Source organism: Protomyctophum parallelum (assembly GCF_964188405.1).
Source record: "Protomyctophum parallelum genome assembly, chromosome: 3".
Taxonomy (NCBI): Eukaryota; Metazoa; Chordata; class Actinopteri; order Myctophiformes; family Myctophidae; genus Protomyctophum; species Protomyctophum parallelum.
This window is the reverse complement of record NC_139698.1, coordinates 39,723,180-39,793,575: the sequence shown is the minus strand read 5'-3', so window position 1 is coordinate 39,793,575 and position 70,396 is coordinate 39,723,180. Positions and strand designations below refer to the sequence as shown.

General features: G+C 40.8%; 3 protein-coding genes across 5 annotated transcripts in view; all 3 read left to right on the top strand.

Moving 5' to 3' along the window:
• The first annotated feature begins 9,868 nt into the window (after nucleotides 1-9,868).
• On the top strand, nucleotides 9,869-37,188 carry LOC310855445 (diacylglycerol O-acyltransferase 1-like). Of its 2 annotated transcripts, XM_083760461.1 has the most exons (17): nucleotides 9,869-10,276; nucleotides 11,478-11,562; nucleotides 16,161-16,201; nucleotides 16,555-16,640; nucleotides 21,718-21,770; nucleotides 23,012-23,117; nucleotides 28,394-28,522; nucleotides 29,314-29,382; nucleotides 30,988-31,091; nucleotides 31,937-31,975; nucleotides 32,295-32,336; nucleotides 32,459-32,503; nucleotides 33,514-33,626; nucleotides 33,964-34,029; nucleotides 34,430-34,517; nucleotides 35,147-35,209; nucleotides 35,590-37,188. In XM_083760461.1, exons 1-17 carry the CDS (start codon nucleotides 10,053-10,055, stop codon nucleotides 35,737-35,739), a joined length of 1,503 nt encoding a protein of 500 aa, XP_083616587.1. In that variant the 5' UTR covers nucleotides 9,869-10,052; the 3' UTR covers nucleotides 35,740-37,188. The 2 variants fall into 2 exon arrangements, with proteins under 2 accessions (XP_083616587.1, XP_083616588.1); XM_083760462.1 differs by lacking the exon at nucleotides 28,394-28,522.
• A 12,068-nt stretch (nucleotides 37,189-49,256) lies between these two features.
• Nucleotides 49,257-54,809, top strand: gpr20 (G protein-coupled receptor 20; the record flags this gene model as incomplete). Its single annotated transcript, XM_083762145.1, has 6 exons — nucleotides 49,257-49,298; nucleotides 50,850-51,116; nucleotides 51,939-52,165; nucleotides 52,634-52,718; nucleotides 53,482-53,607; nucleotides 54,621-54,809. Exons 1-6 carry the CDS (start codon nucleotides 49,272-49,274, stop codon nucleotides 54,807-54,809), a joined length of 921 nt encoding a protein of 306 aa, XP_083618271.1. The 5' UTR covers nucleotides 49,257-49,271.
• A 2,678-nt stretch (nucleotides 54,810-57,487) lies between these two features.
• The window catches only part of LOC310856451 (solute carrier family 45 member 4-like), a 19,397-nt gene continuing 6,488 nt past the window's right edge, over nucleotides 57,488-70,396 (top strand). Inside the window, exons 1-7 of one of the 2 annotated variants that reach the window (XM_083761899.1) lie at nucleotides 57,488-58,522; nucleotides 65,509-65,697; nucleotides 66,084-66,263; nucleotides 66,814-67,511; nucleotides 67,630-67,785; nucleotides 68,215-68,463; nucleotides 70,347-70,396. The exon at nucleotides 70,347-70,396 is cut by the window's right edge and continues 70 nt beyond it. In XM_083761899.1, the coding sequence (XP_083618025.1) occupies nucleotides 58,303-58,522; nucleotides 65,509-65,697; nucleotides 66,084-66,263; nucleotides 66,814-67,511; nucleotides 67,630-67,785; nucleotides 68,215-68,463; nucleotides 70,347-70,396 (1,742 nt within the window). In that variant the 5' untranslated portion in view covers nucleotides 57,488-58,302. Of the gene's footprint in view, nucleotides 58,562-65,508; nucleotides 65,698-66,083; nucleotides 66,264-66,813; nucleotides 67,512-67,629; nucleotides 67,786-68,214; nucleotides 68,464-70,346 lie in introns of both variants that reach the window. The other variant, XM_083761898.1, reaches the window with a different exon arrangement.

The following is a 70,396-nucleotide window of genomic DNA, read 5'->3' as shown; positions in this document are numbered from 1 at the left end:
ATATATGGAGATCTAAGGTTGGCAGTGGGGGCAGTGTCTTGAATGTACAGGGTTTGATGTCTAGCCATATATGGAGCGTGTGAGTGTACAGGGTCTTGAGTGTAAACGCCATTGGCGTTGATCTACGGCAATAAGGGCCTTTCTCAGCCCCACCCCTCTCCAATTTGTTTATATTGTGTTTAGGATCCAAGATGGCTGCAGCACCAGGAGGGGGTGGGGCGGAGGTGAGCGGGCGGGGTCGACCTATGCCCTTACTGAGCTGCATTCAAGACACTTGCCTTGTGTCTGACACCAGACTTGTGTCTAGACACAACTTTGATGGATGTGTTCTGCCCCCCTCCCACCCATCAAACAAAATGTTTGGTCAAACCATATCGCCTTCCATTGGAAATGCATTGGAGCGGCCATTAAACACAGACACAAGACAAACACAAGACAGGTGTCTTGAATGTGTGAGAGCTTAGCAGGCAAAAATGCAGGCATAAATGCTGGCGGACTAACTGTTAACTATGAAAAAGAAAAACTTGAAAAACCATGCTCTGAAAATGCATGCAGCCCACCTGTTTTTAAAAACATCATAAAATGTGTTCACCCATCTGACTACTTAAGTGGTCAGATCCAGAAAAGGTTTAGAACCACTGGACACTGTCTTGGGTAACCTGTAAGATTGTATTTGGGGGTGTAACACAGTTATTAGAATATCTAATTAAGGCAGAGCTGAAGCAGTTAACAGTGAAGCCTCCACACAGAGGACTGGAAGGAATCTGTTATCTTTCTGTTAGCACCACTCCAAATGGTTAGCCTTCATACACACATGCATGCACACACAGACGCACACTCAAATGGTCACACACTCCAATTCAAACATGTTCACACACAAGCTAGTACACACACACACACACACACACACACACACACACACACCACACACACATACACAAACATTCACTGATGTAAAGACGCATGCACGCACACGTGCGCACACACACTCTCACACACAAGCCTCAGCTCAGATTCTGGCATCAGATCAGGGAAAGTGTGTGTGTGTGTGTGTGTGTGTGTGTGTGTGTGTGTGTGTGTGTGTGGGAGAGAGAATAAAGAGAACAGCTCCTCGGACAAATTCTGTCTAAATAATCATCCTGTCCTGGCTGTTCAGATACCAACACTGTGTCCCATGAGGCTTCATTACTGTTGCTGCTAATTAACTAGCCCAAAATAAACACCATACACTGCCTTCATTAACACAAACACAGCATCATCATCACACACTAGCGATGCTTTCAGTTGTTGCTGCTACCAATTGGGGCAAATATATAAACACCAACAATGTATACAAAACATAAGCTGCATGCAAATGTTCCCAAATAGTATCCAATTTAATCTCTAATTCTGTCATTCCTAAATTGTTGGTACATGTATACTTGATTATGGAAAAAATTAACAATTATATTATGCTTAAAGGACCACTTCACCACTTTTCAACCTATCTTCATATAATAGGTCCTCACTAATAATCATGATAAAATGTCACGATTCTTTTCTACTCAGTCTGTGTCTCATAGGAGGGCTGTGGGCAGTTTAGAAACAGTCCTCCAGTGACATCATTAGGCAGATTTTTTTACAAAAATGTTTAGATTTTCATTATCGTGAGACCAATGGCTTCCATTTTCGCATTGCAACTTTTCAGGACTAGAAAGCCTGCAGTTTCTATTAGCTTGGATTCCCTATCTGAACTGCCCAAAGCCCTCCTATGAGACACAGACCGAGTAGAAAATAATTGCGCCATTTTCATGATTATTAGTGAGGACCTATTATATGAAGATAGGTTTAAAAGTGGTGAAGTGGTCCTTTAAAAGAAACTGATAAACAACTCCAATTAAGCAAAAACAATATAGTATGGTCACCTCACCAACATGTAAGACTAGTAAGTATACCCCCACAGCTACACTCGAAAGCCGTGTGAAAGTTCTGTTAAAGAAAAACAATGACAACCACAATACCACATCATCATCATCAAACAGCAACGGTAACAACAAAGACACTACAGCAGCATAATAAACTGCAGCAAGGACAACAGCAGCAACACAGCAGCAGAACAGTAACAACAAAATCATCATTAGCAACATAGCAAATTAGCAACCAAAGCAACTGGACAGCAACAACTAGAAAAATACAACAGAAAGGAACAAGGACAACAAATACAAGGGCAATAACAACAGCAGGGACAATAAAACAGCAGTTACAGCAGCACCAATGATGAAAGGAGATTAATTACGTGTCAGATACCGTATAGCACGGGGGGAATGTAGGGAGACATTGTATTAGTGTGAATTACATCAGAATAGTTTGAGGAAAAACACTTCAAAGTCCTTTTAAGACAAGAATAACACTTCATTACATAACTGTGCGTGCGTGCGTTCATGCACATGTGTTCATGCAAATGTGTACATACACAGGTGGGCTTGAATACAGCATGCTGTATATGACCATGTACTGTGCATATGTGTGTGTGTGTGTGTGTGTGTGTGTGTGTGTGTGTGTGTGTGTGTGTGTGTGTGTGTGTGTGTGTGTGTGTGTGTGTGTGTGTGTCGGTGTGTAAAATAATGAGTAGGAGTTTCAACATAATTGTATGCTGAATCTTCAGTGCTTCATTTTGTTCTTCCATTACAGCCCAGAGTTCAACAAACTGCAGAGAGAAAATCCTTTGATTTAGAGGCTGCTGAAACCCAGAGCAGAGCATAAACAATAGGAGACAGCTACACTGTACTTGTACGTTCTCGGTCTTCAAAAAACGGAATTGATTACTTATTTGCATGCAAAGGCATTTGGCTACATAACTGCACTGAATGTGCAAATCTTTGAGATGTTTGTTTGAACAGGCTGTGTGACGACAACATATTTTTCTCTATAATTTTGATTGACAGTACACACAAAAAATAGGTTTTGCTCAGGAATTATCAGCATTATCAGACTTCAATAAATGAAATATTTTAAGAGTACTTCATTCATCACCTGTAGGCATTTGGAATGAAAAAACTTCACAAGGATTTATATTTGATTATAAAGGTTGTTTTATGAGCTATTATATTGTTCCTGTCGGGCAGAAACCTCGTATTTCCATATTAAACTTTTCATGTATGTTCATTGCCCTACTTCGTCTTACAAGTGTGTTACACAAAAGTAGCAGATCGACAATCTCACTGTGAACTTGCAGATCTGCTATTTTCACTATTATATATATATGTTTTTAGAATAATTATAAAAATGGGACGGTTTTGGATATACAAGGTTTCCACGCTGTGTTTGCCTTAGAAAGGTCTTCTTTGCACAGGGTAAACAGCATACACCATGAGGTGACACTGAAGCTCTCCAGTGAAACATTTTTATTTTAGGAAAGGTGGCTCAGCTCACCCACTTCATAGTAAAATGGAGAAAGGTGGTGCAGGACATAAAACACTACATAAAATGTCTCTTCATTCTGTCCCATATAAAATAATTTTCCTACCACATCAACACTCAGGACAGGAGTGAATGACATTTCCCAAGGCCAAGTATCAAACACGGTCTGCTTCATACGCATACAAGCAAAAGAAAATGACCTATTTCAGGAGGCATTAAAGTCCACCTGCTGTTTGGTTTGTCTCATGTGGAGGCAGGAAATATAATTTTCTAAAATATACAATTTATTTAAGAAAACATATTTATGTTATGTAGTAGCCGTAGTAGCCTTATCCACAGAGACCAATGATAAGGAGAATATGCTAATAAAAGCACCTGAAATGCCTACATCACAACAAACAAGTTCAAGGGTCAAAGCCAGAGGACCGACAACAGATTTACGGAAGACGCAAATATTGCTCCATTCAATGATCACATGTAGAGTAGATTGATAGAGAAGTACTAAAGACATAAAAGATTATTTTGAAGAACAGCCAGAAGCATTTTCAGAATGACATTTCATTCGGGGAAGAGTGTTTCTTGAAGAGAGAAATAGGCTCCAAGGTTTTGGCTTATGACTGAGGGTAAAGTTGGAGTTACGCTTTGATGAACAAGTGTTGGAGAGCCAGGATGTCATGGTCAGTTAGAGCAATAGCCATGCAGGTCACTGCAGGGGGGAAGGGAACGTTCCGTGGGTGGTAGCCAGGGCAATGGTTCTCAACGTGGGGTCTGGGGTCCTTGAGGGGGTTCCAGGGGGTCTGCAGCTCAATAATTGATAGTTAGGTGACCCTTATGGGGCTGTAACTCTTCAAGTTTACAATTGGAAACGACACTGAGGATTTTACAGTGTAGATTAGGGTAAAGAAGTAAAAAATCGAATCCACTGGGGATCCATGGCCAATTAAACTGGGGTCCTTGAGGTTCAGAATCACTGTGGTAGGGTAAACACTGCATTGCATAGCATTGGCTTGTATGTATATGGCGGGGTTGCAGTTCATTGGGCGTTATGGGGTGCTGCGGATAGTACACATGGCACCAAAGCATGATGCTGTTCGCTCGCGCTCTCTGGCGCCTAGGTGTCTGTGCGCTTTTTGATGTTTGTATTATGTATTATGTGCGCTTTTTGATGTATGTATTATGTATTATGATGTATATATTTGATGTGATGTATTTATATGATGACAAGCAGCATATTTTCTGTATGGATTTCCAAGTTTTGATATATGTAATGATGACTTGTAACTTTGTGGAAATTTAATAAAATAGTTCCCATAGCAGTAATGCTTGGGATTTGATAAACACATGAACCCTTTATTCCCCTGTTCTGGACATAAATAACCGGCTTAGGCTAAAATAGAGAGCAGGAGAGCAGAATGGACAGCATTTAGAGAACACAGACATCTGATACAAGTCCAAAGCAAACCAAGGTTCTGATTCAAATCAAGTCCTCCATCATTTTCCCTCTTTCCCTCTGCCTCCAGTGCACTTTTTTCCTTCCAGAAAGGTGGAGACAGATGGAGTGTGTTTTTTAGAGTCCTTGGCTGAACTGTAGAAGTGCTGACATGGCACCAAACCTCCTAACAGCGCTATGACGCACCTATCTGTCACTTTACGCATGTACACACACACACTCTCTCATGCGCACGCACACACATGCCTAATTTCGCACGCGAATGCAACGCACACACACACACACACAGTACATGCTCATATACACAGACACCTATCAACAGGCACCAGTGTACACACAACACACTTATACAATATCGTTCTCTATCAGTGTCAATCTACTGACTTATACCTTTATCAGTCTAGCCAGCATCCAATACTATCACCATCAGTCACACACACACACACACACACACACACACACACACACACACACACACACACACACACACACACACACACACACACACACACACACACACACACACACACACACACACACACACACACACACACACACACACACACACACACACACAGCTGAGTGATGTTGGAGTGCATTTCTCTACCCTGGGTGAAAGTGAGTCATCTATCCTTCCACGGCTTCATTACAACCAAGGACGAACACTATCTCTCTCCCTCTATCCGTCTCCATATCTATCTCTCTCTACCCATCTCTTTCTCTCACTCTATCTTGTTCTCTCATTTTCCCTGTCCATATCTCTATCATCCAAACTTTCTCAATTTCTCTCTCTCTCTCACCTGCCCTTGAACAGGTGCCAGAGTGTTGCTGCAGTTTGGATATAAGCACTTTAAACCTCTTGAAAATGTTAACATGAATAGGTGAAATACGCTAATCTCAAGGTTTGTGCGTGCACAAGTTGAGTTCTATTATTTGGAGCAAGGAAAACAAGTCAATGGGTCGAGACATACATTTATTCATGTCATCCAACAGTTGCAGTGGATGAATGAATGGAGAGAGAGAGAGAGAGAGAGAGAGAGAGAGAGAGAGAGAGAGAGAGAGAGAGAGAGAGAGAGTGAGTGAGAGTGAGAGAGTTAGAGGTTACATATGTGTGCTGTGTTCCTGTCTGTCTCTCAGGGCTCAGACAGAGAGAGGGCGTGTAGAAAGCCTTGGATTTTAGGCCCTACAGAATGCATGAATAATGAATGGTCAAAAACCTCTTATTCTCTAAATTTTAAATGGCCAGCTGCTATCAAAAATAACCTGATCTGCAGAACATTAGGAGACTCAGCACGCAACAGAGACAGAGGTCTGACTAACCTACAGTATGGCGAGCAGCACATATAGAATCCTGAGTGTTATTTAGTTTCTGCCCTGCGTGTTTGTTTGTTTTTTACATCTTATGTCTAATCATGCACATAATATGGTACAGACCACTATGTGGTACTAAGTACCAATGTGTTACCACTTTGTACATAGTATCTGCCAGTCTAATGCTATGTGTATATCTTGATTGTGTAGGTTTCATTGCTTATGTATTTTTTTTATACAGTTATTATTAGGCATTTTGTATTTTTGACATAACTTCAGAATATAATTAGACAGATAAGCAGTACAAAATGAAAGAAATTACAGTGACAGATAAATTATGCAAATGATCCAGATGAATACAAATAAAAAAGGTATGTTAGATTTTTCTCCTTGCTCTCCCTGCTATTTCTTCTTCTGGAAAGAAACAAAATGATGGAGCTTATGCAAAAACTAATTTAAAATTTACACCTGTAAACCAGTGATTTGACAATAAAGTTGATAATGACTCATCAACATTTGCAACTCTGAAAGAGTATGTGTATATTGTGTACACACAGCTACACAAGTACACCCAGAGTTAAAATGAACACTGAGGATTTTACTGTCTAGTTCTTCATTGGAAAATTTTCATCGTCCCACAGAATCCTCTAATTGCCATCTTGTCAAGAAAGAGCTGAGGAAAACTGGTACAATGTCTTCCACCTTTATTTTGACATATCACAGTGGATGTTACAGGATCACTCCACATCTGGGAGTCAATTTCAGCTGTAAGTTGGAGATAATTAATAATATTCGGTCTCAGGTGTCTTAATTCAAAGATAGCGGAAAGAGACTTTCAACACCCTCTAGTGGTTCAAATGCAATCTTTAAACGTTGACATATTATGAATTATGTATCTCTGCATAGATGGCATGCAGATATCCCATCCTCTAGTTCTAACAAGTTCCAATATTCTTAAAAGAGGGTTTTTTACCCTGTTCACTGTTGGGAATTCAGATATGGGGAGACATACTGTGACTCTGTCACGGTTACCTGCCAAGAACCCATAATTGTAACTACTTAAACCCTAACCTCGCCTCACCAGGCCCCTCTTTGTTTTTCCTATACAAAAAACAAAACAAAAAAACTTAGCCTAAAATATCTGATCTACAACAAGCTCACAAGCTTGCATGTCTGCTATTTTTGGAATAGGGATTCTAGATATCATGTTAACATACAGTAGTACACAACATGCACAACTGTTTTACAGTGTGGGAAAACGATTTGTAAGATGTTCTCTCAGAATTCCTGTTTTGGATTGCTGGTGCCCACAAATGATTTCTACCATCATCTATATTTGATAAGCTCCCATGCAGTTGTTGTTTCTATTAGAACAGCATTAAAGTAGCTCCATAACAACAACAACACACCCTCCCAAAAACTCCTTTTGGAGCCAAGGAAGACCGATTAAAAGTCACTACTCTGAGTACTCTCTTTCAATCAGTAAACCATGCACAATCCAAACCAGATATCTTGTTGCAGTCGTGGACTCCGGTCTGAATTTCAACAGCCAAATTAACACAACTACAAAGTCAACTTATTATCACCTTACAAATAGGCTATATGAAGGATTAACTCAAGATTTGGAAAAATGGCAACTATACTCTAACAGTGTTTTTACAGGTCTCCCTGCCTAAAACATCGACCAGACAGCTGCAGTTGATGCCGAATAACGCTGCTGCTTGAGTCCTAACTAACACCAAGAAAGTGGCTCTTATAACTCCAGCTATCAGATCTTCACCCTGGTTTCCTCATTGCCAACTCACTGACTTCAAAATACTGTTGCTTTATAAAGCATGGAACGGTTTAGTGCAAAAATACATTTCTGTTCTTCTGTTATGAAGCATACACCTCAGGTCATCTGGGACAGGTCTGCTTTCTGTCAACAGTCTAAACTAAATGTGGAGAAGCAGCATTCAGTTTTTATGCAACACATCTGGAACAAATTAACTCCCAGAAAACTGCCGGTCTGCAGGAACTCTCAAGTTCTTTTAAATTAAAGCTGATGACTTTTCTCTTTGCCTCTGCATTTTATTGAGGAAATGTCTTGCACTGCACTGTAACTTTTAGTTAACTTTTTATTTTAGCTTATTCTTATGTTCTATTCTCTTAGCTCTTTAACTATTTGTATTGTATTTAAATATCCTATTATGATTTAAAAAAATTACTTGTGCTTAATGTGCTATACAAATAAACTTGCCTCCCTTCCCTGGTCATCAGATATCAGTCCAATATCATTGTACAATATCATGTACAATAAAAAGGGACCATGGCCGTGCAGAGAGCACTGAGTGTGTGTGTGTGTGTGTGTGTGTGTGCACAGCGCGTGTCAATTTTTGGGGGTGGTCTTTTCTTTTCTTTCACAAAATAAATGTAGTGGGCCTGCCGCCTACATTGGATGTCTAAACAAAGCGATAAAAGGAGCCTATAGTTCATTTTCAATGAGACCTGCGTTTTTGCTCTGAGAAGTGTATGCAACGCAAGTGTATTTACGTGAGCGCGGTCCCGTGAATGTGTTGTGCGCGTGCTCGTTACGTGCACACGCCCGCGACTCACCAGACCTGGATTCTGTTTAGCTTTTTGTTTACGCTTGCGTTCATGCGTTGTTGCGCGGCCCATCTTCAACAGACCTGGAGGAGACCTGTGTTGATCCAGGCAACAACGCCTGCGTTCCTCGCTTCAGGTTTGCAAGGCCCTTTAGTCTTATGATAATAAAGCAAGATGTTCCACAATAAATTGGCCCATGTCATTGGACAGTAAAATAAGCAATACAATCTCATTACAATGTATTAAAAAATATAATATTGATAAGGGCCACGGATGATCCACAGCCCTTATTCTTTTTACAGCCTGCCATTTTGTATGGGAGGGAAAGGGGCACTTTGAGGCAAAAGGGCAGGGGCCGAAGCCCCAAAAGCCACCCTCTCTGCACGTAAACCATAATTTCCCATGGGAAACAAAAACAAGCAAACAAAGACAGAACATAAACACAAACAAACACAGAAAATAAAATGAATAGAAAGCTGAGTTTGTAGTTAAAGTGTAGAAACCAAATGTCAGGGGAACATTTTTAAAATAAATTAGTTTGGCTGGTAGTACGGTTAAAATAAAACAAGTCATCAGTTTCCTAATGATCTTTCCTCAAGGTCTCTTATCCCGACAACAGTAGACAGCCCCATTACTCTAATAGACAGCCTTATAGACAGCCAGGACTGATAAAGCAGGATCAATGCCAGTGTGATCAGCTATACTGTACCATCCCAGCATGTTGGATAAGCCCACAGTACTAGAGTGAGCGGATACACCTCTCTATCAGCCAGGTTTTACTGTAACTAATAGATAGTGCCTGGGGCCCTGGGGCAAATTACATGATACAATCCCCATTAGCTCCCAATAATAGACTCGCTCTGGCATGTTTAAAAAGTGTCATGTTTTCAAAAGTGAAGTCAAGCTGTTAAATGACATTTACCTGCCTGCAAGGAGCCCATGGCTTAATTGTTGGCAATCTGACATATGACACCATTCATAAATCATTTCCCATCGTGACTGTTTCAATACAAAACAATTGGGATCCGGAGTAACCTGTCAGAGACATGTTACAGTAGGCTAAAGTTGATGATGCAGTCGAGACGGCGTCATAATACACTCCTACTCCTTGTACGGAATTTGGGAGGACAGTCCACTTGTCGACTTTACACTGACTTGCTACTTCCTTTTGTTTACTACGATTGTGCAACAGGCAACAGCAGCAACAGGCATGCAGCAGTCTAAATGTAATGGCACGGCAAGTTATTTGCTAGAGTGAAATTCCAACAAACAAGTACGTAGCTTAGTGTGTAGTGTTCCTTACAGTATGGGGGATTCGAGCGCAGTGCTGGGGCCCAGAAGTCGCCGGAGAAGGGCTACCATATCGGCGGTGAGAGGGGTTACTCTGCAGCCGATGAATGGGGACTCTGTCGCGGTGTGTCAAAGTGCAGCGACTACTAGACCGGCTGTGGAGACACAGCCAAGCGGATGTGCATCAGCCAAAACAAAGAATGAGAAAAGACGAAAAAATCAGCTCAGTGACAGATTGTGGTGAGAAAAGTTGCAATATTTATATTTAATATTTATGTGGAATAAATGTAGACTCATTTATCAATTCGCAGTGCAGGACATTTGTGTGCAAACATACCAGAGCCAGTGGCGCCGGCGGCTGTTTCCTTTTCCTTGTGTTTCCAACCGTGCAAAAGTTTATTTCAGGACAGGTTACTGTCTGTGGCGAGTTTGCGATGGGTGTGTCATCGATTTGCACTGCAGGCCGTGCCGACGGTGGGATCCACGGCGGTTTTCGAGGATTTTTAACAAAATAAAAAAGCACTATCAATTTATCATTCACAAATAATTAATTAATTAACATAGTAAAGACATCGTCCCTTAAGAATACACGTGAACTTGAACTGCGGGCTTAGGAGAAAACTGGGCATTAAACCATGGCCGCTTGACTGAGAAGACCATGGGCACTTGATTTGGGCAGTGAGAGCACAACGAAATGGGCACTCGAGAAGGTGTGTGTGTGTGTGTGTGTCTGTGTGCGCGCGCATACTGCATAACCTTTGCGTCATCAGGCTTTCCAAATACTCACTTACTTATCCCCATTACGCCGGCTGGCGCATAGGGCAGCAACAAAGTTTCTCCACTTTTTTCTCCAAATACTTCCTATAGTTAATAGTTATTATTAGTCCCCAAAATATAGTGCCCATTTAATTATCCCCCAAGTATATATAGTAGCCTACCTAGTAGTTTCCACAACAAATTGACATATCTCCTCCTTCAGTCATCCAGCAGCAGCTCCCAGTATTTTGATGATAAACTAGAAGAATTAAGTGCCCCTCAGGGCTCCACCAGGATTGATATTTGAAGGACTGCATATTTCGGTCTCCTGGTGGTGCTCGAAAAGGCAGAATTGAAAAATGCAGGCCAGATGTGTGCAGAGTGTGGCTGCGATCAAGCCAACGGTGCCAGAGATTAGCTGTTCACAGACAGACACACAGACGGACGGACGAACGGACGTTGTGCAAAACATATTATATCTCCCTATGCCTTTGGCCTGGTGGAGACAAAAAACTGTCCATACTAATTCATGTGAACATGTCTTGTCTTGTCTATACTCTGATTGTCACAACACATGTAGGAAGGAAGCTCTGTGCAGAGTTTGTCTTTGTGATGTACAGCACTATCCATTCATCAGTCATAGATACTTCCGTTTATCCACACACCCATTTCTCTTTTACTTCAGCTGTCACCAGTCACGGGAGTCCTTGCTGAGCTCCAGTGGTTTCAGCAACTACAGAGGAATTCTCAACTGGTGTGTGGTCATGCTGGTAAGACACACACACACACACACACACACACACACACACACACACACATTTTTGTTCTTTATTTCAATCCACAAATTACAATTCATTTGACAGGGAAACAAATATAATGGGATTGACATTGTCATGGGCACCTAAGGATACACGTGACATGGCACCTTCTCCTCCACACAAACTGCCTATAGCCAAAACAGAGCAGTATTTGGCAAGTTGTTTGGCTTTTCTCTTTGTCATATTGTCATATTGTTAGGCCTCGTGGTCAGTTTATTTACATGGCCCAGCTGGGCTTCCAAATACACACACATACACACACACACACACACACACACACACACACACACACCTGTTCTGACATTCCTTATGTTGATCCTTCCCCATCCATCCTTCCTCTTCGATGTCTCCCTTTTGACTGATACCTGTCCATTTAACTCTAGACGGGCCTGCCCCAAAGTTATTAGTGCAGCCGCTCCCGGCAGTCTGCTGTCACCCAGGCGGATGCGTGCACGCGACCTCGCCTAAAACCTGTTCTGACATTCCATATGTTGATCCTTCTCCATCCATCCTTCCTCTTCGATGTCTCCTTTTTGACTGATACCTGTCCATTTAACTCTAGACGGGCCGGCCCCAAAGTTATTAGTGCAGCCGTGCCCAGCATTCTGCTGTCACCCAGGCGGATGCGTGCATGTGACCTCTGCGACCTCGGTCGCTTCTCTCCCTCAGGCGTCCTACAGTCTGGTATTATTGGGACAGTGATATGATTGGTTTCCACATCGGTTAGGGTCCCGTTGTTCTAGCAACTACTTTGGATTTTGATGTCCCCAGACATATCAGTTGGCAGAGATCTCTGATCGTCTGGCCATGCAAGACAAGACCTATTGCACGGCCCACGAGACCCAACACACAGTGGCCATCTAATGTCATATCTAAACTGAACCAGCTGTAAGCTATAGCCACTTGATCGGTCGAGACGGGACCAAACCTTACTTCTCCCTTTTACCCCAGGGGTAGAGTAATGGTGCGTTCACACGAGCAGTTCAAACGACGCAAAGACACGTTGTGAGTTGATTTGGAGCAGCTACATGCATCGTTGTGCCTTTGCAATGTCATGTCACTGGCTTCCTTTAACAATGAATGGTAGACTGCGTCGTTTAATCTGCCCGTATGAACGCAACATTACATGGGAAATAGACCAGGGTCAGAGCAGGTAACAGATGATGTTCACGAGCTGGGAGGACACAAGCTGGCAGGGTAGAATTTGAAAAGAAAGAAAGAGGTGTTCTTAATTCACGGAATTGCGCCAACTACAGTTTATTGTCAGCTATTGTCTGTATGTAAGGGTCACAAAGGATGTTTTTGTAGCATCTTCCAAACATTAGATGTCACCTGATGTCACCTGATCTGATCATCCAACGTAGTTAGTCAGAACAAGACAGCTTTGTGTGTTTGGCCTTTAAAATTGTACAGTAAGGGCAAGGTACATCAGTGATTGATACCAGAGCAGAGATCATAGATATGATACCTTCAGCCTTGTCGGAAAAAAGGATAAAAATGTAAGACATTCTTGTGATGATTTACACACATTAAATCTTACCACATTTTTGAGGCGGCAAACAGTGTTAGTGTAAATACATCTAGTGCTGTTTATGATCATTCATTAGATCAAAATAATAATTATTTCATACTTTTAACTGATAGAGGTACTAGACTGTATTATGCTTAAATCTAGATTTAGCCTAACAGTTTCTAAAGTGGAGGTGCAGAGTATAGATTTAAACTGTAAAGTCAATTCCAATGTTTAGATGACACACATGTATTTTATGATACATGTGTGATCATACACACACACACACACACACACACACACACACACACACACACACACACACACACACACACGCACACACACACACACAGACCAACCTGCATTAGTGAGCAGATAGTTCACACTATATGTACTGTAATTACTAAATATAAAACATGCAAGGACCATACTCCATACATGCATCTGCATCTGTCCCCCTTCCACTCTTTCTCCAACTTCAGAAAGGGTCTCAGACCCCTCAGTCTTAAGCCTATTCTGGTGAGCAATGCATAAACCCAGCTTAAATCGACTCAATCCATACCATATATTTCAAAGTCCATAAAGCTTATTGCGACCAAAGGTCGCAGATTACTATGAAAACCTGCAAAACCCGTCAGTCGGTTTGTCGGTCACACCTCCATATATGGTCACGCCTCGTGACATCACTCCTCCATATAAGGTCACATCTTGTGACATCACGCCTTGTGACATGTCACACCAATATGGCCGTCTCCATATATGAAGATCACGACACTGACCTCATCTAACCCTGGATAACCATACATGGACATGCAGCAAATGTAGCAATTACCAAATATGCAGGGATTCTTTCTTAAAAAAAAAGCTTAGAACTTCAACCCTTGGTTCAAGGCATCTTTCAGACATCTCCATTGTGTTGATATGCAAAGTAAATTAACTCTCTTGGTCCTTTCCGAGCAGTGCGTCTAATAGTTAAACACAAAGTTTGTACTTTATTTTCAGCAAAGATTTAAAGATTTAAAGAAAAAATGTAAGAAAACAATAGGCACATATCACAGTGTTTTCAACAGGTGGTCCGTGGACCACTGGTGGTCCGTTCCATAGCATTTAACAAAAGCGCCTGTTCAGCCTGCAGGCAGTAACCTTGTGTCGTGCTTTGTCAATACACATGTTTATACACATTCTATGTAATTTAATGTTGATAAATTGTCAACCTTTCAACACAAAATACTATAATGATCAGTGAATCAAAATATGACCAAAACTATTAGAGGGCAAATCTATTTTATCCAGAGGTGCTTCACTGCCACTGTGGATGAAGGCAAAGAAAAGTGAAATTAAACAAAACCACCCATTGCAGTTGAGTAGCATCGGTTAAATTCTGTTAGTAGTACCCGGTTTCTTTCTCCTTGTCTATTTAGAAATCATAAAGAAAAGGCAGTTACAGTGCAAGATTATCCACCCACATAGATTAATAGAATGAAAATTAAATTAATTAAATGATCCTCGTTTCTATAAATATCCGCTCCTATCTGCTCCTTTTCAGTTGCCTCAACCCGTCTGATTCTGTGATAGATCTGGTTTGGTGCCAGCTTAGATGCACTACAAAAAAGACAATTTTAGCAAGACATTCTTCTCTGAACTCAAAGCATTTCTAGGGAATTTCTTCTTTACTGGGACAGGACAGCATTGAGGGATGACATGCATAGCTTGAGGCAGGAATTGAACTCGGGACTTTGCAGTTACACTAAATGTTCCTAACAGGCTTAGAAACTACAGGGGGCCATTATTTAAATATATTTTCAATTAAATGTCACTCAACTGACAGGTGTGTTTTTCTTGCCTCAAGAATGTCTTGTTTCAAGAAGCAATTTCAAGATAAAATAATTATTATGGTATTGTATCCAATGTGTGTGGTGAAATGTCTCCAAATTTAAAAAGCATACAAAATGTGTGCAAGTAGAGTAAATAAACAAATCAACATAAATATATCTAAAAATAAACAAAAGGCATCAATGCGAGATAGGCTCGACATCTTTTTGCAGCTTCTCTCCTGCTCTGTGCCCGAGTAAAGTGATGGAATGGGAGAGGATGGGAGGAGAGGAGATAAAAACCAGTGAGGGCTGCTTGCTGCTAATCCAGGCTTTGAACACAGATCGTTGTGTTCATCACAGGAGGCTTCTCTCGTTGCCGCTGAACTTCTGTGCCATCCCCAGTTAGCAGCATGGGGGCTTTGTGTTGATTAATGAGATATTACAATCCTTTTAGACAGAGGGAGAGATGAAAAAGGCAGAAGAGGCGGAAGCAAAGGAATGAGTGGGGATACAGGGAGAAAAGAGGAAGGAGGAAGACGAAGAGGAAAAGAGACGGGAATGTTTACTTTAATTCCATTCAATTCAATTAGCAAAATGGAAGGAGGGGTAGTGCAGAGTGCAGGCAAACAAGGTGAAGGAAGGAGAAAAGGAGACTGATGTCATGACAGGGACATGTGGGAGAGGTGAAAAGAAGAGGGAAAGTGGTGACAAAGAAAGATGGGCTATATAAGAAAGTCAAATGATAGGGAAGTGATAGAGAAAGTGTCTTGCTTTCTTTGGCCCCTGGTCATGGACCTTACAGTTCAGACTAAAATTGGCCTTGAAAGTATTGCTCTGTGAACAATGTCTTGTGCCCGGTCACTGTGTTAGTGTATACCATTGTTGGAGATTTGTTGTATACTTTGTATAGGTTCCTTGAGGTATGTCATGGATGTATTATTTGGCTGTTGTGTAATTTGACATGTACGATGTCGATGTAGCATTGAAGTGTAATTTTGTTTCTGCCTCTTGGCCAGTTCCCACTTGCAAATGAGACTCAGTCTCAATGTGTTTTTACTGGTTAAATAAAGGTTAAATAAAAAAAGAAGAACAACAGAGTAAAGAGTAAATTAAGTTAATGAGCAGCAGAATGTATTTGCTGAGCTTACACACACACACACACACACACACACACACACACACAGTATTATTCAGCTAGTAATTTTACTATTTGTTTTGTTTTACAGGTGCTGAGCAATTCCCGTCTTTTTTTAGAAAACCTATTAAAGTGAGTATGGCTACAACCTTTTGCAAAGGATTTTTGTATAGTTTTATGTTTTTATGCCTGTCCTTTCTCAAGTCCAAATGAGTGTCCGATCATGAACATAAATACTGTACATTGCTTCACATCAAACCATGGCTTTATGAAAGTTGAAAAGACAAAATATTTTTCTGTCATGTCATGTCATCTATTAAGTTCTTCAACATGGACGTTGAGAAAAATCACACATTGAACACAAAGTAATTTAAACATACTACAGAATTGCATCAAATGATATGTAAATTATTATGTATATACTATAAATGAAAGGTACTGTAATGTCACATTTTAATCCATCATTTAAATGTGTGGTTCATTAGATATGGCATCCTTGTGGACCCTATTCAAGTTATTTCCTTATTTGTGAAGGACCCCTATAGCTGGCCAGCGGCATGCCTCGTAATTGGTAAGTACATTAATACACTTGAAACTTAGCTACAGGGATTTGAAAGCAGTCATTTTCTGATGACTGGTTACTTTTTTAGATTAAAAACCACCTGTCCTACAAGTTTATCAAATCATGACTTGAAATGAGTGTTTTGTAATTCAAGCAATATTTTTGCCTGAAACACACAAGAAAACATTGCTAGGTTAGTATAGAGCACCGAAGTCCTGACGTCACTGTCAGTAGAGGGTGTCAGTCCCCAGGTTCGTGTAGTTTTTATTTGCATTGTAATCTCCATAGGGGGATTTTAGATCGCCTCATATAAGAACTGTGTTTGAACAATAAACCGATCACCCCGGCCTTTTCACTCATTTTCACTCATTGCCTTCTATGTAGTTTCAAGGCTTTTGCGGCCACATTAATTCCATTTTCTCCAGAAACTGGCTGTATCAAATATGAAAGGACATCATTAACGACGCACAGCCACTCCCCTGACAGAAAGGCTGGGGTGGTCGGTTTATTTTTCAAACACAGTTCTTATATGAAGCGACCTAAAATCGCCCCTATGGGGATTACAAATAAAAAAAAGACATGAACCTGTGTATTGGCGCCCTCTACTGAAAATGACGTCAGACTTCGGTGCTCTATTATAAGATAACTTTTATATTGGTTTATGCTTTCTTGGAAGAGTTGCATCCATCAGTCTTATTTCAACACATTGCTACTTGGTTTAAGATGTTCATATTGAAACTTATTTTCTTTTTGCTGTTTGTTCCATCGGTGAATGTCTGCATTGCTGCAGCTCACTCTCTTGAGGGACAATTACCTGCCCTACATACTGCAAACTGTTACTGTACACTGCAGAGAGAGAGAGAGAGGGTGGGGCGGGGTGGGAGTGACAGGGAGGGAGAGAGAGTTTGGGGGGTAAAGATAGAAAGAAGGTGTGATGTGAGGGAGTGAGAGGTAAGAAAAGAGATAGGAGGACCTGAGAGTTGTAGACAGTCCAGGGTTAAGGAGAAAGATGGAGAGAGAAGAGAGAGGTGGAGGGGGAAGGCATTAAAGTGGGGGACAGAGAGAAGGACAGAGTTAATGTAAAGTACTGCAATAAGGGAGGGTAAGACGGGAGAGAGAGGAGAAGAGGTAATGTAGTGAAGTACTGCACCGAACAAAGATATGGGCAGTGAGAGGAGTGTGAATGGGATTCTCTTTACAGCATCACGGACAGTAAAGCATCCCAGCTCCCCTGGGGAGTGGAGTAGTTTCAGACTCACTGCAGCAACTTTTATACTCTCTCTCTCTCTCTCTCTCTCTCTCTCTCTCTCTCTCTCTCTTCCTTTCACACACACACACACACACACACACACAAACATACCCTTTATGAATGTGTGGCACTGTTAGGGGGACTAGAGCACATCTTAAATCAAAATGAACAGTTTGGAACAGCAACCTATTCAACTTTTAATCCACTAAAAAATTAAATTAAGCAATGCAAGAGTGAGCGAGTGAGTGAGTGAGCGAGTGTGTGTGCACCGTGTGTGTGTGTGTGTGTGTGTGTGTGTGTGTGTGACTGTGTGTGACTGTGTGTGTGTGTGTGTGTGTGTGTGTGTGTGTGTGTGTGTGTGTGTGTGTGTGTGTGTGTGTGTGTGTGTGTGTGTGTGTGTGTGTGTGTGTGTGTGTGTGTGTGCGTGCGTTGTTCGTTTGAGTGAGGTGAGGTGAGGGGGATGTTGGCTTTAATGCCACTGCAGTAGTAACCATATAGTGACTGGGCATAAAATATGTGTGTATGTATGTCTGTATGTCTGAGCACGGACAGCTGCAACACCTCGCCAATACCGCTGGATGGCACTGTTGAGCAGTGTCTCACACACACACACACACACACACACACACACACACACACAGAGGCCAGGGAGGAGGGCTAGTATGTATAGTTGCACCTCTCCGTCCACACAGGTGTGATTTTTAAATAGCAAATTCCACATAAACAACATAAGGCAGAACCAGGGTAGAAGGCAGAAAGAGCCTGCTGGTTAGTCAGTCCGGCACCAATCAGAAGGCTGACAATGGGTCAATTGATGACAGTTATTTGATGACATTTAGGCTGAATTTTATACGCATTGTTGAATGAAGGCCATCCTAAAGCCATATATTTTCTGTGCTGTACAGTTTCAGTAAAGCTTGCGTGATCACTGATATATATATACTGACATATTGGAAAGATAGAAGGGCTCTATCAGGAATGTCCTGTTTGTAAGAGAAGCCCTGCTGGGGACCCTTTTTACAGCAACAAACATGGGAAACTTTCACCAGGCCTGAAGGAAAGGACTACGATTCTTCTGCTTGGATAAACGCCACGCCATGGTTGCGTGTCGTGTCTGGTCTGTCGGGATTCAAAAAAGCACATGGAGCAAAGATTGAACCCCATCAGTGAAGCTGTGCTGGAGCTCAAGGACTCAGCCCGGACTAATCACATGGGCTCATCGTTTGAGCTTGGGGAGTTGGAAGGATTTCGAGCACTCAACACATTAAGGCCCAGGCCAGACTTACTGCGAGCCAAATGAGTTGAGGAAACTTCACCAGTTTTTACAAGGGGAAGAGGAGGCTACTTTGGCTGCACTAAGGAAGGAGCAAACGCTGAACAGTCATGTGATGAAGGAGAAAATCACTGTTGGGGACTCCCTGCTGGGACGTTGAGGTTGGGATAGTGAATTTTGTGAGGTGAGGACATCGACAGATATGACCAACTGGACAAAGGTGCATCCAACTTGACTAAGGAGGATATAAACTCTTATTTAAGCCAGAAAAGGGCTTGGTTGGTCTTTCTGGAGCCACAGTGGTGGATGCCTCTGTGAATCATATAAACCCAGACGATCCATATGCCTCTGGACTATGGTGATGGAGCTGTGCTCTGGACTATGGTGATGGAGCTGTGCCTCTGGACTATGGTGATGGAGCTGTGCTCTGGACTATGGTGATGGAGCTGAGCTCTGGACTATGGTGATGGAGCTGAGCTCTGGACTATGGTGATGGAGCTGTGCTCTGGACTATGGTGATGGAGCTGTGCTCTGGACTATGGTGATGGAGCTGTGCTCTGGACTATGGTGATGGAGCTGTGCTCTGGACTATGGTGATGGAGCTGTGCTCTGGACTATGGTGATGGAGCTGTGCTCTGGACTATGGTGATGGAGCTGTGCTCTGGACTATGGTGATGGAGCTGTGCTCTGGACTATGGTGATGGAGCTGTGCTCTGGACTATGGTAATGGAGCTGTGCTCTGGACTATGGTGATGGAGCTGTGCTCTGGACTATGGTAATGGAGCTGTGCTCTGGACTATGGTGATGGAGCTGTGCTCTGGACTATGGTAATGGAGCTGTGCTCTGGACTATGGTGATGGAGCTGTGCTCTGGACTATGGTAATGGAGCTGTGCCTCTGGACTATGGTGATGGAGCTTTGTTCTGGACTATGGTGATGGAGCTGTGCTCTTCATTGATGCTGACACCAGTGAGTTGCTGCATCATTTTGTTGACACTTTCACAAAGAGATTGTTTACCAGACATAAGTACCAGCTGCTGTCCCCTCCACCCTGTGAGACTGCTGCCAACAAAACCTTGAGTAGATGGTGCGTGTGCGTGTGCGTGTGTGTGTGTGTGTGTGTGTGTGTGTGTGTGTGTGTGTGTGTGTGTGTGTGTGTGTGTGTGTGTGTGTGTGTGTGTGTGTGTGTGTGTGTGTGTGTGTGTGTGTGTGTGTGTGTGCCAGCGTACGTGCATGCTTGCAGATACGTAGGACGGTATATATTTTAAAACTATACTGCTTTAGAGGGTTCATGCATTGCATGATTGTTTCTCTTTATTTAGAACCAAAGTTGCCTCCCTATTGTTCTACCAAAGACCTTAGTGTACAAACATGCAGTAGACTTTATGTATAGATGAGTAGATGATGCTTCCTAGTGATTGTTTTACCTTTTCAGAATGAAATAACAATGAGCTGTATTCCAGTAATTTACAAATTGCGTTTTATCAAAGTAAATATAAAGGAACCATCAGTCTCACCAATGAGCTTGCCCTGTGCTGTAGGTGTGTGGGCCCTTTTACTCTCCTGTCTAGCAGGTGGTGTGTGACTGTGTGCTGTGCAACACATATGCTCTGTTAGTGCTGGCTCATTTCATTCATAGGCTGCGACTGTGTGTGTGTGTGTGTGTGTGTGTGTGTGTGTGTGTGTGTGTGTGTGTGTGTGTGTGTGTGTGTGTGTGTGTGTGTGTGTGTGTGTGTGTGTGTGTGTGTGTGTGTGTGTGTGTGTGTGTGTGAACTGTGTCCGTGCGCACGCATGCGATTGCGCATGCATGCGTGGCACTGCGTCCGTGCGCGTGTGCATGCACACACCAGCCAGGTCTTGGTTGAGCCAGGTTGAACCTACCAGACCCACATAATTAAATTAATTCAGTTATGCTTTGCTTTATTAGCAGTTAGCACCACATACAAATATTGCACAATGACATTTCATAGGACTCCTCATGTCTTTAATGCATTTTATTAAATGTAAGAATAAAAAACAATGACTATATTCAGCTCACAGAACACAAAACATCTGATCTGAGGCATTTTGATAAGGGTATAAAGTTGTTGAAGACCTAGACCTGAGTCAAAAACTATTTATTCCGATTACTCCTATTCTTGAAGTGCACCTTTGGTACTTCAACAGTACAAACTTTCTTAGCCGATTGCAGCTCTTTTTCTTCAAATAAGTATGTATACAGTATGCAATATGTAACTGAAGCATGGAAGTGTAAATGATGGGGAATGTTCAGCATTATGAGACACATTTCTAACTAATGGTCATATTTTTACCTACAGTATTGTCCGTGAGTATGAAACGGATTTCTTTTAAATCTTTTTCTATACTGTACTTATTTGTTCGTATTCTTTGTTTACAGCTGACAATTGAAACTTATTTTTTCACTTAATATCACACAGTGAGAGTTCAATCAGATGGCAGTGAAATCAACCTGCTTGAACATTTCATTCTTTGAACCAATACTGAAATATACTGTAGGATCATTGAAGTGCTAACATAAATATTTATTTTACTGTCTTCCTACAGTGTCCAATGTATTTATACTGGTGGCTCTCTACACAGAGAGACAGCTGTCCATGGTGAGTTCATCAACAGGAGTCATTTGTAAGTGTTGATGCACTTTCATTTGAAGGGGGATATGTGCAGAGTAATCTAGTAAGTGAGTGGCGACACACTTTGATCTCGCCGCAAAGCAGGGTGCTGTGGGCTATAGTTCCAAACATTGGAACTATCCCATTGAGATAGAATGAGCACTTCCGCATTCATTTTTACAATGGGAGTCAACACTAGTGAGAGTATTTATCAGGGGTCTCCCCATCTCTCCAGCTCTTTAGTAAACATAAAATACATTCTCAGGTCAGTATACCAGTTTCATCCAGTCAGATGGGCATGTAACAGCTTCAATTTTATAGTATTCCAGTTACAATTCTGTCTGCTAATTTATATATTTTTTCTGTTCATTGGAGAGACGGTAGACCTCTGTTACAAACACTGTATTGCAATTAATTGGAATACACAGTAGAGCTTATAGCTTTTTAACACTTACTTTAACAAAATTAATGTGACATTAGAGTTTTGGGAAACCTGAAGGGCGCTGTCACAATTTCTGTTAATTTCTTCAGATATCTCCCTGTCAGAGTGCTCACACTTTCTTGAAAGGCCAGGTTGGCCTATATTGAACCTGAATCCTATTGTTCTATTGTGAGGAGGACAAGAGAAAATATGACTTAACACTTCCCAATGCATTTGGGTCTCCAGAGTGGCGAGCTCTCGAGAGTAGAGACCCACAATGCATTCTGAAGTGTTACACCGACCAGATTTTCACGTTCTTTCTCACAATAGAACAATAGGATTCAGGTTAAAAATTGGTGGTCGCCCTTTAAAATATTAATGAAAGGTGCCAATTGAATCCGTAAAATGCCTCTACCACATGCAAGAAAATGTTAACCTTATTTGAGTAGACATTATAAAGGTGAAACTTTAATGTCTACACTGTTTGCATCAGCTTTAACGACTTTAATGTCTACACTGTTTGCATCAGCCTTAATGACTTTAATGTCTACACTGTTTGCATCAGCCTCAACGACTTGAAGCCCAGCATCCATATTCTGGTTGGAAAATTAGACAAGCTCACAGCCTCACAAGTGTGTTATTCTTTAGATTGGCTGTAGAGGAAAAAAAGAGCGTACTAAGTAACGTTGCAGTCCAGGTCTGTTTTTCTAGAGGGTTAAGCAGTGAACATTTGCATAGTAGGCAGACCGAGAGCCTATAGTATATAGTAAGCCTTTTGGTAACTGTTACCCTCCTCTTCTCGTCTCAGGGTTCGTTCAGTGAGAATGTGGGTCTTCTGGTCCACTGTGTCAACCTGTCAATCATCCTCAGCTTCCCTGCTCTGGTGGTTCTCTCGGTCCATTCCATAACTCCAGGTAAACCTTTGGACCAATCATAATGCAGCAGTTACGTCTAGTGGTAATTTGCACTGACTTTGCTTGAATGAATCATGGCCTGTTAGCATTCCTCAGTCATGCTAGGGCTCCTACTCACAGTATGACAAGCGCCTAATGAATGCGCTGGACAGAGCTAGTGACCCCTATACAGTAGCATCCCTACTCTGGGGCTAATAGAGCACCGAAGTCCTGACGTAACTCGCTCATCCCGACAATTCCCCTGGTTCGCGGAAGTAATTTCTCTATGGAGAATAACATGGGGTGATCTTAATATCGTCTACTATAAGCGTTGTGGTCCAAAAATAAACAAGCTGTCTCAGCGTTATTGTCAGGGAGGTGTCTCTGTATCGTTTGCAACAGTCAGTCACTCATATATGATACAGTCTGCTTCTAGCGAAAATCTAACTAATTCAGCAGCAGTAACATTAGCGTTTTCTCTCAGTCAGTTGATTCTTCATATCCATATGAGTGAAGCGGCCGGGGTGACATGTTTATTTTTCAAACACAGTTGTTATATGAGGGGATTTTCAATGCAACTAAACAAATACATGAACCTGGGGACGGACGCCCTCTACTGAAGTGAAAATAGTTAATCTACATCTTGTAGGTTGTCTATTTTGGGAAATAGACCAAAAACAGACGGGGCCTAGTATAGAGCCCTTCATAATCTGGTCAACTAAGTATAGGATTCTAATTGTTAACTATCTATTCATGGCCTGCTAACATTTCACCTTCACCAACAGCAAAACATCATATTACCCTTCAGAGAAACAGCTGGCTTGTTCCATGTAGTGCAGCAAAATAAATCCCTCTCATACAGTGTCATAATGGGAGCGTGTTAGTGCTTATGGAATCGGTTGGTCGTGACTGGATTGCACCCAGTTGGCTCTGAAGGGAGATGAGACGGAGGAGCGGAGCAGAGCAGGGGAGGAGAGGAGAGCTGCCAAGGCAGGCGTGGTTTAAAATGACGGGTCGTCCAAGGGTCAACCTCCTTGTGTCTTCATCAGGTTGCCTGTCTGACAACAGGCAGCCCTCATGAAATATGAACAGATACTGCATACTAAACTGTACGCTACACATTATTTTAGTGTATCCTAAGAATTAGTAAAACTTTTTTACTTATATAACCTATATACCGATAACCGATATTGTGTCTATTTCTTAATTTTTTCAAAAATAGCAGATCAAGCTTACAATGCTGCATTGTGAGCTTTTCGATATGCTATTTCTTGCCATTTCTGAAAATATTTGAACGTATAAAATGGCATAAGTGTATATATGAGATGAATTTACTGTACATCACAGAAGTGATTGACTATACAATGTAGAAGTCATATGATATGAGCCAGCTGGCAGGTCACAGTGTGCATACCGTACATACTGTGGTTGCATTGGACTGGCCAGCGTTCAGCCATCAGTCAGCCTCTTCCACTAATCTGCTGCCCACAGCGCAGAGGTAGAAAGTTGCAGCTTCCACCAAGGCCGTTAATGTATGGACTCTGCCAATGTGCCTTGTCATGAACTTGAAAACTTGTTTAGAATTTGTATAACACCAAGGTCACACCTGTCATTTAGCCTCTAAAAAAAGACACAGCAGGGGCTTCATGTGTGTCATTAACATAATGTATTTAGCTTGGATAACAGCAAGATGTTGGCATAGGTTCATTGCTTGGACCTTCATTTTTAAGGGACACCATAGCACCGTTTTTCATGTTGCATTTCAGTTATTTATTGATGGCATTGGTTAGAGTAGAGTAGGCTATAGTACTGTTTCCCAAACAGTTGGTCGAAACCCATCTGTGGGTCACAGACCAATTTTTAGGGTCACACCTCAACAAAAATAAATTCCTGCTTAAAAAAAGGTTATTTCAAAACATTTTCCCCTCCCCCAAAACATATTTTAAAAAATAAAAAAATACATTTTAAAACAAACAAACACATCTAAGAAATTCCATAAATTTAAACAAATAGTAATTAAGAAGTATAGTAAAAATTGATCTACAAGCTCACAGCACGAAGCGACGGGTTGTGAGCTTGTAGATCTGCTGTTTTCACTAGTTTATGTCTAATTTCTCTTTTGGGTCTTGAGCTACAAAGTTTGGGAACCACTGGTCTTGTGCACTGGTTCTCTTCTCAAGCTGTGGGCCACGGGGGTATTGCAAGTGGGCCTCCAAATAATTGGAAAAACACTACGATTTTAATGATAATAATAAATGTTTTATTGGTTCCTACAATTCCCATGATGCATTTTGTGACCATGCACTGGCCTGGCATGACCCTATGGCCCCTGATGGGCACATATGGTTGCATTTATTATTTTTAATAATGCAACACTGGGGATTTTACTTTGTGCTTTCAAATAATTTGCTCTGAAAATATGATGCTCTTATTCTTTATGATTTTAACAAGACCTTTGGCAAACTCCTATCTTACTCCACTCCTCTCCTAACCTCTCCTCTTCCTCTCCTCTCATCTCATCTGTTCTCTCACTGGGAGGTGAGGCAGTAGAGGAATCGGTCCGTCTGTCTGTACTCAGTGTCTCTGTTTACACAGGAAGGGCAATGACAGAGGGCAGGTGTGCGTGCGTGCGTGCGTGCGTGCGTGCGTGCGTGCGTGCGTGCGTGCGTGCGTGCGTGCGTGTGTGCGTGCGTGCGAGCGAGCGCGTAACATTTGACTATTGGCTCGCTGTCCCTCATCCTCACACTCAGCCTCCAAATAATTACTTTTTCATAGACAAAAACACTTAACTCGACTCTATTTCTACAACTGGCATTCTGTAGTTCCAGCCAGTGGACCCATGAATAATAATGAGTTTATTGTTGTACTATTTAATGAAGACGTATTGTGGGTACTGTTGGGAAGTTGTTGGCTACCTTCTCTTGGCGTTCTTTCATTTATTCTCTTTCAAAAGTCTGCTGCACAATACTTATTATGATTTCTTGTGAGAATTAAGGAAATGCGCTCCAACACAAACCAAACCAGATCTTTTTTAACCATCTGAACCCCAGCATCCCTAATTGGGGAACATTCTGTCACAAAATAGTGACAGAGTAAAAAAACACTTTGTGTTTGAAATTGACACTCATGCTTTCTGAAGTGTGATTTGGGGCCCTAAGGATGAATACAAAATGAATATCAACATCTTAATACTGTCCAATACTTCGATACGGAGGGGGGTGAAATTATGACAGGCAGTTACTGCAGTCAAACAATAAATAAAAAAATAAGGAAAATTAGTGAAATAGTCTGACACTCGTGCTTTCTAAGGTGTAATTTGGGGCCCTAAAGATAAACTAATTTAGGTGACACTTGCTATGCATCCCAAATAAGCTTTATAATGTGTTATGATAAAGTTCATGATTATTTGTAAGTAGTACTAAATATAATTATACATGGTCATGAGAAGATTATAATGTCTTATAAGTGTGTTCATAATGCATTATAAACCTGGGATGCATAGTGTTACCCTAAGACAGAGCCCAGGAGTCAAATGTTTAATCGTATGAGACCTACTGTCTCATACAGTAGGGCCTATACGTCCTCTCTGGGCCTAGACCTATACGTCCTCTCTGGGGGGGGGGGGGTACTACCTGTCAGGCTGTCAGTGGGGAGTGTTGGCTGATGAATGAATATCAACATCCTCTGTCTAATACAACCTAATACTGGGGGCGGGGGGTCAATTCCTCAGGCAGTTCCTGCTGTCAAAATATGACCCCCCAGTTTGAAATAGACACTCATGCTTTCCAAGGTGTAGTCCTACTCCTCCTCCCAGCCAACACTCCCCACTGACAGGTAGTTACGTTGATATTCATTTAAAAATCACACCAGTGTGAACCAAGTGGTGCAACTCCCGTGCGTCCAGCAGGTGGCAGCCATGTCACATACTTCTCTCGTTCCATGCTCACACAGACACACACAGACACACACAAACACGTACAGGGCATTGTAAGCTGGATGTAGAAGTGGTTTGCACCACTTTAAAAAAAAAGTGTATTTACATTTTTAAATGTTTCCTTTTTAATAGTAAAAATCACACACGTGTGAACTGAGTGGTGCAACCCCCCCCCCCCCCCCCCCTCTCTCTCTCTCTCTCTCTCTCACTCTCTCTCATTAGAGACACTACCCCTCTCACTGTTTCTGGCGCCCCCTACTGCTATTATTAAGTCACATACTCGTGCTCACACAGACACACACACAAACAGGTACGAGGACATTGCAAGCTGGTTGTAGGAGTGGTTGCACCACTCAAAAATAGCAGATCTACATGCTCACAATGCGTCTCACTGCAACACACTGTGAGCTTGTAGATCTGCTTTTCTCACACCTTTTGTATGTCACTATTCTATGATGAAGTAGTAGAGCATTAAATTACCAAAACACATAGAATGTTGAATTTTAGAAATACAAGGTTTCTCCAATTTCCGCTGCAGTTCTTTGATTGATTTATGTTTTATTGACAAAAGGCAATACATACAGTATCTGTCAGAAGGATAAATCACAAATATGCTCCAGAGGTTGCTCCATTGTGGTCCGTAGTGGTAGTGGTATGGGAAGCAGAAACATACTGAAAATCAGTGCTTCCCTGGGCCTTGAAGATATTGCAAGTGAGTCCCCTAATAATTGACAAAACATGAAGATTTTAATGATAGTATAACATAATTTTGCCCAAAAAAGGTCATTTAAAAATGTATTTAATTGTGATACTGCTAAATAGAAAATTAAAGTATACTATGTTACTGTATTTTCATTGATACAATGCATTGTAAATGTGTGTTTGTGTGTTCGTAAGATTTCTGTGCCTGTGTGCATGTGAGTGCATGCGTGTGTGTGTCAAAGCATCAAAGCTTTTTCCATACAACATTAGAACTATAGTGTTGTGTCCTTGGCATATTTACACTGCTTGTACTGAGTTGAGTTGATTTATTTCTCTGGATTTACTTTGTTCTCTGTTTATGATAAAATTATGACCTCTCACTCTATCTCTCTCTCTCTCTGCTTCCCTCTTTCACTCTCCACCTCTCTTATCTCTTATCCCCTCTCTTTTGTCCTTCCTCTCTTTTCTCTGTCTCCCGCTATCTTTTCTCCTTTTATCTTTCCCTCACACGCTATACGGCTGTACAATTAACAGAAAATATAACTAAACCGATATTTAGAAACAATAATAACCGACTTATAACCGAATAACAGAGAAGTATGATATATATATATATATTATGATACTCTGTGTGTTCTGTTCTGTTCTGCCTCTCTGTCAGTTGGCGGTGCATTTGCTCTAGGCGTCTATACCATTCTGTTGTTGAAGCTCTACTCTTATAAGGACGTCAACAAGTGGTGTCGAGAACTGAGTGTCGTTAAAGTCAAGAAACTGGACCGATCTCTGTCCTGTAAGTTACATACAGTACATGCGCATAAACTCCTGTCCTCACACACTACTAAAGCTTGTTTAACTGTCTGTCCCTAAGTGTAACAGCTCAGCAGTGACACTCACAGACACACACACACACACACACAAACATGGTAGTGAGTGAGTGAATGAGTGTAGCATGCGCACACATTTTATCCAATCCACTTAAGAATTCATGGAGAGTTAATGTTCTGTCAATAAACTGCAGTTTCTGTTTACTTGGTTTAATCGATTGTATTCAAAGTGACTTGATCTCGACCCCAAATGAGTCCATCCTTTATTTCCCCTGTTTCTGCAGTGACATCTAGTGGTGGACTCTTGATTCACTGATCCTTAGGGAAACATTATGGAGTATTTCGCAATGAATAAATGAGTAGATCCTTCCGAACCTAGGCCAACATATTATCTTAACATGCTAATTATATGATACTATACATGTATGCAAATTGTCTGAATGATTTTCAACATCCAACATGTAGATTGTATATTGTCCTGCTGTCATTTATACAGTATATTCATGATACTAGGTATCCATGATAGGGTTCCAGAGCGCCCAAGCTAAACTAGCCTGTGGTGAAGCCAGCTAATTTAACTTTTTTGCAAATAATTTAACAAAATCTTCTCTTATGGAGTTCCCTGGAATGAAATATTTTAAGACGGGGGTCCGTAGAAATACAATATTTAAAAAAGTATAACACATACACGTACCGGACAGACTGCACGCCATAATAAAGTATTATCAAAATATATTGTCTGTAACTCCTGTTGCAGGTCCTACATCACCACACTTCAGTGGAGGACCCAGTCTGGTCTGTTACCCTGGCAACCTCACTATCAGAGGTAAGCTACAGTTATTTGTACTGAAATTGTAACAAATGGACCCTTGCAGGTCTGTTCCATTTGTACACACTGATGGTTGGAGTGATAAATAATGGTATAAAATGGCGGTCTAATGCATAGGAAACTGGGGGTCCTTGATATGTAAAAGATTAAGAATCATTGAACTAAACTATACTGGAAGGAACCCCAGTATACACTCTAAAATCCTCACTGTTCATTTTACTCTGAGAGTTAAAGACCTGTAAGGTTTAGGGTCCATTTGGACCCCTGGTGATCCCCAAAACTGTCATTGAGAACTAATGGGTTAAAGTGAACTGATCTGACTGTGTTTGTCAGTCACTGTTGGCTTGCATTTGAAGTGAGCTGAACTAGTTAAAGCATAATGAGGGTTGTATTACCTTGTCATGATGTACTCCACTCAACATTTTGGCCAGATATTCCAAAACTGTTTCCACATTACATGACACAGTGAAACAGGTCTCAAAGTCACCCATTTAGCCCATAAATGCATGCAAACAAAGCTCATTCTGTCAAAGGAACATAACAAAACCTTTTTTTTCTCTCCTTCTTTCTTTTTATATAAAAATGTCAACTTCGTGTTCACTATACATTTTGAATTAGAATAAGATCCGGACTAAAACCAACAGGAAGATGATGTTTCAATTAAAAATGTAGTGTGTTTTGCATAATCTGCTTTCTTTGCATTCGTTTGTCATAAAAGAGACCTGTTTCACGGTACCATGTACCGTCAATTAAAGTAAATTATCTTTAGTTTCTAATCAAGTTCTAATTAACAGAGCAAGTAATGAAAATATCTCACCAGTGTTTGGAGTTATATCATGGCGAGGTAATTACACAAACCTCTACCAAAGTGATCTTTTGCTTTAACAAACTAAATATAGGGCATAGCAGTGGCAGCCATGTTGTGGTGCCACAGATAGAAACTTAGAAATTTTTCCCATAGTGATTTCCTTAAAATAAATGAAGACATGAAAGTGAGGATGTAGACAAAATGTTTCAATTGCACTGCATTGCAGTGATTATTTTAAGCCTGGAACCAAGCCATCCAGGCTCCTGGTGAATTATGACCATGAAACATTTGATTCTGTGTTTAATTATATTACTAATATATTTATTAATAAATACCCTTTTTTGCCGTTTTCAAATATCGTTTGACACAGAATCAAATGTTTCCTAGTCATGATCAGAGTGTAGAGTAAAAGCAGGTGCCTATATGGGCTATAGCTCCAAACATTCCATATGGCTGGAACTATCCCATTGAGATAGAATGAGCACTTCCTCATTCCATTGTTACAATGGGAGTCAATTGTAACAATTGTTACTCTGGTCATGATTCACCAGGAGCGTGGATGGCTTGGTTCCAGGCTTAAAATAATCACTTCAATGCAGTGCAATTGAAATAATTCATGTCTTTCTTCATTATCCTACCAAAATAAAACCTTTTTTTATAAAAATAATAATAATGGAATTCAAATTAAATGGATAGAATTTATGGAAACTAAAGTGATATTAGTTTCAGTGCCGTTTGTCGTCAGAATGTGCTTGTTCAGACTGACTCATTTTCTCTACCACTCTCCTCAATAGATCTGTACTACTTTGTATTTGCTCCTACTCTCTGCTACGAGCTCAACTTCCCTCGTTCTTCCAAGATTCGCATGAGTTTCCTGCTGAGGAGACTATTTGAGATGGTATGTAGACAGGTCTCTAAGTCCGCAATCTAGAAGTGGTAACTGTGGGGTTTAATTCTTGGCCCCTCTATCACTGCCTGTCTGATAATGCTTGGATTTGGTGGCTGTTCTAAGCTTCAATTTAAAAGGAAAAGACAGTTGGTGTTGATATTCTGACCGCAAAATGACTATTCCAGTGCACATTTTCTGGATCTGTAGCCTATGATACTGTATAGATGTATTATACAGTATACTAGATAGATAGTTGGTAGCAATTTTTGGCAAACAGATTGTTGTATAGGGAAAAAAGTAAGTGGCCAAGGATATACCCCTGCGGGACCCCGGTCAACAAAGTATAGGTTTTAAGTTTAATACAACTTTAAATAGTCCTAGTCAGAGGTCATGGAGCATATTTTGGTGATTGGGAGGACATAAGCAGTTGATTTGAGTAATTTCAAAAGAGTTGAGGGCATTTCTTTTTACCATTTGCATTAAAAAGAACACCGCTCTGTGTACCATGTTTAAATGTGCACCTCTGTCCTCTCACTAAGCAGTCCAATCAAAGTAAGGTTGCATATGTGATTGCTCCAAATGTCTTCAGAACGATAATATATTCTGTTCTGAATGAACACTACAGCATCTTATTGGTTTGATATTCCAACCATTACAATGTTTGTTATTGCCTTCCAATTAGTGTTTTATATGACAACCTGCCAGGTTGATTTCAGGTTGGATGAAAACAGGATGACCTTCCCTTTTCTTACGTAATGCAACTTGTTTGCCATCAGGTTTTTTTTTAAGACATTTGGGTAAAACATCTTTGTTATTGAGCATCAACCACCATGTCAATCTGTCTTTCTCCCCAGATATTCTTCACCCAGATGTTAGTTGGTCTCACCCAACAGGTACAGATGTTACCTCACATTTTGTACAAGTAGTTGGGTTTCACTTTGGCATACATTTTACATCTAGAATTACCGGTATACTGTTAAAAAGTATAACAATAATATCTGGGTACTGATTTATATTGGTGTATTATGCAGTACTACAGTATGTTAAAATACACATGAAATATAATATATTGCTATAAAAAAAACATACTTCACTACAGTGTGTCTCTTCTACTCCTGGTCTGTAGTTGTACTGCTGCATGTTAAATTATATACAGTAGAAATAAATTTGGTATTTGTTTTTTAATCATATTCCCTTCCTTCTGTTTGTCAGTGGATGGTCCCCATCATACAGAGCTCAATGAAACCACTAGAGGTACGGAAGGATGACCATGAAGCACAGCACAACATATACACAACCAATAGTATGGCGTCACTGTCGGCCAGAAACCTTACAGCATATCGTCATAAGTCCTCCTCTCCTCTCCTCTCCTCTAGGATATGGACCTATCCAGAATGATGGAGAGACTCCTCAGATTAGCTGTGAGTAAAAAGGCACACAAACCAAAATAACAACTGTTCACTGCTATTGTGCTGATGAACACAGCATGACACGACAAGCACAGTAAAACAGTATCCTATTTATTTTCTCTCCGCCAGGCCGAAGGCACCTGAGACTAGCTTTTCCACCATGTCTGCCCGTCCGAAACATTGGTGTTTCATTTAGAGCCTGACTGATACCATATTTTTTAATCCTGATTTTGGAGAGTGCTATAGACCACAGATTAGTATTACCGATGTTTTGACCGATATTTGTTAAAAAGTGTAAAATGTTCTAATACATTTTCTAGAATATTTCACTTTCAATAATAAGGGTAATAATTATAATAATAATAAGGGTAATAATAATAATAATTGTCATGATGCAGAGAGAATTGAACCCAATATGCAAAGTCACAGGAAACAGTGTCGATTTCAAAGTATTTAATAAGGAAAAAAATGGCAAAATCTTACAATGAAGTTGAACTCAGGAATCCAGGCATAAATCTCACACATGAGTAGATTGCAGGAAACAGGACAAAAACTCACACTTGAGTAGCACGCAGGAATCAAACAGAAAAATGACAAGTAGTCAAACAGGAAAATGCACAGATGACATTTAACTATGAACTGACAAAGGTGGTTTGCAATGAGTCCAGTTATATAGGGGGCAGGCTGATTGTACAAGTGTTCACAGGTGGGATGACGAGGGAGTTGGAGACAGGTGAGTAAATGGGACTGCAGTGTGGAATGGAAAGTGGGAGTGGCCAGGGCTGACATGGTCTGTGGAGAGACAGACCCTAACAAATAATAATAATAATATTTTATTGAGAGCCGATTCACATTTTTTCAAACATTATCGATCTACAAACCCGCAAATCACAATGCATTGAACGTTATAATGACATGCCCAAAATATGGCTCAAACTGATAATCTGGCCCAAACCGATATTATGGGCCAAATCAATACATTGTTCTGGATTTAGTTATCTTTCCTCCCGCTCTCGTTCTAGGTTCCTAACCACTTGCTCTGGTTGATGTTCTTCTACTGGTTCTTTCATTCCTCCATGAACTTCACAGCTGAGATTCTACGCTTTGGGGACCGGCAGTTCTACAAGGACTGGTGGTGTGTGTGTGTGTGTGTGTGTGCGTGTGTGCGTGCGTGTGTGCGTGCGTGCGTGCGTGCGTGCGTGCGTGCGTGCGAGACACGATAATATGTCCTCCACACTTTAGCGTGGTTCTATAAGGTCTAGTCCCACTGTCCCACTATAGGACTTGTGGCTCCTGCGGCTTGTGCTCTTTTAGGATCAATGTCTGTCCTTAAGGACAGTACACTGCTAAAGGAATAGAAGCAGAAGCATGACTACATTTTTAAAAGCACTTTTCCTGCTCATTCTGTTGTCGTGTCTGCAATGTGACCATTTATAGTTAAACTGCACTGTTTCCTGGCTCCTCTCCTTCAGGAACTCAGAGTCAGTGACATATTTCTGGCAGAACTGGAACATCCCTGTTCACAAGTGGTGCCTACGGTGAGTTATTCTACACACACATGTATGCATGCTCACACGTATGTGCGTGTGTGTGCGTATGTGTGTGTGTGTGTGTGTGTGTGTGTGTGTGTGTGTGTGTGTGTGTGTGTGTGTGTGTGTGTGTGTGTGTGTGTGTGTGTGTGTGTGTGTGTGTGTGTGTGTGTGTGTGTGTGTGTGTGTGTGTGTGTGTGTGTGTGTGTGTGTGTGTGTGTGTGTGTGTGCATGAGCGTGTGCGTGCGTATTGATATTGGCAGACCTGGACAAAGGGAATAACGGTTTTACACACAGACAGACATAATGGACATACACGGCTGACTTCCTCTGTATCTTGTTCTGTTTCTTTCTCCATCCATCCATCCATCCATCCATCCATCCATCCATCCATCCATCCATCTTGAAGCCACTTCTACAAACCCCTGCTGAGGATTGGATTCAGCAAAATTGCCAGCCAATCAGCTGTCTTCTTTCTGTCTGCCTTCTTCCATGAGGTAAGAGCTTGGGCTCAGTAGCCAGTAAAGTGCTCCACACTGTGCATGTAGTGTTCTGGAGATGGGCAGACTGTTGACTGTATGAATAGAGTAGCCAGTAAACTGCTCACACTGTGCATGTAGTGTTCTGGAGATGGGCAGACTGTATGAATAGAGAGTACTTAATGAACCATAGTAATGGAACTTCTGGGGAGTCACTTAATGGCCTGATGGTGTAGCATAGTGATTCTCTCAGACTTTAGGCTGATTTCACTGTCTTTATCTCAGAACATACATTTATCATAATATTAATGTGGATTATATAATATAATATACACATATATTATATGAAATGACCATTTTAGGTATTTAACTGAAGGTCTTACAGTATGCTGAGTAGCTTACTTTAGACTTAGTTGTGTGCCAGTGTGTCTCACACTGATCGTGAGCTTGTAGACCTGCTATTTTATGTGTACTCAAATAAATGGTAAATGGTGCATTTATATAGCGCCTTTATCCAAGGTGCTTTACAGCGATTTGCAGTATAAATCAATCATTAGTAGAATCAGTAGTAACAACCATGCTACTGTGTTGTCTCTCCTTGTGTTGTATTCTAGTATATAGAATGATAGTTTGTCTTTGTGTCTTAGTACCTGGTCAGTGTTCCTCTGAGGATGTTCAGACTCTGGGCCTTCATGGGCATGATGGCTCAGGTAAGACATTATACTTCTCACTGACACTGTTGTGCTTTTTAATACTTTGTCTGCAATTGTATTTGTGATAACCAAGGTACTATTTTCTACACAATTAATAATCACAGTTACTGTTTCGATGTTTTAAAATGAACATTAAAATGAGCAAAAGATAAGTGCGCAAGAGTTGGATAATGAAATCACATGAACTACAATACAGGCCAGAGATTGTGGGGGGGAAATGGTCTTTCATTGATTTCATGTTAGTTTGCACAAGGTATGCTACATAGCATAGCAGAGGATGAACGTAAATAGCTAATTGTAAGGATGGTGATAGTTCAAACATTTCTAACTAGGGGGCATTTAAATGATGCTTAGACATTTGTTTACTGAATCAACAGCTCCCGTTGGCATTTTTCGTTGGTCACTACCTGCGCGGCAACTATGGCAACGCAGCTGTATGGATTTCCCTCATCATTGGTCAACCATTTGCTGTACTGATGTATGTTCATGACTACTACGTCATGCACTACAAGCAGGGCACTGACTGACACACACACACACACACACACACACAGACCCTTAAGGTCACACACCAGGAGCGACACAAATAAACGGTACGAAAATGTGTCGCGATTATTTCACATCAAACTTTAATTGTAGTGATCCTCAGTCATTCAGGTTGATGATTGTATTTGAGCTGAAAGATTAAATTAATGCAATCTAATCGCACAAAATAATCGCAGTAGTAGCTGCAGTAGTCACAGGTACTGTTTGTTTATCATCACTTGGTAGCTTGGTATTCAGTATGGCAGGGCTGATAGTCAGTGGCATATTGCCTTTTGCTAGAACTACGTGAATCGGAAACAAAAGTGAATTACTTCACACACTTAAAAGCGGTTCTCAACCTTTTCTGGATCTAGGTTCTCTTGATGGGTGGGCCACGTGCATTTTCAGAGCATCTTAGCATTTTATTGGTATCCCTTTTTTCTTTTTTAAAGATACGTTTACGCATTTTCTGCCTGTATTGATAGAGACAGTAGACTGACAGGAAATGGAGAGAGAGAGATGGGGAGTGACACGCAGCAAAGGTTGTCGGGATTGGGAGTCGAACCTGTGACACACGGTCAGGCGGCATTAGCAGCCTAGGTGCCCAGATTGCTACGCCAGTCGTCTGGGCCTTTGGTTTCACTTTAATGTTAGATGTTAGATTGGTCACCACAACCCCACCCACCCCGATTATATCTCCCTCTAATCTGAAGAAGAACAGGGGCGTCAAATAGAAGGCAGAGCTTTACTGTGGTGTTGAAAACAGCAGTAATCCTCCATCCATCCTCCTGTCAGCCTTGACAAATAAACCAAGCCCATGAGAGTGCAGAGGGGTTGAGTAAAAGACATTGTCACCTTTCATCAGATGCTTCCTGGCTAAAAGAAAGCTTTCCATGTCCCTCGATCATACTTTGTCGTACTTTTTGGTGCATTTGTACGGAGCCCTGGATTGGCCAGGGTTCAAAATATATTTTATCTCGCCCGGGCAAGATAAAATACATTTTCTTCTGTGGCCACTCACGGGCTCCGTAGTAATGTTCAAACAGGCAGATAATAATAATAATCATGCAGACAGTCATACATACACATTGTTGTACTGTACTATACTTGAGCATACAGGCAGGCAGACACTTCCTCAACTCTGTCACATGATTGATATATCTGTGATCACTTTTTTTTCCTTTTTTTTTTAAGTGCATTAATTAATCTATTGCTTTGCTTATGTGATCACTTTTTAATATTAATGTTATATTATCATTATCATCTTATGCCTCCAATTATTTGGGGGCCCACTTGCAATATCCTCATGGTCCACTAGTGGGCCCCGGCCCACATCTTGAGAACCAGTGTGCTACATATGTAACAGCTGTCATAAAGCACTACTGATTATGATCAGTACTTTATTTGGATTTTTTACAAATAAACAGAAAAAACAAACACAAGCAACAACAGAATACGTATGCATGGATATTATGCATAAGCACAAAAACATAATATAAAACAAGGATAGACAAGATAAATAAAAATAAATCTAATTAAAAATGTATGTAAATTTGTTTACACGACCAAACACGCAGCATCATCAACCGTATCATAATGTATACTAAGACAGTAAACAATCAAAAGGGCATTAAAGCACTACTGATTGTAAATGTTTGCAATATTGCCCATTTATCCTCACAATGACAGTAGTGGTGTAATGCAACATTAGGCCAGAATATTTTAGAGACTAGAGTATTTCGTTTTTCTAGACTATTTTATGTACGCACGCACGCACGCACAAACACACACACACACGCACACGCACACGCACACGCACACACACACACACACACACACACACACACACACACACACACACACACACACACACACACACACACACACACACACACACATATATACACTTTTTCTTTTCAGTCTCTTTGATAAACAATTTACACATTATAAAGGACTGTTTAGGATTAACAATGTTGGATAGGTACAATGTATTAGTGTGTGCAGGGATGTGTGAGTCATCCCTATCTCAGTCTCTTCATGTTTTATTACTGTATTAAGTAGGAAACAACTCAACCATTCTTGGTTAAAACAACACTTCCATGAAATCACCATATTTTTTACTCTAATTTACTTCTTGAATCTTGTTTTTGGCTCTGGCGAACAGTTTTACATATTTCAATGCTCTAAAAGTTTTTTTTATATTTTTTTTACATGATTTAATTCAAGCTATTGAAAAATCTTTGAGAATAAGCTCTAAGTTTTGATGGCCAAATAAAGTAAATAAATATATAATAATAAATGTCCTTCTTTAATGAGGTGGAATAGTGCTTGGAGGGTTTTACATATGTAAATGTATTTTGGTGTCACTGTTGGCACAGTAAAACTACAGTAATCAGCATTACGTTTAGGTACAATAGTGTTAAATGTTTTGAAGCCTTTTGATGTTTATTGTTTTTGAAACATCTGCCAAGACGTAGACTATGCAAAATCACTGAATGAATCTCAGGTACGCTGTATTTTTTTTAAATGTCTTTTTTATGTTGTTATACTAGAATATGATGTCTGTTTCCTTCATCATGATGAGATCCTAAAGAAAGTAATGTCAATCGACAAAACCATGCATATCTATTTCCTTGTGTCAGTATGCTGAAATACAAAAGTGTATATTTCAGTTTCGTTAATGCCTGTGGCTTACAGTATTTTGGCTTACGGTATTTTGTGACAATGTAAATGTAAATGACACTGTAAATGTGTTATTTGAGCAAATATTGAATTCACTTCAAAATCTAATGACGTCACAAGTCAAGAGTTCTAATGAATAAAAGATAAAGTAAAGCTCTAACTTGCCTGGATCTGTTTGAATGGCTAAAGTTATACTTTGACTACGGTCATGCATTGGTAAGAAAGGTCCAGGTTGATCTTCCTTAATGTTTTTTCTTCATACAGGATGAATGGTCAAGTAGTCTACAAGATGGGTAATGTGTTGGATTGGATGTTAACACAGTTATTTGCACATGAGAAAACGGTATGCATACGGTATGGCTTGTACAATTGAAGTTAACTCGGCCACTTGGCCTACATGAAGAATCCCACAGCAACCACCTTCACGCTGTAAAGTTGGTGACAGTTGAGTGAACTGGAGAGAGAGAGTTGGAAAGGAGAGCCTGACAGGCAGAACCTGAGGCAACTGTGACTGATAGAAATGGTCTCCTATAGTTCCCTTCTCTGACAGAAATAGTGCAGTCCGAAACCACTCCAGTTTGAGACGCTTTCTGTCCATTATATATATAGTATATATAATAGACATATTTATAGCCTATTTATATGTGCGAGAGGGAGAAAGAGTAAGCTAGTAACAGATAACAGTATACTCTATACAGATATCGTATTAATCACATTGGTATAGTGTCATATGTGCACACATCACACATATGCGTGATCAAATGATCTGACGGTAGCTCTGCGAATCTGTGCTTTGTCAGTTTGACACTGGATTAAACAACAGTCCGGCCCAGGCCGTAGCGTAACGGTCTGGGCACCGGACTGGTGATCCAGTCGCGGTGTGCCGCGGGTTCGACTCCCGGACCCGACACGGCCTTTACCGCATGTCATCCCCCCATCTCTCTCCCGTTTCCTGTCAGCCTACTGTCTGTCCCTTAAAAAAAATCAATAAAGGCGTAAGCCACAAAAAAATATCTTAAAAAAAAAAAAAAAAACAACAGTCCAAAGGGAGTTACTGGAGTCTGGAACCCACCCTCTCTCTTTCTCTATACTGTATGCTTAGAGTGATGAAAGGTTAAACAGGCATGTCTTTGGTGCAGGGATTGTAGATGGTCCATGTTTATGTTTATTGAAGGATCCCCATTAGAAACACATGACTGAGCCTCTAGTCTTCCTGGGGTCCTGTCCAGTCGTACCCTGTCATCCTTTATTAATTAGAAAACACAACTAAAAACTAGGTACCCACATCCCCTCTCCCACTAGGTTTCCACTGCAGAAACTTTGTATTTTGTGCATGTCATTATAGGCGAAACTTTCCAAATTAACCTAATCTACAAGCTCTCAACATTGTGACGTGAGTCAGTTATTTTGATTGTGTAGTATCAGGTTTATACTGTGAAACTGACTTCTCCTACAAATATATTTGTTGAGGCTGCATGTTGCCTCTCCTCATATAATCCCTTTAAATATCGGAGCACATTTCATAATTTGTACAAATATATGGATAATTCCCCTTATATCTCCCTGTAATCTGAAGAAGAACAGGGTCGTCAAATAGAGGCCAGAGTTTTACTGTAGTGTTGATAACAGCAGTAATCCCCCATCCATCCTCCTGTCGCCCTTGACAAATAAACCAAGCCCATGAGAGTGCAGAGGAGTTGAGTAAAATACATTGTCACCTCTCATCAGATTCTTCCTGGCTAAAAGAAAGCTTTCCATGTCCCCCTGGGCCCTGTCATAGTTTGTCATTTTTTGGTGCATTTGTCCAAACAGGCAGATAATAATAATAATCATGCAGACATACATACACATTGTTGTACTGTACTATACTTGATCATACAGGCAGACACTGTCACATGATTGATTTATCTGTGACACACATACAGTAGAGTATGTGTATCTCTCACTCTCTCTACAGGCTAATTTACACTGTCACACCACCGTTTCACTCGACAAATATGACACATTTTCAGTGAACATCTGTCGAGTGTCGACACGTGATTTTTGTCAAATGACACCTGTCGAACGTGTCATGTGACAAAGTATAATTTAAGCCTAATCATCTGTCCCTTGGTGCTCCCTCTCTCGTATGTCTTTCTCTCCCCATCTCTCTCTCTTGCTGTTTCTCTTTGTCCCTCTCTATCTCTCTGTCTCAATATCCCTAGTACTTCAGTCTATACTTTTCTGCCCCCCTCCCCCTCTCTCTCTCTCTGTCTCTGTCTCACTTTCTCTGTCTCTCCCTCTCTCTGTCTCTTTGTCTCTCTCGTGTTCTCTCTCCCTCCCAGTATCCCACCTTCCACCCTCATCCTGCTCATCCTCAGTAACAGGTTGATCCTCTTCTGACATCCGTTATTCCGGATCTCTCCTGAAAGGCTGAGAGTGATGTTGATCGTCCAGACAGGATACCAGGAGACACAAACCTGTCCCATTCTGGAAGATGGATGAGGGGCAGCAACAGGGTTCACCTGCATGAGAACAGACAAAGGTCTAAATTCAACTTTTGCACAGTTGCACTTGTGACTGGTGTACTTATATAACAAGACGGGAGTCTAATAAAGCCATGCCATGGCTCCCATGTGGATGTATTGTGGATCTTAGTTGGAAGTCATGTGGCCAGTCCATGACATCAGTCGTCTATGTCACAGTGGTTCCCAAACTTTTTTAGCTGGAGACCCAAAAGAGAAATTGGACGTTTGTCCAGGACCTAAACTAGTGGAAATAGCAGATCTATCAGCTCACAACGTGTCGCTCCACAGAAAAATGTGTACATTTTTATGCCATACAGTATCTGTGATGTATGACTACAAACTTCTTTGGCCTACTGGCAGTGTGCACAAGACATTTGACGCTGATCAGTTCATGCCAAAGTTTGTTCAATAATCCATTCTAGGCATTTTCTTCAAATGGAAAATCTGATCTTTTATGAAGATTTAAATAGGAGAAATGGTGCGTTATTGCAGAGCACATAGACTATTATTCGGTATTTCTTCCAAATTTTCCTGTCTTACAGTAGATTTTGCTCTTTGGCAATGATGAAGAACACAATATTGCAATTCCGTCTCATTGTTTGGGGATGTTGATCAATGTAGTTCATCCTCTGAGGGATCCTGTGACTTAGATTAGAGGGCAGGTTGTTTGTAGACTTAGACTACTACTATACTTGGTAGGTGACTACCAATTATGTACTTGAGTATTTGTTTCACTACAGACTTTGGACTTTGGACTTTCACTACATTTCAAAAGACAAATTTACACATTACATATTTATTTATATTAGTTACAGGGCAAAAGAAAAGTGGGGAGGCCAAAACAGACCTGGAGAAGATCAGTGGAGAGTGAGGCAAAGTCGACCGGATTATCGTGGGCCCAGCTGAAGAAGACTGCTCAAAACAGAGTCCGATGGCGGGGTGTGATTGCGGCCCTATGCTCCACCTAGGAGCCTACAGGAATAAGTAAGAAAGAAAAAGTTACAGATTTTTACATTACTCTAGAATTCATATAGGGGGGACCTGGTTCTTGTTCTTCTGCCACATCTGTATAGTTTACTGTAAAATTAACCTTTTCTTACCATAGTCTGACCTTGATTGACCACATTTGGAAGGGGTCTTTATGGAAAGAAACATTTGTATTGTCCTTGCATAAGATTTATTTTACAGAGCTTATGATGCGATGCGTGCACAATAACTGTGCATGAGCTCAAGTGTGTGCACGTGCGTGTGTATGTTTCACAAAATGTAAACAGACAGTAAGACTTCCTGCCTGAAAAGTAGAATGTGAGATTAGAAAGAGAGAGACAGACAGACAGACAGACAAGGAGGGAGGGAAGCAGCAAGATAAAAGACACCAAATGGAAAATGTAAGAAAAAGTGATGCTGACAGGATAAAATAGGAAGAAAGACAAACGCACTGGAAGACTAAAGAGACACAAGATAAAGAGACCAAATGTAACTACATTGGAGGATTTGATAATAGCTGATAGCGACGAGACAATTATTTCTCTAAATGGAATGAGAACCTGAATGGAACAACAACGCAGCTGGACAGAAAGAGGAGATAAACTATTCTCCGGGAGATACTACTGTAACTTCAACTGAAAGAGAATCAACACACTTAATAAGTGGAAGTCACTGTCCTGAGATGATGTACTGTAAGAGAGTGAAGGTCACACGGAATTGCACATCCCTTCGTTGTTCATGAGTTGACCCTGCATCACTTGGTTTGCTACTGAGTGGATAAGGATTACACTGAGGGAATCCCAGAGTCAGTGAGTAAAGATAAAACAGAAGGACTGGTCAACTCTCCATTATTAAGGTACAGTTAGACTTTTTTTGTCTTCTTTTGGCTCTATAAATGGTGACTAAATATAGGTAGGTATTACCAAATAATTCCACGTCAGTCAAAATGTGAGAAGTTAACAAGTACAAATAACTAATAAAACAAACTTTTAAGGTATTGATGGAAGGTATTCAAGGGAGTTAAATGAAGTCTGCAGTCACAAAAAACTGCCTGCATGAGGGAACTATCTAAAATGACTACAGAGACATTGTAATATCTAATGTATGGTCCATTGTATTTGTACAATGAAATTGGCTTAAGACAGCGTGGGATCTAAGATTAGAGCTATTCCATCCTGTCTCTCACAGCCCCTCTCTCTGGTTCTCCCTCTCGTTCACACAGATAGGGCTCCCACATTGCTGTGGTTTATTTGGACAGCGTTATTTGTGATGTGCCCCAGAGCCCTCTGCTCTCCTGTCTGTATCGCTTTACAGTCTTTGATGTAAAGGCACAGAGGAACAACAAAATGGCACCATAGCAATGAAGATGCACTGAAATGGCTTCATGCCTGTTTATTGTATAAAAGCTTTAACAGTATGTATTTTAATATTTACAATTACAATTTACAATTTAGGCATTTAGCAGACGCTCTTAATCCAGAGCGACTTACATTTAGGCAAGAACAAAAGCATGGGAATACATCACATAAAAGCATTTATCATGAAACATGCGTAAGCTAAGAAGGTAACAGTGGAATATCTATATGATGAAACTATACATACACTATACATAATAAACTATACATATTCACTACTATGCTATACATATGTACTATGGCGTGCTATGACTATATACAATACAATTATAGTGCTGTCTACATAACATGCTATAAGTCTGTGTCAAATGCTATCTAAGCCAACAGAAATGCTATCTAAGGGGTTAGGGTAAGTGCTATGGGCCATGATGGAGTCTGAAAAGGTGGGTTTTCAGGCTACGGCGGAAGATTGGGAGTGATGCTGCAGTTCTGACTGCAATGGGAAGTGCATTCCACAGTTTTGGAGCCAGAAGGGAGAAGAGTTTGGGACGTGTGGAGCGTTGTCCCGGCGTTTTTAGTGAGGGTACTTCCAGTTTCCCTGCGTTGGCTGATCTGAGTGCGCGGGAGGGTTTGTAGGGTTCAATCATACTTGTAAGATATGGGGGAGCCATACCTTTGGTTGCTTTGAATGCCAGCATCAGAGTTTTGTATTCTGTGCGGGCAGCGACCGGGAGCCAGTGGAGGGAACGGAGCAGGGGGGAGACATGTGAGAATTTTGGCTGGTTGAAGACCAAGCGAGCTGCTGCATTTTGGATCAGCTGGAGAGGCTTAAGTGCACATGCTGGTAGGCCAGTAAGGAGGGAGTTACAATAGTCGAGTTTTGACAAGACTGTTGTCTGGATTAGGAGCTGGGCTGATTCCTGGGTGAGGAACGGTCTAATTCGTCGTATGTTATAGAGTGTGAACCTACATGATCATATATGGGAAGATCTCTTAAAATTTCGAATTCTTTTTTTCTTTTAGATGTTTGAAAATCAGAAATGATCAGAATTTCGTTCCTAACTATTTACCATAGTAAAATATGAATGTAAAATATTTTGTCTGGACTCAACAGCCAGCATCATTTTCCTCTGAAAAATGCAATAATCAAACTTCATCTCACTGGTGGTGGGTCCCAACCCACTCTTTGAAAACCAAGGGTTGAACCATGCAGTAGGCTCTGTCATTTATCTCTATGGCTACAGACTAGAGGCAGTGAGTGGTTTAATACACAATTTCACCTCAGTGATGCTTTTAACGCTGTTTAGTGCTGCTAATGATGATGAAATATCAGCAGTAGAGTGAATAATATCAGGGGATGTTACTGTGAATATACCCATTCATTTCCCTCACTGCCCTTACAGCTGTATGGCTGGGCTGCTCTTGTTATGTTGATGAATCACATTATTCATGTCCCACTCTTAGTTGAGCATGTTATTCTCATTAGTGGGAATCTAATACATTTGTCATTGGCTGGATGGTTATTCTTCTCTGGAAGATTAATTCTGAGCAATGAGTAGGCCTACACATAGCGCAACAACCATGGGTTCTGAAACTTTTCATCTTGGGACCTAAATGGAAAATAAAGCTCCCAAGTTGGAGCCAATAGTTACAGCCCCCTGAACCTTTTTAGGCTCCCTGTTCAACTTGACACTGCACCAGTGGAATCTGTGATGTTGTTTAATCCTGTGACACGGGACCACATTTACCCTTTTTGTGCATAATCTCTCAATTTATTATTACAAATATCATTCTAGAGTTTTAGCTTAACCTTTCACTTTTGCATCATTCTGAGGAAGAAATACCAAGGGCACATTTATCCCCCCCCCCCCTCTCTCTCTCTCTCTCTCTCTCTCGCTCTCGCTCTTTGTCTCCACCAGGCCGAAGGCATGGGGGGAGAGTATGTTTTGCACTCCGTCCGTCCGTGTGTCCGTCCGTCCGTGTGTCCGTCCGTCCGTGTGTCCGTGAGCAGCTAATCTCGGCCACTGTTAACCCGGTCGATGCCAAATTTTGCACACACACTCCCTGGATGCCAACGATGAACCTCTGCCCCAAACTTTCCAGAACGGCCTGTTATAGCGCCACCAGGAGGCCGCTTTGTGCAAAACAAGTTTTTGCACAGTACACCTACAGATTTTGTCCAAACATCACGCAAATTGGTACACAGTCTCTCTAGAGCCATTCAACGAAATGGGTCTTTCAGATTTCTCACACTCCATCCTGATTGGTTAACATTGGCTTCCAAAGTTCACAGGAGTGCTCAGTTTCAAACAAAATGCTGCAAATCATGAACACATCGCGTGATTTCCCTGAAATTGTGCACCCACATTCCCACTAGGCCGAGGACGAAATGCCACATGAACAATTTCAACTCAGCCTCAAGGTGGCGCTATAACTGGCCGAAAAGTGTTTTTACCTCTAACTGCACGGATCTGTGGATAACTTTGTATGCCAACTCCCTAGAGGCCAAGGAAAAACCTTTGTCTGGAATTTTTCACATCTGCTCTTTATAGCGCCACCAGGAGGCCCACATATGTAAAACACATTTTCTATTATTACTCCTTCAGATTTTATCCAAATTTCACGCAAATCGGTACACATGATCTCCATAGTCATGTGATCAAGACAGGTTTGTTTGATTTCTCATATTCCATCCTGTTTGGCCACGATTGGCTCCTACAGTTTTCAGGAGTAGCCCGCTTTGTACAAATCGCCACAACTCCTCAACGCAGCGTCCCATTGCGATGAAACTGTGCACGCATATTCCCACTAGGCTGAGGAAGAATCCTGGTGGAGACCTGTGCCCAGAAGGGCACTTTTTCTAGTTCTCTCTCTTTCTCTCTCTTGCTCTCTCTCTCTCTCTCTCTCTCTCTCTCTGTCTCTCTCTCTCTCTCTCTCTCTCTCTCTCTCTCTCTCTCTCTCTTTCTCTCTCTTGTTCTCTCTCTCTCTCTCTCCCTCTCTCTCTCTCTCTCTCTCTCTCTCTCTCTCTCTCTCTCTCTCTCTCTCTCTCTCTCTCTCTCTCTCTCTCTCTCTCTCTCTCTAATTCACTCACTCCTCTCACAGTACAGTGTCTCTCTTTCTGCATTGAATTACTTTCTATTTATATTTAGTATTTTTCATGCTGTCTATAATATTCTGTAAACATTGAGTTTATATATTTTTCTATTATTAACACATACACTGTAGTAGTTGAAGGGTAGCAAGCACAAGCAACCATATAACGAATTGTGGTCGATTTGATGAATTCTCATAAGGGTTTATTTGTTCATGGTAGGGAATAATCCTCTAAATATGAAAATACTTGTTTTTTGTAATGTGTTTCATGTTTAAACGCTGGGAATTCAAATCATGAGGAAAAACACCTGAGAGGAGAAGTCTTATTTATTTTAAAAGACTCTGGGATCAGACTTCTGGCTCAGCTGGCTCGTACATTTAGAAATAACAAAATTATTTAAATATTTAAAACATCAGTCAATATTCTGTTGTTCTGCTCTGTATTTCTGTTGTTGTCTCCACCAGGCCGAAGGCATGTGGGGAGAGTATGTTTTGCACTCCGTCCGTCCGCGTGTGTGTCCGTGTGTCCGTGAACAGCTAATCTCGGCCACCGTTAACCCGGTCGATGCCATATTTTGCACACACACTCCCTGGATGCCAACCATGAACCTCTGCCCCAAACTTTCCACAACGGCCTGTTATAGCACCACCAGGAGGCCGCTTTGTGCAAAACAAGTTTTTCGATGCCATATTTTGCACACACACTCCCTGGATGCCAACCATGAACCTCTGCCCCAAACTTTCCAGAACGGCCTGTTATAGCGCCACCAGGAGGCCGCTTTGTGCAAATCAAGTTTTTGCACAGTACACCTACAGATTTTGTCCAAACATCACGCAAATTGGTACACAGTCTCTCTAGAGCCATTCAACGAAACGGGTCTTTCAGATTTATCAGACTCCATCCTGATTGGTTAAGATTGGCTTCCAAAGTTCACAGGAGTGCTCAGTTTCAAACAAAATGCTGCAAATCATGAACACATCGCGTGATTTCCGTGAAATTGTGCACCCACATTCCCACTAGGCCGAGGACGAAATGCCACATGAACAATTTCAACTCAGCCTCAAGGTGGCGCAATAACTGGCCGAAAAGTGTTTTTACCTCTAACTGCACGGATCTGTGGATAACCTGGTGGAGACCTGTGCACTTTTTCTTATTGCCAATTAACCCTTCTCCCCATTGTCTTACTGTTTATGTCAATTTACTTGAATGTCAGTGAAACTAGGTAATTTATTCTTTGTGTTCCAAAATAAAAGTGATGGGCTATATACTGAGACTAATGGGGTTGATTTCAGTTTCCTACCCAATTATGGAACGCATCCATTCTTTGCATAGTTTCCCAACATTCAGACAGTAAAACCATTTCATCAGCAATTCAGCATAGAGGGTGGGAGCAACCCTCTGTTTTACCCCTGATGGAAGTGGAGACCAGTTTGTGCAATATAACTTTAGTCTGTGTGTGTGTGTGTGTGTGTGTGTGTGTGTGTGTGTGTGTGTGTGTGTGTGTGTGTGTGTGTGTGTGTGTGTGCGTGTGCGTGTGCGTGTGCGTGTGCGTGTGCGTGTGTTCACGTGCGTGCGTATCCAATTTGAAGTTATTGTGGCAAATCCTGGATATCCTGCATGAGGTTTATTTGGAAATGATCAAGTATCAAGCCATGATGAACTGTCATGTAAACATCTGAACAGCTTGTTCTTTAGCTAAAATCACATATACTGGTAGTTATCTTATACTTATTGTTACTTTACTTCACTGGACCCACAACTGAAAATCAGGGTTTTGCATTGTTATAGCAGTATTTAAACTGTCAATCTCAGCCTGGTCAGATGTCGTCACCTGGCTGTGGTATGAGTGGAAGCAGACCAATGGAGAAAATAAATTGTCTCAGCAGCAGTTAGGATAGTGAGAGAGTAAAGTGACGCGCCGAGGACACCATTTGAATCAAGGCCACACGATGAAGAGTGGTTCAAACAATGACACTGATGTTTATTACATTTTCTGTGCATTATATACAAAACAATATCTCGAGAGGTACAACCCCCCGCCCAGTGGTCGTATGTCACATGGGTATTTCTGAGAAATGCATAAGATTGACAAAATGTACAATTTCTGTGGTTTAAAGTTCGTCTCAGTGAGCTGGAAGGTGAGATGGAGGCCAAGAGGTGGGGGTGGGAGGTGGAAGTTTCCTGTCCCCTCTATGGCTATGGCAGGCAGGACGCGCAGGCCCCCCTTCACTGGAATCGGAACGGAGCAACATGAAAATATCTTTATCTATGCACGTTGCCTGCGCTCTCATAAACAACGCGTAATAAACCTGATTCTGTCAAGATTACAAAGGTGTAAGACTCACAGGATACTGTGTTTGCGTAAACAGGCCTTAAGGTCAACATCAGCATATCTCAGGGTATCTCAAGAATTGGTGCAATACAGCAAAGTTCAGTATGCATGCTATTGGTCACCTAACCATGAGCTGATATTTAGCTGACCCTGTCCTTGACATCTATGCATGGTTATGCAAAATCATAACAAGTGTTGATAAAATATATTTGTGTTTGTTTTCGTCTGTTTATTCTCCTTACTGTCACATGAAGAAAAATAATACTCCTGTTGACCGATAAACACTTCTCAGCATTTTAGCATTCCCCTGAACTAAAACCACCCATAACAAATGTCATTTTGCCTTTCAGAGTATCAGCTCCTATCCCAAATCGACATCTTTGTCCGCTTCATACCCCACATCATCATCATGTACTCCAACAGTTCTGATTCCTGGCTGTACGGCAATACTACATTTTCCATACAGACTGAGATGGGCAGTCCTAGTAACAGTGGCGCTATGGCACCATACCTCCAGAGACTGGCCCATTTAGACGAGGGCCTTTACAATGACTTCTACAGCCTCTGGATTACGTTGATGGTCATAAATTCTCTTATATTCCTGGTAGGTAGCCTGCACTTATATTCTTCAGACACTCGTTTGTTCTGCAGGTATCCTGTAACAAGCCATACATAAGAACATTATTTTATGTTTTAGTGAAAGTCCAGATTTGTGTGACTTAACCCTAGAACGCTAAACATGTTTTTTGTTACACCATCACTAAACACGGGTATATTTTACCCAATATAAAATATTCCATAAAAATCATGGGGGGGGGGGGGGGGAATCGGTGAAAAACCTAAGAAAAGAGAAATTAAGTTGGTCCACCCATTCCTAAGACATGAAAAAAGATCCAGAAGATTTCTCTGGATTTTTCTCTATCACACTATCACTAAACACGGGTGAAATTCACCCAATGCACCTGCCTGTAGGAAAAATCAGGGATGTGGGCAGGGAAACAAACCTACCTTCTATGATGTCGCTAAGCATCATGAAGGTACTGAAAGACCCACCCACATCAGCAACATTATGAAAATTGCAATCGTCCGGGTGAAAATGTTTAGTGTTCTATAGGGAGTACCCTATAGAATGGGTGATTTTCACCCGGACTTGACTGTGTGTTGACTGGAGTTGGCTTCGACAGGCCAGGAGGCGAAGACTCTGTCCATGAGACTATGACCATCAGTGGAAGCCCAGGGTTGGTCTCTGGTGGTCGTTCAGAGACCAACCCTTCTCGCTACTCCTACCTGCCTATGAGCACTCATCCTGGGCATGGAATTGGAACTGTAAAATAACATCCTTAACCCTAGAACACTAAACACGGGTGATTTTCCGATTATATTTTTGTAATTTCCATAATGTTGCTGATGTCTGAGGTGGGTGGGTCTTTCAGTACCTTCATGATGCTCAGTGACATCATAGAAGATAGGTTTGTTTCCCTGCTCACATCCTTGTTTGTTTCTACAGCTAGGTGTTTGGGTGAATTTCACCCGTGTTTAGTGATAGTGTGATAGAGAAAAATCCCATACACCCACAATAGACCTTTTTTATTTTTTCACTGGACCATTCTCACATGTGCCAGGAATGGGTGGACTAAAGGAGAAGTTCCCAGCTCCATTTCATTTTCTTTAGGAATATTTTTAAATTACGTTTTTCACAGATTTCCCCCCGCTAAATGATAGGGTCAAAGTCATAATGTACTGTACTGTACTTCAATATATATTTGATGAAAAATATTTTTTATGGAATATTTTTCATTGGGTGAAATATTCCCGTGTTTAGTGATGGTTTAACAAAAAAATATTATGTTTAGTGTTCTAGGCTTAACTAATGATATATATTACACTTTAACGTTAACTCATAGTGACTTCACCAGTCAGTTAATGTTGATGGTGAGGACCAGGAACAAATAATGCATTCATGATACATTCATGATTAATTCATAAGGTCATGATTAATAATTAAATGTTAGTTACGTGTTGTATTCGACAGCTGCCATTGTCACAGCATTCCTAATCACTTTCGTCAATGAACCAATTATCCCCCTTGCCTCCTCTCCTCTCCCAACCTCTTCTCCTATCCCTTCTTCTTTCCTCCTTCGCCTCCTCTCTCCAGGTCGGCATGGTTCTAAACACAATGGCGCTATATGTTTTCTGTTACCGGACCAAGCCAAAGACCACCTCTGTGATCTACACCATCAACCTGGCAGTGTCTGATCTCTTGGTGAACCTCTCTCTGCCAACTCGTATCCTGCTCTACTACAGTGGGTCAGAATGTGTCACATGCTCTTACCTGCACATCTTCAGCTACTTTGTCAACATGTACTGCAGCATCCTGTTTCTGACTTGCATATGTGTTGACCGTTACCTCGCCATCGTACAGGTGGGTTTCAAAACAGCCTGCATGCATGCATGGCAGGGTATTATAATCAGTTACTGTATGTCTGATTTTTCATGCAACTTGATGGATGCTCCAAAGAGATGATTCACTTTTGTGTTGAAACTCAAAGATCAAGGTTATATGGCAATATAATTTCTCCTCTATCGCCTGATGGAGCGGAAAGTAACTAGTAGCGTGTTCCTTCTACGTGCTACGTCCTACCGGGCGGGGAATAAGAAACGTGATAAGGTGATAAGAAGCGGCCTGCTCACTCCTCATTCATTGAAGGAAGCATGAGCTCACTCGCAGAGGGAGAGTAGAGCCCAGGATTACAACTTGCAATTGGCACCGGGCAAAAAATGGGTTACAAAATCGTGGGATAAACATTATATATATATATTTAAAAAAAAAGTGGGATAGTAAGAAAAATGATACTGATTTAGTTCAATACGCTGCAATGTGGGTGTATTCAATTCAGTGTTTTTATTTTTTATTAACAAATCTTTATCACAAGATCCTATGTTATCTGCTGATGTGGCAATCAGCTGACCAATTGGGCGGGGTATTTAAGCTCACATAAGTCTGCATTCTTCCAGCGTTTCTTCTGCATATGCCTATGCGTTCCTGGTTGTTGTTAGTTTGTTACGTGCCGTTTGCTCTCACTGGCCACCGACACCCCAGCACCACCGGTGGGCTCTGTTATTAGTCTGTTCCCCATGGGGGTTGTTCTCCCTGCTCTTAATGGTTAATGACAGGTGTTTAATCGATCACCAAGATACAGTATATATATATTAACAGACTACTTTATTTTGTTTTGTCTCATAGGTTGAAGCATCCCGACGGTGGCGTAGTTCCAGTGTGGCCAAGTGTGTGTGCATTTCCGTCTGGCTGTTTGCCATTGTGTTCACCTACTCCTTCCTGTCTTCTGCTTTTCTCTCCAAGCTCCTCTTCCTCACCATCACAGAGTTCTTCCTGCCCCTTATCATCATTGTGGTCTTCACTGTGCGAATCATGTGGGCATTAACTGACCGCCGCCTGATGCAGCAGAGCCGGTATAACTTATCTCATGTTAATATTTAAGATGCTGCCTTTTCATTTATTTTTATTTAAAAAAATGATCATGAATTTGCTTAGTTGACTGGTTTTCAACTGGAATTAAACTAACTCATAACTACATTGTGTTGCCACTTGGAATGAATGCTTACAGTACATTCTACATTACTCGATAGAGCAAGTTTCATAACACAAAGACACTTAGTCTTAGTAAGACCTAAATACTCAAGAAGAAATCTTCACACATGCATAATAGCCAATAGTATGTTTAAAATGTATTTTCATCTAAAATAGCTACAGGAAAACCACAAAAGGTTCGACCATATAAATCCCATGTTGTCCTCGAAGAAGAAAACAAAACAAAGAAAGGCCTTTTGTAAAAAACACGGTGTCTATTTGACAGCAGTTGAAATTTGGTTATGGTGGGTTGAATGTCACAGTGGGTGATTTGAAGCTGTGTCTGTTAGGGAGAGGAGGAGGAGAGCTGTCCAACTATTGACCACAGTGCTGGTGATCTTCACTGTCTGCTTCACACCCTTCCACATCCGACAGGTGAGTGACACTTCACTTTAAAGGGATGTCAAAAGCCCAGAAACACTGTATGAGATTTAACCACTTGAACCTCAGCATCCCTATTTTTGGGGGAAATTTGCGTGGGCTTGTAGATCACCTATTTTTGTCAAAGAGATTATTGTGTAGACAGGGGGGCATACACTGTTCATAAGGCAAACATTAAGTGGCTGCAACATGTATAAAACGGAATCAGTCACAAGATGTAATATATTGGTTTTAGTGCCCTAAACAAACTTTAAAAAGTCCATAGACTTGGCTGCCACATGACGTAATCTTCAAAAGGCAGTCCAATACACTCAGGTCTGTTTTACTGAGAATCGAGGGTTTAAGTGGTTAAGAGTCGATATAAAGCTGCTGTTGAAAGTTGTTTAAAGACCAGAGGTGACCGAGCCTTTTCTGTCATAGCCCCCAAACATTGGAATGAGCTCCCTTCCAATGTGAAACTGGCCCCCACCATCGAGACCCACCTGTACACCTTGGCTTTTAATTCCTTTTGAAAGTTCTGTGTTTTTCTGCGGCTTTGTTGTTATGTGCACCTTTTCTACTGTGTGGTTTGTCGGTGTCTTTTGTTTTAGCTTTATAGTGTATTTAGCTTTTAACTTTCTGTACAGCACTTTGTAAACCGTGAAATGTGCTATATAAATAAAGTGGATTGGATTGGAAAGTTGGATTGCAACACTCAGCAAAACGTATAAACATGTCATTGCATGTGTGATGATGGGCCATGTGCTGTGTGTTTTAGGTGTTGGTGTACTTCTATCCGAACATGCCCCACAATGTGATTGTTTACCATCTGACCGTGACTCTCAGCAGTTTAAACAGTATCATGGACCCTGTGGTGTACTGCTTTGTTACTAATAACTTTCAGGTAACAATGCTGAGTGTGCGTCTGTGCATGCATGCATGCTGATGTGTGTATGTGTATGTGTGTGTGTGTGTGTGTGTGTGTGTGTGTGTGTGTGTGTGTGTGTGTGTGTGTGTGTGTGTGTGTGCGTGCGTGCGTGCGTGCGTGCGTGCGTGCGTGTGAAAAATTGTTATGCTAAAATTCAAATTACATTTGTCATAATAAATTCAAAGATTATATGCAAAAATCCCTATCGTGTGAATGAGGGGCGCCCACTGTGACTGCCACATTATACGTCACATGAAGTCAATAATGTTTGTTTAACTGCTGTAAACAAACATTAAAAGTCCATAGACTTGGCTGCCATATAACGTAATTTCAGAAGGCAGACGTCGGAGGGGCTGGCGCCCCTCAAAATTGCAATATGTGAGAGAGCGAGGGAGGAAGAAGGAGGTATGTTGATCCACTTTTATTCCCTTATTTTCTCCCACATACTTCATCACTCAATCATAATTTATACAATACTTTATACTTTCAAATCCCATTTATGTTTCAGTCCAAATCTTCACCTACTGTGTAGACCACTAGACCTACCAGTGGTTTGGCATTTAAGCCACGGACCACCAATTGATGACATTTAGCCTCTCAGACCCAAGACTTACAGTAGACTATTTTGTCGATTTTGTCCACAAGAGGTACCATAATAACAGGCAAACGGTTATCAAAATAACAAATCTTCTACATTCTCTGATTGTGAATGTGTAGATGTCTTGTAAATTAAGTAATGCAGATGGTTTTACAGTAACTCTTGAGAGTGTAAAATGAAACCAAATAGACCCATAAGGGTCTGTTTGGTTTCATGTTACACTAATAAGGGTTCATTTGGTTACCAACTCTCCACCATTTAGCTGGGGACCACCTGGAACCTCCTCAAGGACCACTGGTGGTCCCTGGACCACTGGTTGAGAACCACTGACCTATATAAACTCATTCATCCATCCACCCTCTCTCTCTCTCTCTCTCTCTCTCTCTCCAAGGCCACTATGAGGAGTATGTTTCGTCGCGCTGAGGCAGAGCAGACCAGTGGTGAGATCATCAGTATGCAGCACAGCTCCAAGGCCTCAGGGGGAACGGTCAATACCATCACCAATAACGTGATCATGATGATCAACATCGTCCCATCACTGCAGGAACACATTGAGCTGGAGCACAGCCACTCTCTCTAACTGCCCTAGCTCACATAGCTGTATAGGATGGGGATGACCTCAGAGGTCACTTACATGACAGACTGGGCTTTGGAAAGAAGGCGGATATACCTGGCCTCACTGGGCATAGTAACCAGAGCAGCATGGTGGCCCGGAACAGTTGATGCTTTCAGTTTCAAAATAATGATGCTAAGCCAGCTTCCCTCTAGTCTACACTATACACAGAGACTACAGTGAGGAAGCAGTTTAGCAGAAAGGTAGAAGCTGGCGATTGAGGGTTCATTTGTGCCAACCAGAGATTGCAATCTACTTCACAGTATGTGAGCTCTAGGGAATCGTACTATAAAACGGTCATGGGAATCATTGGCTTTGAATGGCAAGACATTTTGAGCCAGGGATTGAGGGGGAAAAAAAGGGAAAGACATTCCTTGTAAAGACTATCCTGTCCAGGAGAGGGCAGCTTTTTGCCACCTTCTCAACACAATCCAAGGACTGATTGCACTTTAATTATTTTGGTGGATGGCCTCTAATTCTGGTGTGAGGTGTCAGGTGTGAACTACATTAGACACTGTATAAATTATGTTCAAATATTATGTGAATTTATGTGAATTCTTAATATATTATGGGAATACCACAGCATAATGTTTAAACTAAACCAAGAATAAAGAAATTAGGCAATAAAGAGCTAAGTAATATTCTATATCGCCATTTTTACTGTTCCCTTTCGCTTTCTTTAGTTTAATGATTTGCTACAGTAGTATAGTAGCTGCATCATTATGTAGGCAGCAGGCTATCAATGTACCAATACAAATTGTGATGCAAGCACAAGAAAGTTATAACTGAATTACTTTTTTTTTGTAGACATAATGGTTAATATACTATTAAAACAAACTGAAATTTGACCTTTTATCAAATTGAACCCGCCTCTCCATCGGGTAGATGCTGATGATGTCAGCATCTGCCCTCCGCTTTGTTACTGTGGCAACCAATGAGATTGATAGTAAAACTGCAGATGGTCTGTCGGTTAGCATGCTAGTGTTAGCCACACCGCTATTTTAATGCAGATACCATCATTATTGTAGTCCGGATATACCCCAGGGTTGATGTTTTACGTTACACTGAAGAAGAACAAGCTCAGATATGAAGTATCAGTCTTTAATGGTACATTTAGCCATCTTAGTTCGCGACAGCTGAAGTTGGAATGGTCTTTTTTAATCTATTTAGAGTTGAGTTTTGATCATCCTGGACAATTACACCTGTCAGTCTGCCTCATCATCTGATGCTGTGTGCAGGATATGACATTATTTGGGAAGTTTGCTGGTCAGTGGTCACAGTGGTCAAGAGTAGCATTAGCGTGGGCTTTTGTTTTGTGTCGATCGTGTGTACTGTAGTGTAGTGGTATCGCCTGTTAGCGAGGGCACTGTCAGCCGTCAGGTATACTCTTAGCCCTGAAACAGGACTGTCATAAGTACGGGCGCCATGTGAACCATGGCTATTAAACTCTGTGAAAACGTGTCCTGTCCTGAGAGCGAGATTCCTGTATAAATAGTTTCAGCTGCGGATCTGGGACTGGGAATATAGACGCTCCTATAGTGTTCTTTTCGCTTCTAATCTATCTACCGTATAGCGCACCATGGTAAGTTTGGGATTTACCGTACTTTCAGGACACTGAAATGCCGTTTTCATTTTTCAAGTTTTGAACACTTCTAACGTGTCTAACGTAAGTCATCGAAAAGAGCTATTTCTTGTCTACTTTGAGGTGTTCTGATATTTGGTAGGAACAATCTTATGTCTCATTGAAATTGTTTACTTCAGTTTAATATGGGCGTTTAAGAGTTTTATCTGTTTATAATTAAAATGTTGCAATATTTCTGGCAATTATAACAATGTTCTAGGCAACAACTAACTACATTAGCTAAAACAGTAACTATGATTGAAATGAAAGTGAATAATCATGGCCAAAAGGGAAATGATTTTGCTATAGGAGGAGTGATGTAGGGTGAGGTAAAGATGATCCAACTATACATGTGATATCAATGTTGCTGTGCCAATGCCAGAACCCAGTCAGTTGTGACATGCATAGCTGACAAGGCTAACTTGTTCTTCTGAATAGCTAAGGCTTATGTGGCTTTCCTATTGCATAATGTGTTCTGCAATAAAAAATCACTTTCCTATTTCTGCCGGCTATACTACTGTAACCTATATGTATTAGCTCACTCAGTCCCTCTGCTCATACTGTAGCTCGGAGCTACAGTATGAGCTGTAGCTCGGAACTACAGTATGAGCGGAGGGACTGAGGTCCCATATGTGGTTAATAGTAATACTGTATTAAAGTTACTGGCCTTCCAGAACTGGGTAGTCCAACCACAGAAATAGGCAAAGGAGCAGATTACCTGGGTCAGATATCATATTAAGCCATCGTTTGAAAGAAATATGCAATTCCATGTGGCATTATTAATGTATTATTCATTCCTTATTTATGGAAGAACAGGACACTTATGGTATTCTTATTGACTATCAATTCAAATGTATTTTGTTAGGTTGACAAACTAGACATAGGCTAGCTAATGTTCTCACACTTTATTTTATATTGTGAAATTTGTAATCATTTTGTTTACATACATTGTGATCTGGTCTGATATAATATGCAATAAAACAGTTGATTCAGCTTACTGTCTGACTGTTTTTCTGTAGGTTATTATGTGACTACATGGGGCCGTGCCAAGGATTGTCCACCTGCACAGTGCACACACATACTCCTCCCCTCCCCTCCATCCCCCACACACTTAAACACAAACATACTCACCAGTCTCCCAGGCTCTCACCAACCCCCGGCGAAACTTGGATCCTTCCAACCACAGAACTACCCTACATACCCCATTGTGGAGCTGTCCTGAACTCTGTCGGATTGGATGTTACATGGATTCTGACTGAACATAAGAGACAGTGAAGAGCACCATACTGTAGCGTTCTTACTGAGCCAAAAGCCAGCCAATCCGTGCTGGTATATCTTTGATCATAATCAGAGGATACAATATCAAGGTACACTGTTGGCAGGATGCCAAACTGAATTGGATTTTCTACTATAACCTTTACAGGACATGAAGACCAGTCACCAAGTGCCTGTTTTGCAGTCAACACTGAGTGGGATTTTTTGGTATTTTCTTTTTTTTTTCCAGTATAAAGGTTGTCCTGGTGAATAAAGAGTGAATTGAGAGTGACATGCAGGAAGCTGCGATCCATGGATCTTAACAGGTTATTGCCAAACCTCTCATCCTGATCACATCCCTCTTTCTGAGTACAGAAACGACAGTTTAAAAAAAATCAACATGGATTCTTTATCAGTCTAGTTGGATTTTGTCACAGCATCTAAGTCAACCATCCTACTTCTTGCATTTCTTCACGAATACACATTTGAGACCATGAATACCACATGTCATATCAGCAGGTCTATCTGTAGTGTTATAGGAGATTGATAAAGAGTAGTCATATTATCCATCCATACAACAGAAGAATGTTGCCTAATAAAAAAGAGCCACTTATGGAAGGAGAAGAGCAGGAGACGGTGGACAAGGAGGTCCCCAGCCTCCCTGAAAAAAGGAGACCCAGGGAGGGGGAGGATGAAGACCGAATACCGCTGCGTCGCTGGGTGATGCACGGGGCCGTGATGTTCGGCCGCGAGTTCTGCTATGCCATGGAAACGGCTCTCGTAACACCAGTGCTGCTGCAAATAGGTGAGACCGAGGCAAGCATCAAGCACATATTAATACAAGGTGATGTAGTGAGAGTCTGTGTATGCCTTGTGGTTTTGACAACCTATATTATTTCAGATTGGTAATAGGTTCATATATGAATGTGTAGATGAGGCTATGGTACCTGTCCAAATGCTACTGCTCTACAGAGGTGGCTGTGTTCTGATTTAGCACAGCAGTCACTGAAAAGGTTGCATAGCTGTAGGCTGGTGAAATCTGTTGGTGTAGCTTTGCCAGAACTTGATTTTCACCTGCTGTGTAGTTGGCTGCATTTGAATTGGCTGATTTTCCAAGTTGCTTGTCTTATACACAGATAAGCCGCTGTATGATCATGGTGTGTGTGTATAGGAATGCCATGTGTGGTCATATTGTGTACTAGGAGGCCATGTTGCTGTCCACTTTTCTAGAACAAAGTGGACAAAACATCACATGGAGAAATGGCCATGATCCTAAAGATCAGCATGAACAAGAGTGGGATTGTGGAGCTACTGTTACATGCAGGGGTAGAAATTAAATGGTGTCCATTAATAGGGCTGCAACAGTTAATCCAAATATTAATGTAATCTATTATTTAAATTAAAATATCAGATTTTGTGCAAAATAGCCGATCTAAAAGCTCACAATTCAACGCATGACCTTTGAACTTCAGCTATTTTTGCTAATTGTTGTACAGTATGAGAGCTTAAAGGGATTTCTCACTTTCTAACATGTTTGAGGTCATTTTAACTACTCAGGCTTTTGTGAGCGCCACAGTTTTTAAGTTGCTTGATTCAGTAATGAGATATTTTTCATATAAATTATCAGACACGCCCCTTTCTACAGTATATAATCCATTGTACTTCAAACGCCATTATAACCATGTTAGATTCATTGAAAATACGTGTCCTTGGTTCTGGTAATATTGTCCTAATTTGTAAGGGGCCGTGTTTTGTCATTTACTTTTTTGGAGAAATTGTTTTATAAAAAAATAAAATACATTAAATGTTATTGAAAAAACAAATGGAGTTTTAAGTTACAACTGGTTTAATATGGGGGGGGTGTCTGATTAAATGAATATCTAAATACTGAATCAAGCCACTTTCAAGCCCACAAAAGCCAGACACTAAATATTCCTTTAGTGCGTAAACTGGGATTTATTTTTGGCATCCCCACTTATTAGCAATTATTTAGGCTTCAGAACAGATAATGTTCGGTTGAATAAACACGCATGAAATTTTCATCCTATTTTGTTTGTACCGGTCTTTAAACACAGTTGCATAAACATAGTATAGATGCACTGTATAGTCCAATGGGGCTTTATAGCCTATGCAAAAAAAAATTCTTCACGTCAATTTGTATATATATATAAAATATATTATAAAAAACTGCTTTCAGATTACGCGATTCATTGAAAAATGTATCGATAGAAGAATAATCGCTGAAAATAATTGATAGCTGCAGCACTATCGTCGTCTTATCAACTGCTCTGGGTTGTACCAAGGTGTTATGTGATTGTGAGCCTTTGTGTACTGTCCAGTAGTCGCCAGCCAGAGGGTATGAAGCTAGCCACCAGGTTTGCCACCATAGCAGAAATGGAACAAAAGGCCTCTACTCCTGGCTAGGTATGACAGGAATGTCTAACACAGCACATTTCACTCACTGTTTTCCTACCGCTTAGAATATTGTTGGGAAAAAGTGTGTTTGAAAAGTCTCCTTAAAAATCCATCAAGAGGTATTTTGAAACATTCCACTGCTCCCAAACACTCATTTCCTGTTTTGTTCATATTTGTAGGCTCTCCATTGTGGTGATAGGGGTAATGTGTTGACATACTGTTGAATAGTTTCTTTAACTATGGACCAAGATCTGAAAGAGGCCTGTGACCACTTCTACCCCCCCCCCCCCCATGTATTGTTGATTATCCAACAGATTCAATCGAATTCATTATCTTTAGATTATGGGCTGAAGGGTTAAATGACCATCTTGATAATTGCCTCAGATAAGCTGCTGTATCCTCGCTCCCCTGTGTGTAGAAAAGTCAAAATCTGTGTACTGGCATAGCATTAGGAAAAAAAAGAAAAGTTGATTGATTGAGACTAATCACAATTGTGCCCCATGTTTCAAGTGTAGCATGTATTTTCCCTTCTTAAAAAATAATAATAATAATCCCTTTAACAACCAATTTCCTTATATATATATTTTTCATTATTACAACATCATCCAAAGACACATTAACCTCCCGGTCAGGTTGAATTGTACCAGAATGAGAAGAACAGTGTTTTTGCAGGAGTGGTTTTGTTACACATGGCTAGGTTTCACATGGCTTGCCAGAGATTTAACCGTTCATTCATTACATGTTTGTTAGAAAGGGACATGACTTTTAAAGTCAAAGATGTCCTGAATCATTATATATATATATATATATATATATATATATATATATATAGTGATTATATCACAGATAAGGGGTGTGGTAATCTGTGAAGTAGACTAATCACAATACACCATGGCCTGGAGTGAATTATTACTTCAGAATAGATATGGCAACATGAGAATTATAGACATCTTTTAATAACAATTTTACTACAAGAATATTTTTTACAAGAATATAGTGGTGGTATTTTGCTACTGTATACTTTTCCCCTTTTCAATCAAGTTAATCAAATATCTTTCTGCAACTTTTTCTGTCTTTTTAAGGTGGTCCCACAGTTATTTTTAACTGTTCAAAGACATATTTCTTACCATGGTATATGGTTATTTTATCCTACCACAACTATCAAGCATCAGATTATGTAATTTGAGATTTTATATTTTTATTTACTTCATATTCTGTTGATAGCTATAATGATCAGAATATACATTCTGGCTTCTGAATGAAATAAACTGAATCCCCTTAACCACAACTACATTTTAATGGATTTCCCTTCAGGAACCACTTTAAAAACCTTTTGCTCTAAACTAACTAGAGCAAGGAAAAGGCAGTTTTGGTGTCCAGTTCACCAATCAAGGGAACTCAAACACACAAAACAGGAGCACTCCAATCAATCAGAACAAAAACAACTCTCTCACGATGTTCAACTCAAGAATGAACATTGTTTAGCTTGCTTATACTAATAATAGTCCATGTCATAACCTTTGTCACTCTTTAGCCAAAGTGCAGCCACTTGTACAAGGAGCACATGGACAGGAGAGACAGAAAGTTTAACATTTCCCAGATTCCACGGAACTGAAGCTCTCTGAATTATGTGAGAGAAACGTGAGGAGAGGGAGGCAGCGTGGGTAACATGCATGTTGTTCCCTTGAGAATCAGCAAGGCACTCCATGAGAAGTTTCCATTGAAATCTATTGACCTTCCCTTTTCTTTTTTTTTAAAGAAAATGGAAAGACTTGATATTTTTGTTAATGTCTCGCAGAAATCCTGTAGCTTGCCTTTTGTTTGAATCTAAGATTAATCAGTGACATTGTGTTTCATATGTAGTGTCATCATGACTACAGCAAGGCGAATTTTATGTGATATTGATTGAATTAGTTCTTAATCAATTATTGTTTTACGTTTCTGACTGTCCTTGATATTTGAACAAGGTGAACCCTCTTGTAAATGTAAACAAGTGTAATGCTTTATTGGGTCGTCCACTCACAGTTAACAGTCTTTGTATTGAGTTGTGCTTGAAATGTACTGTAATTCTGCAAACTGTTAATAAATATTTCAATCAATCAATCAATCCTCCCATGGTTTGCTAAGGGTTTAGCTCTGAGTTTTGGTTGTTAAAGGTTAAACTAGAGGAGATTTCAACGTCTTTGTTGAGGTACAAGTCGCTCTATTTCACTCCGTCTCTCTCTTTCTCTGTCCCTTGTTCTGTCTCTGACCCTTCGACCTAGTAGTCACATTCTGTTCTGTACTGAAGTTGCAACAGACCTCACTGTGTGTAGCATTCTCATTGCAATGCAGTTTGTTATAGAACAAGGCTTTGGAAAGCGGTGTTTCTTTAATGATGGACAGGGATGCTTGGGATGTTTTGAAAGGCTATTAATAGGGTCATTTAATGAGCCTTGGTCCAAGGGGAGATTAAATTTTCTCTTGGGTACGACCCAGGGGATTCAGACATTTAGACTAATGGTGTACGTACAGTATGTTGACGCAAACTGTGTGCCATTTCTCTAATCCTGTATACCGGTCCGGTAGTATACCTTTGATCATGTTCCCGCCTTGATTTTTAGGTAGCTTTGTCAAAGAGTTTCCTATATGCATAACTGTTTAATTGAACAATATCATGGAAAGTCACCTACTGAGTTTTCTTTTGGAACGATTTTCACATGAATAGCCCATGCTGTAAGGAAATGTATGTTGTTTTGAATCTTCAATCCAAGAAACCTTGGCATGCATTATGTAGCAGATGCCAGACATAGTTAGGATGATATTTCAAAATTGTATACATAACTTATTTAGCTTTCACCTGGGCTACAGGCCTGTTGTTGTAATTCAAGGTGTGGTTTGAGCCTGTAAAGACATGCCCACTCGACTTCCTCAAACTCATGTCCCGTCTTGAGTAAATGAAGGCATACCTAGGGAAGGGTGGTATTTCTGTCACAGAACATTCATAAACAGCATGTGTAATTTGTATATGCAGTAGTGGTTCCCAAACTCTTAAATTAGACCTTTGCCCGGGTTCCAGACTAGTGAAAATAGCAGATCTTCAAGCTCACAAAGCGTCGCTTCGCACCATGTTATGAGATGGAAGATTGGCTATTTTGACTACTTATTAAACTTATTTTTTCTTATTTATGGAATTATTTAGATTTTTATTTTATTTCTTCCTGAAATTACTGGAACGAAATAATTGCATTTTGTTTTAAATTCATGAAAGAGTTTGCTTTTTTGGGAATGTCTTTCGTAAATGTTTTTGATATAATAATAATAATAATAAAATATAGCTGCAAGCAGCAATAAGGCGGGACCAAGAAAAAAGACAATACGCATTAAGAACAATATGCACAAATAAGAATCATGGGCTGAGTTGTCCGTACCTGGATTTGAACACACAACCTTGTGGTCTAAAAGTGAGAGCTCTACTGACTGAGCTACACGGTTTGATAACAATCGTGTGTGCTCGTTTTGGGCATGTCATTATCCATTATCACAGTGTGTTTTGCTGTAAATGTTTTCATGTACAAACTGGGATTTCAGTTAATGGTCCATAGATTGTGTGTAGGATGTTTCACGCAAATTGCTCAGAAATCCAGGCAGAAAATCGGGTATAAGCATTTTTTAAACTGCTCAAAATGGCGGAAGATCTGAGGGCGGAGCTTACTGGTCAAAGTAAGTGTTCCACATGAGTCAAGGAACATGTGGAAACAAGTGTCATGACTTTTGGCCAAATGAGGCATGAGTTAAGCCTGTTCAAAGGTTTCATTTTCAAAAAAAATCTATAGCGTCCAAGTTCACGTGTAGAAGTTTTCGTGCATTTTGATCAAATATCCTGGGAGGAGATACATTTTAACTGTTTTTCATATAATTCAAAATGGCGGGTGATCTAAAGGTCAGAGGTCAAAAGTCAGAACACGAAAGTTGTTTGGCATGTGGAGACACATATAAAAGTGTCATTGCCAACAGTGAAACGGTTCATGACTAGGGTTCGCATAGTCACCGTTTGGCATGGTCCTCTACCAGATTACCGACTGCACGGTTCAGCCAGAACAGCTATTTTTGGCGGAAGGAGGAGAAGAAGAAAAACACAAAAACAATAAGTGACCAAAGTCACTTCGCGACTTCTTTGTCCCTTAATAATAATTAAAAACTAAATGTAGGAAACGAAAAATATAGGGGCCCATAAAAACCCACTGTTTCCCACTGTTTGGGAACCAGTGCATGAATACAGTGCCCAGGCCCAGCAGCTAGGGGTTAAGTGTCTTTCACAGGGACCGGGGGCCGGTGGGCAAACAGGAGACCTTCTGATTCCCAGATGGCCTCTACCCATTCAGAGGGCTGCCCCGTATACCCTGCACTTACAATGGGCCTTCCTGTTAGACACATATAGTCCCAGATCAGATACAGTAGTTCCTTATTTCTCGGCATTGTCTGTTATTAAGCTGTCTGTTGACTAAATACTGAATGTTTACCTGCTAATAATTCATAAAAAATTAAGTTAGAACTACTCTTTTTTTTTTTTACAAACAGACAATACAACAAAACAATACATAATACAGACAATACAATACAATTACTTAAAATGAAAAACAAACAAAAAACAAAACAATAACATTCATATATAAGTACTGTATAATAAAATAATGGCACTTAGAATGGTAACAACAACAGAGTCCTTATGGCCACAAGACCAAACAGCTGCAGAGAATACAATTAGACAATTTCCACCATTAAATAAGATAAATCATTAACCGTAATATATTGGATAAACCTTCCCCATATCTTATCAAACATCTTCTGTTTATTCTTCAAAGTATAAGTGATTCTTTCCAGAGGTTTAACTCCCTAAACCACTGAGCAATACTGGGTTTGCCTATCTTTTTCCACGATAAGGCTATAGCCCTTTTGGCTTGTAGTAAACATAAATCCAGGAATCTTTGTTCGCTACTCTGAATCTTATGGCCAGGTGGGTAAAGACCTAATAGAAACAGTTTTGGGTTAAGCTCAATATCTATCGACAATATCTTCTGAATCTCCCTCCTCACTTTCATTCACAAATTCTTTCACTCTTGGACATGCCCACAGACAATGGAAAAGAGTTAGAACTACTCTTACTTGAAACACTCATAGCCAGCCAATATTCTTATTTTAGTACCAAGGCAAGTTCACCCGTGTGTGTTTGTTCAGACTTCCTTTTTATTTTGATATAATAAAGAATATAAATAAATATCTTCATACAAATTATAAATGAAATGACTATCTTTGATTAATAACCAAGTACTTTAATTATGTACAGTATTGTGATTTAGACTTAAAGCTCCCCTGCTGTATTGTCTCTGTTTCCAGGTCTTCCAAAGCAGTACTACAGTTTAACCTGGTTCCTCAGTCCTATACTGGGTCTGGTTTTCACTCCTGTGATTGGCTCAGCCAGTGACCGCTGTACTCTACGATGGGGCAGGAGAAGACCCTTCATACTGGCCCTGTGTGTGGGCGTGCTGCTGGGAGTAGCACTGTTCCTAAATGGCTCCATGATAGGTGAGTAGGGCGGCAACAGTTGATCAAACTTAATCCAATCGGTCCCTATTCTGGGCTATAGGCAATTTTTTGAAAATAGACGATCTACAATTTCACAATGCATTGAATCGCGCTGCCTTATGAACTTATAACACTATTGTGTGACCAAGTGTAAAATAACACTTGGAGTGATTCATTGGTTTGTTGATATACTGTATACTGTATAAATAAATGTACAAATGATGATAATGAATCACAAAAGTAATCGATTGAATAATGGTGAAGAAAATTATAGATAGTTGCAGTTTAGGTGCGTGAAAAGGATCTAAAAAGGGAACTGAAAGTGCTAAACATACAGTATTTTTGTTGAGTGTAAAGAATGTGTCTTCTATTTGCTGCTATTATAGGTCTGTCCATTAGCGACACCCCCGGTAGCCAGCCATTGGGCATCATCCTTACTGTGGTGGGCGTGGTGGTACTGGACTTCTGTGCTGACGCATCCGAGGGACCAATCAGAGCTTACCTTCTAGATGTGGCTGATACAGAGGAGCAAGACATGGCTCTAAATATCCACGCTTTTTCTGCTGGTAACATATAAAGCACATGATCAGATGCAGACAGGCACGCACATATACAATTTACAATGCAGAAAGTGCCAAAGTAGGACAACATACAAACCCAATAATCTTTGACACAGTTCACTAACTATTACATTACTTGAATAATAAATCAAATATATAATGTGGTATACAGTATTCTGCAATATCAACTTTATACTGACAATTTTTTGTGTACAGTATATAAGAAAAGTAATCTCACATATTGGCAGAATTGGGTTATTGTTGTTTGTAGGAACAAAAGGTTTATGTAACTGGTGATAGAGATTTAAAATGTTTCTGTTTTGAACATTCAGATTACATTTCAGTTTTAATTTCTCTAGTTCAGAGTCCTTTGCTCCCATATGCTACCAATGGCAATCAATAATCATCTCAAAATTAAAGTTTTAGCTGGAAAATTGCATTTTCAGGCCAAAAAAAAGCGTATTTAATGTCAAAAAGTCAAAACATCCTTTTGCACACGCATGTTGCCCTTGTTTTGTTTTGTCTTGAGTGGGTGTATTTATGTTCTCTCCATCAGGGCTAGGTGGTGCTGTGGGCTACATGTTAGGTGGTCTAGACTGGACTGACACCGCTTTGGGGCGTGCTTTTAAGTCCCAGGAACAGGTTCTCTTCCTCTTTGCCGCCGTCATCTTCATCATCTCTGTCACCCTGCACATGCTCAGTATCCCAGAGGGACCTTACAACCCATCCCTGCAGGCCGAGGCCACAGCAGATGGGGACTCCTGCAGTCAAGCCTCCTTAAAGCCCAAAAACAGCCTAGACCTGATTAGAGAGGAGGACGCCTTTGCTCACGAGGAGGGCAAACCTATAAATGTTGTGGACGGGGAATTGGACTTCCTTGATGTGGAACGTGTTAGGAGTAAAAGTGACTCTGCCTTAGCCATACCAGACGCAGCGAACATCAAACTGGATCCTGATCTTGACCCGGACTCGCATCATTTCCTGCCTGAGGTGCATTACTTGCCCTCAGAGACGCAGGACGAGGTCGACGATGTCTTCTCGTCAACGAACCATGTCGATGAGGCCTCATCGCCCCCTCTTTCTCCCCCTGTTCTACACCCTCCCCCTTGTGAGACTTCTCTCCCTGCTGGTGAGATGGTGGAATTTCAGCCCACAAGCCCTTTGGAGCCGCAGATCAAAGACCAGATGGATGGCCCGCATCCTCCGCTTCTAAAAGCCAGCCTGAGCACAGAGGACACTATGCTAAACACAAGGGTAATAAGAAGTGTAGTGGGGAGGTGCCCTAATAGAAAGTAATAGTGCGTTCACTGCTTTGATACTTTTTAATAGTGTGATTTCACTGTTCTCTTCCTCTGACCTGAGTGACCTCCAGGTCCAGCAGGATAAGGCTGTCAACGGAGTAAAAGAGCTTGTGTCCATTTCTGGTCCTTCCCGCCCTGGGAGAGTCCGCAGCTCCACCAAGCAAGGGAACCGCCTCTTCAGCACGTCGTCTCCATCCCGACCACACCCACACACCTTCTACAGACAAGTATAGTTTCCAACGTCTTTGTTTAACCCATTCTGAACGGGAACCAATTTTGGTGTTAGCATCATGTTATGCTTTAGCTATTGAAAAATAGCAGATCTACAAGCTCATAGCGCGCCACCGAGTGGCGCGCTACGAGCTTGTAGGTCTGCTATTTTTGAAAAATCGAGCGACTGACATTTTTTTAGAATCTGATCTCAGGTCAGAATGGGTTAATCAGACCAGTGTGTGTCCAGTGGAAACCTCGTATGAATCTGATGTCAGGTCAGAATGGGTTAATACATGTTTAGTACTAATCAGAAATATTCTATGAATATAAATATTTTGCCTACGTATTTAAAACTTACGTAGCGGTAAAACATATACGGTACGTATATGTCAACACGATGACTATGCTGAGGTGGTCCCTGTCCCACGTCTCTCTCTCTCCAGCCTTCCTTCACCTTCTCCTATTATGGAAGAGTGGGATCACAGCGCTGCCGCCTGCGTAAGCCAGCGTCTGGGGCTCCTCGTGCGATCACCTCCTCCCGCAGCCTTAATGACCTATGTGACATCCAGCGCCGCGCAGAGAGGCGAGAGCTGCAGCTGTCAGCCAGCAGTCTGTCGTCTGAGGGCTCCGACCTGGAGGGGGGCCAAGAGGGGGGAACCACTGTACGACTGCTCTGGCTCTCAATGCTGAAGGTAAGACCTGGAGGGGGGCCAAGAGGGGGGAACCACTGTACGACTGCTCTGGCTCTCAATGCTGAAGGTACTGTTCACTTTGAAAGAATATATATTTAAACATTTGCGCCACATTTTTACGATTAAAAGAAAATAGCAGACCTACAAGCTCTATGAGTTTGTAGATCTGCTATTTTTCAATAGCTAAATTATAACATAATGTTTAAAACACCAAAAGGGGTTCCCGCACAAAATGGGTTAATACATTTTACATTGCAATGGCAAATAGCCGATCTACAAACTCACAATGCATTGCAACCTACTGTGGTAGATCTGCTATTTTTGTCAGAATGTTTGCCTATTTTTGCAGAATGCTTGCCTATAATGACCCAGAATACGGGCGCTAGGGTTAAAAGTGGTTAATTATAAGACAAATGAATGTCTTTGTGCCACTGGTCAAGGTGCGTACAGACACTGGTCCTCTTATTTGTCATGTCATTAGTAATGCAAATCCTTCAATATTAGCATTTTATTTAGTTAATTCACAAACTGATTGCCACAGAGGTTGTTGTGTTAAAATAATCGTCTTGTAATCCATCGTAAAAGCTCCCTAATAAAGGAATGACTTTTTTCAATCAATGACCTTACATTCAAGGCGAAATAAATGATTGTGTTGTATTCTTTCACAGTGAATGAAGAATCCAAAACAAAATAGAATAACTGAATGAAAAGATTAACAGCAAAGCTTTATTATCAAAAATCTGTATATAAGCTCCAGCAGTATAAAGTGTCTTGTATCCAGTGTGTGATTCCTTAACATCCAAAAAACCTTATTGTTTAAAACACGTCTGTTGTAAACAGTCACATGCACAAGCGAGGAGTGCACTTGGCTGGAAGTATTGCCAAGTATTTGAAACAATAACATTTGAGCGAAAATGCTGTGTTTTGGATGTAATGAGGACACCGTACTGTACTGAAAGCTGTGTTGTATTATATGAACAGAATTCTGATATAGTTTTGCTGTTGTAAATATTGGAAGCCTCCTTTTTCTTTTTCAATTCATATATATATTTTTTCTTTTCTGGATTCTTCATTCACTGTAAACACAATTTGTTTTTTTCAAGGCTACACAGGATGAGTAATTGATAGAAACAAAAATCATTCAGGGGTGAAATATTCTTTTAAGGTGGTGACTGACTGGTTATTCAATTGCATTACTCTTCTCAAGCAGCGTGGCCCAGAGAAGAAGAATGACACTAAAAGTTCATTGCGCAAATATCCTTGTTGGTACAAGACGCATTACGTGACATGTGATACATAACGACTGTGGCTGTGACTGTGGCTCAAGAGGTAGAGCAGGTCGTCCAATGATCCATGGGTCGGCGGTTCGAATCCCAGCTCCTCCTGTCTACATGTCGAAAGTGTCCTTGGGCAAGACACTGAACCCCAAATTGCTCCCGATGTGCTGTTTGGTACCTTGCATGGCTTCCACCGCAATCGGTGTATGAATGTGTGTGTGAATGGGTGAATGTAATGCACAATCTATGTAAAGCGCCTTGGATAAAGGCACTATATAAATGCACCATTTACCATTTACCATAACTGACATTGAAGTGATATGAATAGGCACACGGTGTTCTAATAAGTACATATGTCAGTGTTTTGATCAAATAGAGCACATAGTATCACAATCACTCACTGCTTGCACAGCTTACTGTAAGAGTGGTTAAGTATAACAGTTATATTGGGTGGGTCAAGCCTCGAGAATATGTCTTATGTGAATATGGTGAAATGTATCAAGATAAGATTTTTTTTTACGTTTGCAGACTGGCGGCTCCTCTGAGTTGCGCCTCCTCATATCCAGGTAGTAACACTGATGGCTGCTTGCTGTTTCTCCTCCACAGATGCCAAACCAACTGTGGCGGTTATGTGTGTGTCATCTCCTCACTTGGTT

Excerpts from the sequence above, each read along its gene's own strand:
- LOC310855445 (XM_083760461.1), top strand. The coding sequence starts at position 10,053 with ATGGGGGATTCGAGCGCAGTGCTGGGGCCCAGAAGTCGCCGGAGAAGG. Across the intron at positions 31,092-31,936 it reads TGAGGAGACTATTTGAGATG|ATATTCTTCACCCAGATGTT; the intron begins GTATGTAGACAG and ends CTTTCTCCCCAG. Across the intron at positions 33,627-33,963 it reads CAGTTCTACAAGGACTGGTG|GAACTCAGAGTCAGTGACAT; the intron begins GTGTGTGTGTGT and ends CCTCTCCTTCAG.